The sequence below is a fragment of the Cupressus sempervirens genome, chromosome 1, assembly GCF_028749045.1.
Source record: "Cupressus sempervirens isolate cs-2001-9-10 chromosome 1, ASM2874904v1, whole genome shotgun sequence".
In the NCBI taxonomy this organism is placed as follows: Eukaryota; Viridiplantae; Streptophyta; class Pinopsida; order Cupressales; family Cupressaceae; genus Cupressus; species Cupressus sempervirens.
The window spans coordinates 463,717,146-463,789,234 of NC_143118.1; the positions used below are offsets into that span (position 1 = coordinate 463,717,146).

General features: G+C 34.6%; 1 protein-coding gene and 1 long non-coding RNA gene across 5 annotated transcripts; one reads left to right on the forward strand and one right to left on the reverse strand.

The window, feature by feature from the left end:
- Positions 1 to 10,822: 10,822 nt before the first annotated feature.
- LOC149578304 (uncharacterized) lies at positions 10,823 to 18,222 on the reverse strand. Its single transcript, XR_016364276.1, has 2 exons — positions 18,102 to 18,222; positions 10,823 to 11,280 (listed from the first exon to the last, which is right to left on the reverse strand). It is a non-coding gene; the product is annotated as an uncharacterized LOC149578304 (long non-coding RNA).
- Positions 17,343 to 44,919, forward strand: LOC149578305 (uncharacterized). 4 transcript variants are annotated; one of them, XM_089828176.1, is made up of 4 exons: positions 17,343 to 17,451; positions 17,601 to 17,733; positions 43,611 to 44,151; positions 44,310 to 44,919. In XM_089828176.1, the coding sequence occupies exons 3-4, from the start codon at positions 43,696 to 43,698 to the stop codon at positions 44,343 to 44,345; spliced, it is 492 nt and encodes a 163-aa protein (XP_089684302.1). In that variant the 5' UTR covers positions 17,343 to 17,451; positions 17,601 to 17,733; positions 43,611 to 43,695; the 3' UTR covers positions 44,346 to 44,919. The 4 variants fall into 4 exon arrangements, with proteins under 4 accessions (XP_089684302.1, XP_089684311.1, XP_089684299.1 ...); XM_089828185.1 differs by having other exon boundaries at positions 17,364 to 17,506; positions 43,548 to 44,151; XM_089828173.1 differs by having other exon boundaries at positions 17,364 to 17,506.
- Positions 44,920 to 72,089: the final 27,170 nt, after the last annotated feature.

The following is a 72,089-nucleotide window of genomic DNA, read 5'->3' on the forward strand; positions in this document are numbered from 1 at the left end:
TAAAAATGGTCATCTAGACTATTAGCCCCCTTCTCAGCATTTTGGCTAAATTAATTTAATCATTTATCTAGACCAAATTGGTAATAATCAATTTATTTGATTATAACCTATAGTTTGACTATGCTATCCTAAGTTCATTATTTGATTAAAAGAACATGTTCCATTTTAATTAAATAAAACACCCCATTCTTCTAACCCACTTAAAGTGCACACATAAAGTCCTTTTTCTATTTTGCAATTAAAAGAAAAGGCTTTGTGACTTTTGTCTTATGTGACAATATTCTATTGGTTGACTTGTGTGTGCACATGGATCACTCCTCTTTTTGAATTCCACCGTTGATCATCCACCATCTTCATCTTGATCTCTACCATCCATACATCTTTAAAAGGGAGAGAGCTTTCCCCCTCAATCCATCCTCATTTGAATATTGTTATGTTGCAGGTTTTCTAACAGGTTTCTTTGGAGCTTTGTGGAGAACTTCTCATTTCTTGTCTCATTCTCTCATTCCATCACATTAGCATAAGATCATATGGCATTCTTAGCATAGTTGCACTTTAGTTTAACTTTGATTTCTTGCAATAATCTCACATAGTTTAAATATTTGGTTTTGCAACAATCTCATACATGCTTAGTATAGCTGCATTTTTCATTATCATCTTAGCTTAGTTTCCATACTTGCATTGCATTCTTGAGGGATTCCTTGAAGATATTTGCACTCTTGCTCTTGTCTCAAAGAACCTCTCGTTGCATGGTTTACTAGCAAGAAGTACATTTCTAAGGCTTGGCTGAGAGCCTTCATGTTGAAATACTAACTCCTTGCACTCCGTGGATAGGGAGCTCTAAAACGACATCCAAGCATTCCAACTCATGGAATTGTTTGGATAGAATAGTTTAGAGTGTGACACATTTCTAGTGTACAACTAGCATTGACCAGAATAATGTATGGTATATTGTTAATATGTATGCTCCAAATATAAAGAATTCTAGGAAAAAGGTATGGGATCCTCTTTCTCATATAAATAGTAAAGATTACTTTGGTAGATGGATCTTCATGGGGGATTTCAATGTTCCTCTTTATGACCATGAAAAAAAGGGAGGTAATGTGAGCCAACTGGATGGGAGACTAGATCTTATGGACTTCATTAATAAGGAGGGTTTAATGGACCTAGATCTTCATGGAATTGAGTTTACCTAGAGTAATAAGAGGCTAGGTAATGATTGTATTCAGGCTTGATTGGATGGAGCTCTTATTTCTCCTGATTGGAGTTAAAGAATTTGTATGTAAACTGGAGGCATTACAAAAAATTGGGTCGGATCATTTCCCTTTGATTTTTTTTGCTGAAAAGATTACTATAAAAAAAAAAATTCCTTTTAGGTTTGGAAAATGTGGATGCAACACCCATAGTTTGAGAGTAAATTGGTTGAATGGTGGAACATAGATGTTGAAGGAACTGCTCTTTTTAGAGTGGCTTCAAAATTAAGAAATGTTAAAAAGGAGGTTAAAATATGGAATAAAAGAAGTTTTGGTAATCTTTTTGAGAGTAAAGTGAGTAATAAGGAAGAACTCCAAAGTATTTAGGGTAAGATACAGAAGGAAGATTATACTCTTGACCTTGTTAGAGAAGAGAATAAAAAATTGGTAGAGTATCATGACATTGTCACTAAAGAGGAAATTTATTAGAGGCAAAGATCCATATTGATTTGGTTGAATGAAGGAGATAAGAATACAAGTTTTTTCATCTCTCCACTTTGAAGCATAGAGCTAAAACTCATATCTCATATCTTGAGAAGGGTAATTTGAAGATTACTGAGGAAATGGATATTTCGAAAGAGATGGTCTCCTTTTTTTCTTCTTTAATGACATCTGACTCTAACATTAATTCTACTCATCAAGCTAAACTTTTAAAGGTGATTCCTTCTCTTATTACTGAGGAACAAAATAAATTGTTAGGTGCCATTCCTAAGGAAGAAGAGATTTTAAAAGTTGTCTTCTCTCTAAGAGGGGATAAGTCTCTAGGACCAAATGGTTTTCCCATGTTCTCTTTCCAGAAGGCATGGAAAATTATTGGTAGAGATGTATGTGATGTTGTTAAAGAATTTTTTGGGGCTAAAAGAATGCTTAAGGAGATCAATTCTACCTTCCTATTCCTTATTCCTAAAAATATTGGAGCTGATTCTCCAAACCAGTCCAAGCCTATAAGTCTTTGTAATTCTTTTTATAAGATTATCTCAAAATTCCTCACTTCCGGGCTGCTTTTGGTGCTTCTGCCTCTTATTGCTATTCAACAAAATGGTTTTATCCCGGGTAGGCAAATTATTAACTCTGTTATTGTAGCTCATGAGAATATTCATTCTTTAGCTTGCTCTAACAATCAAGGTTTTATCATGAAATTTGATATTGCAAAAGCCTATGATAGAGTTGAATGGACTTTTCTTGTTAAAATTTTACAGGCCTTTGGGTTTAATCATAAGATTGTAAGAGCTATCTCTCAGTTGATCTTGACAAATTCTATTGTTGTTTTGGTGAATAGGTGCTCTACTGAATTCTTTAGTCCCTCTAGAGGTTTGAGACAAGGAGATCCTTTATCCCCTATCCTTCTTTATTTTTACGGCTAATTGTTTGGGGAGATATATAGGGAAACTAGTTTTGCAAAGGGATATTAAAGGTTTACAACCTTCTTCTCAACCTCTTGTTCTCATGGTCAATTTGTTAATGACACTATTTTCATTGGCAAAGCTAAAGTCAATGAAGCCAAAAATCTCAAGAAAGCTCTTAGTTTATACTCTTCTGCTTTAGGTCAGTTGGTAAACTAGAATAAGAGCTCTTTGTTTTTTATTAATACCCTTGTTCTAAGATTGAACAAATTTGCTAAAATTCTAGGGTGTTCAATAGTATCTTTTCCTTGTATTTATTTGGGTCTCCCTTTGGGATCTAAAGCTGTAGATTCTTTTTGGGACGATCTCATAAAGAAGTTCAATGAGAAATTGGTGGGTTGGAAGGGCAACCTTTTGAGTCAAGCTGGTAAGATTACCCTACTTAAAGCTTGTCTCCAAAGCATCCCCACTTATGCTTTGAGTCTTTTTAGAATACTAACAAATTTTGTAGATACTATTGATAAAATCAAAAGAAAATTTCTCTGGTTTGGAACAAAGGTAAGGAAGAGAATGGCTCTGATAGCTTGGGATCAAATTTGTAAGCCTATCAGGGAAGGTGGATTGGGAATCATGTCAATGCAAAGTATGAATAGAGCTCTTTTAGCCAAACAAGGATGAAGAGCTTATCATGATGATAATGAATGGAGTACTTTATGGAAACATAAGTATCTTTTTAATGCTCCTTCATTATCTAATTTTCTGTCATCTCTTGATATTCTTTCCCCTTTTGCTATTTGGAGGGTTGTGCAGGGAACTAAGAATACTCTAAGAAAAGGATGTTCATGGAAAGTTGGTAATGGGTAGAAGGTTAGATTCTGGGAAGATATCTGGATAATGGATCATCCCTTGATTGAGGATTTTGAGGATAGGACCCGAATTGACAAATTCAAAAAATTGTATGAGACTTTCGTGGGACATTATTGGCATAATAACAATTGGGTTAACCTTGTTAATGTTAACCAGGCTTTTCATAACATCTAGATTATGTTGAATCCCTTTTCTTTGTATCTGCTTGAGGAGGATAAGATGTTATGGAGTGTTGATCCTAGTGGCTAGTTCAAAGTTTCCTCTGTTTTAAAATCTAAGGAGAAAGGTAACCGACCTTTATGGACAAAAGCTTGGATAAAGGGTCTTATACCAAAAATAAATATCTTTTATTGAATCTTGCTTCAAAATAAAATTCTTACTTAGGACAATTTGCAAAAGAGAGGCATTAATGTGGTTAATAGGTGCAATCTATGCAAAGAAGGTTTTGAAGACAAAGATCATTTGTTTTTAAACTGTACTTACAGTCAACAAGTATGGAGCTCTATTCTCAACTATTGGAATATTACTTAGGTTCATCAAAATAATATAGAACTTTTTTTTAAAAGTTGGATTTGCCCATCTAAGGATATTGATGTTGATTTCCTATGGAAAATTACTCTTCCCCATCTCTAGTGGGGTATCTAGAAAGAAAGATATACTAGAATCTTTAGAAATAAGAAGTGCTAGAGTGGGTGTTGAGACAAAACATTGTCAAGGCAATAAAGGAAAATTTTAAGTCTTAGAGAAAATGTAATAAAGATTTTCAAATTGACAATCCAATGTTTTCCATAGGTTCTAATATGAAGAAAGAAGACCCAAGATTGAAGACTAGATGGAAGGCTCCTCCTATGGGATGGCTTAAAGGGAATTTTGATGGTGCAGCTAAGAGAAACTTGAGCAAAGCGGGTTGTAGAGGAGTTCTAAGAGATCACACAGGTAACATAATAGATGTTATTGCTATACCTATTGGTATTTCTACTAGCCATAAATATGAGGCTATTGTAGCTCTATATACAATGAGGTTAGCAGTGGAAGCTGGTTTTTGGTACCTTTGGATGGAAGGAGATTCCTTGAACATTGTGAATATGCTTAATGGTAAAAGTTCGATTAGTTGGTCAATTGAAGCTAGTGTAATGGAAATTAAAGCTTTAATGGAAAAATTTGAGAGAGTTTTATATCTCATTCTTTCTGTGAAGGTAATGTTGTGGCTGACTAGATCGCTAACCAGGCTGTCCAATTGGAGTGTAAGATGACATGGCATGATGACTTAAGCAGGAGTGTGGAATTTGAAAGCTCTTATTAATTATGATAGAACTCACGTGTTAGAGGGAAAGATTTTCTAAGATTAGCAATTTAATGATATATGGAAGTGGGGTTATGGAAGTCAATGTTATTTTCTCGAGAAAGTACATTAATGTGATTTTTATCCTAGCTTAGCACGTATGTGTCTTTATGAGCGCCTTAGTTGTTGTTTTAATGAATACCTCAGCTTTGATTAATACTTTATTTCTACCTGTCCACTCGACTTTGGCATTTTGCAGTGGAACAAAGTCTTTGGAAATGGGTGGGGAACCAAGAAAACAAGAACCTAAAAATTGTAAAGCATGGAAGGCCAAAGCCTCTATTTGGCATATTCTACAGAAAGGTAATGTCACCACTTATTTGGAGTGCTTTCATGGCTATAAACCACATGTCACAGAGGCATTCTTCAGAAATTGGATTGAGGATAGGGTTTCTATGCATGGGGTGATGGTGCATTTGTTTGAAGATTTCATTGCCAAGGTGACGGGTTTGCCTAAGGAAGGCATAAAATTCAGTAAGGAAACAAGTATTTCAAATGTCATGTTTAAGAAATTTCTAAAAATGAATGATGAGGAGAAGAACTTGGAGAAGAATGGTGACTTTTATGAGCTAGGTCAAATTAAGGTTATCTGGTAGGATGTGCTCTCTTGCATTCGTGAGCATTTTATTTTAGATGGTAGAGCTAAGCATGTTCATAAATTTCATTTTGTGTTCATAACTTTAGGTACAATGATAGGATTTCGTTTCCTTTTATCTGAGATTTTCTTTACTCCAAAGTCTTCAAGCCCATAGGAAAAAAGAGTCCCGTCCGATTTTATATGAAGGGTTAATTTTACTTATTGAGAATCACTGTAAGAATAAGGCTATTATGTCTTCCCCTCCCTATGAGAAAAAGAAGGGCTTTGCTAGTGAAACCTACTCTAGAAAGAGTAAGGGTGAGGAAGGGGTTAGTGGGAGAAGGAGGAGTTTGAAGTAAGAAACCCCTTAGAAAAATGTGGAGGAGATTACTGAGTCTGAGAACTCAGGTAATAATGATGAAAAAAATATGGAGGAGGAGGAGAATATAGATGTGAGAGATTTTAGTTCTAACTTGGAAGGTTACCTTGGCAGTAAGGGTGAGACTGGTAAGGTCGAGGTAGATGAAAACAATGATAAAAACACAGGGTCGAATAATGTTGGAGAAGAGGAAATTAATCAGAGTGAGCACACCAAGGGAGTGAGGGATGAAAAAGAAGTAATGGTGAAGGAACAAGAGGACCTCACTAGCAAGGATGCTGTGAATGTAGAGGAAGATAAAAGGAAAGAGAAGGATGAGTCTATTGGTAAGGAATAAATGGAGAAGGAGAAGAATGAATCTACTGGTAAGGACACTATGCTTTCTTTCTTGCATACGACAAAGCTTAAAGTTGATTCCTCTCTTCAAGTAGACTCTTGGATGTATAATGAATTAATGAATTTGAAAAGAAAAGTGGGTAAGATACAATAGGACCAAGAAGTTGATCATGCAAAGATCATTCAGATGGAAGTTTAGGTTGGTAATACATTGGATAAATTAAAGGAATATGAACACAAACTTTGTCTATTGATCAAAGAGAATGGCAATAAGATGGAATAGATTACCTCCAGCATTTGTGCAACTGCTGCAAGCTTAGGGAAGAGAACTAATGAAGAAATTATGTCTCCAGGTGGTCCAAGTAAAAGAACTAAGCAGAGCTCAAGAAAAAAGGTAGCCAAGGTAATTGGGGGATCTACTTCTAATACCATCCAAAGCACTGCGGAGGCAAGCAAAGAAGTGGTGAAAACGATCAAAGAGTTGTAGTAGTAGCTAGTAATGTCCTTGGTATCTAGTCTCTGTTTTGGTAGTGGTCTTGGTTTCTAGTCGCTAGTCGAGGTTTTTAATCTAGTTTTTGTTTTTTGGTTTTAAAAACTAGGTTCTAGGTCCTTATAAAACCTAGTTTCATTTTATGGTCTTATTTTGTGGTTTCAGGTTCCTGTAAAACCTAATTTCTTATCTTTTAAACTGTAGGTTTCAGGTCCTTGTAAAACTTGGTTGTGCTTTTGGTTTATCTTTTGCTTTTCTGTTAAGGGTTTCAGGTACCCTTCAAAACCTTTTTTTACCTTAACCTAAAACTCTCATTAACTTTGTTGTGAAATTGAGCATTGGAAAATATCAAAAGACACATTAGAAGAAAGAGTGTGTATTTTTTGCACTTTTGAAAAAAAAGAAACAAGAAAACATCTCAATTTGGAATGTGATGCCTTCAAGGACATCATGAATGGTTTTCTAAGTATCTTAACTAACTCTTGAGTTGATTTATTTAATGAGAGAACAATTGAACAATTGGAAGCATTCTTTGCCAAATTACATAAGAAAAAGATTGAAATACAAAAATCAAATCATAAGATAGTTTGTCCCATAAACTATCTTTAGCGTTATAGATATTAAAATAATATCTTTCTTTCTTCCTTAAATTAAATAATATAAAATTTAAAACTATCTTGATATCATAATCTAATGATAAGTAGGAGATAATTTCCACAGCAAGCCAAATTGTGATATTGCTATCAGGATTTAATGGTGTGATTTTGAGTCAAACTCATTGACCCATGTTACATGAGTAGTGATTCAACATGAATCCATCTCATGAGAATAAATGGAACACTTAGCACTCATTGGATCATTCTCATGAGAGATGGATTCATGTTGAATCACTACTCATGTAACATGGGTCAACGAGTTTGACTCAAAATCACATTCCATTTATTCTCATGAGAGATGGATTCATGTTGAATCACTACTCATGTAACATGAGTCAATGAATTCGACTCAAAATCACACTGTTAAATCTTGATAGCAATATCACAATCATAATCTAAGTGAACCTCAATTGCTAACTATGAATGATCCCATGACAATTGCCCATCCCCTACTAGGTGGTACATTTTAGCACACTGGGCCAATTTCAAAAAATGAGCAATAGTCAAAGGGCAATGGCTAAAGGGTAAACTATTTTGTTTACCCTGCCTATGCCTTAGACACCGCGTACGAGGCTAGACTGTCATGCCTGACATTCCATTCTGACATTGTCAGTTGTGTCACAGTTCTTACCGCCCCCAAAACTTAGGATAGTTATAATTTTATTTAGATTATTATGTTTATAATATATTGTGTGTTTTTTAATTTTTGTACAATATTAAAATAAATTTTATTCTTTTGAATTAAGTAAAAGAATTATAGGTAAATTTTAATATTTACATATTTATTTATATTGTTGTAAAATAATTTGTATTTATATTCTTTTGAATTAAGTAAAAAAATTATATGTAATTATAAATATAATTACATATTTATTTATATTGTTGTAAAATAAGATATAGTGTTTGTATTGTTTTTTTAATAGTTTCTAATTTTTTTTATTGTTTTTAGGAATTGTATAATATTAATTCTTTTAAATTTTTTTACATAAGTAGAAAAGCTATAAGTGAATTTTAATAATTATAAAATAATTTGAATTATTGTAAATTTTAAATTTTATAAATAAAATGTTTTAAGAATTTTTTTAATATATTAGTTAAAATAGAAGATGAAATTAAATCTCATATAGCAAATTTACACTATTATCAAAAAAATAATTTGACATGTTATTAAAATAAACTAATACTATAACTTATTATATTTTAAGATTTTAAAAAATCTTTAATGTATAATAATAATACAAATTTATTTAATTTAAGAAGCCTTTAAAACTTATTTGTATTATTTTATCGTCTCAGTTTTATTTCTTACATTTGATTTCGTTTCATAGTAGTGATACCATTGTACTAATGTAAAAAATTTCACATCAAATTAAAAAATTTCTTCAAGGACTAAATCTATTTCTTTTTTTAACAATAGTGTTTTATTATCTAAATTTTACTTTTTGCTTTGTTCTATTAGAATAAGATTAGACTTTGTTTCATAGTAGTAACATTATGATGCGTTAATTAATATAACATTTTATAGATTTCTTTTATAATTATTAAAATTTAAATTATTTGATTTTGATTTTTTAAATTATTATTTTGTTAGATCTTTTGACATAATAATTGAAATTATTTTGTTTGATATAATTATATTATTTTAAATAATTATAAAAGAAATCTATAATAATGTTATATTAATTAAACAAAGTCAAATCTTATTCTAATATAACAAAACAAAAAGTAAAATTTAGATGATAAAACACTACATAAAGTTGTTAAAAAAAGAAACAAATTTAACCCTTAGATGAAGATATTTTTAATTTTAAATATATAATTCAAATAAATAATTAGAAAATATATTTAGAAAATATTATGTGAATTGTTTTACATTAGTACAATGCTATCACTACTATGAAACAAAATCAAATATAAGAAATAAAACATAGAGCATAAAATAATGCAAAATGCTTCTTAAATTAAATTAAACAAATAAGTTTTGAAAAGCTTCTTAAATAAATTAAATTTTTTATTATTATATTTTATAAAATACATTAAATATTTTTTTAAATGTTAAAATTTAATAAGTTATAATATTAATTTATTTTAATAACGTGCCAAATTATTTCTTCTCCCATCAACTACTATAACTAACTTATTAAAAATTTCTTTAAAACATTTTACTTATAAAATTTAAAATTTACAATAATAAAATTGAGATGATAAAATAATACAAATAAGTTTTAAAAGCTTCTTAAATTAAATATTTTATTATTATTATTATTATACATTAAAGATTTTTTTAAATCTTAAAATATAATAAGTTATAGTATTTGTTTATTTTAATAATGTGTCAAACTATTTTTTGATAATAGTATAAATTTGCTTTGTGAGATTTAATTTCATCCTCTATTATAACTAATATATTACAAATTTTCTTAAAACATTTTATTTATAAAATTTAAAATTTACAATAATACAAATTATTTTATAATTATAAAAATTCACCTATAACTTTTCTACTTATCTGAAAAAAAATTTAAAAGAATGAATATTATACAATTCCTAAAAACAATAAAACTAGCAGTTGAACGTCTATGTACATGCAACGATTAGCCGATAGGAAAGATTTTTCTAACTGAATGCAAGGAAAAGATGTTTTATGTTGCTATGGAGAAGATATATCAATTTAATATTAGATTATGAGTATAGTAATTCAAATCTAATATATTGTGTTGAGTTGACATATTTAGAAAGATTAAAAGTAAGAAAACATAAGAAATATTACAAGTAAACAAAGATACTCATTCATTAAGAGTGAACATAAACCATTGTGTGCAATGTGACAATTTAGTATAATGTTTAACAAAGAACATACATAACTTGCTAACTAAATAAGTTAAAAAGGAATAGTAAAGAAATATAATATTTTTTAATCAATATTTGTTTCAATAATTTTCATTTGTTGTGCTTCAAATTTATGGTGTTTGAGCTTATATTAGACATATATTTGAATAAAAAAACATATTATTCAAATTGCAAATATCTTATTTGAGAAGTACAATTAGAAATCATATTGTTAACATATGACCTAAAACATAATAGTAAATAGTGTAAATTTGCATAAATGTTGTAGTTAGTAGTGTTGAAAATTGTATGTTGAAAGTGGTATAATGTAATCTACAAAAGAAAATTAGAATAATTTTAAGTTAGGTTTGTTTAAATTCAATAAAAAATAACATATACACATGAAGAAAAAAGTTATGATTCACATGCTTTTAACTTTTAAAAATTAATTAAAAAATATATAAACCATACATTGAATTTTATAGAAGATAAATCATATTAAAATTATATAATCATATTTTCACTACAAATCAACATGTACACATAAGAAAGAAAGAAATATGATTAAAATGTATTTAACTTCTAAATAAAAAATCTAACCAAAATTATGATATAACGTAAATTGAATTCACAAAAGATAAATCATACTAAAATTATATATACACATTTTATTTAAATTTGATAAAATGGAAAATAAAAGTCAAATTTATAAACTTATAATAACTTTACAAAGAAAAATCAAACCAAAACTAAATAAACATACTTTTTATTTTTTTGTATTGAGTATAGAAGGATCAAAAAAGTACAAAAACAAATGGAATCAGTTCAGAGGAGGCCAAGCCTCACCAAAAGATGAAAAGAATCACATTTCAACCAAGCAAAAGAGAGAAGAGAAAGAGGGGCAACTAATGGAGAACATCAACATAAGTATCCATCCATGTTGTCCAACCTAGATTTCCTTCCATCCAAACTAGGTTTTTTTGATCTTGAATTTGTTTCAGCATATAAATCATGTCACTAGTGAAGCTTTGAGGTGTTCTCTTGATCTCCTTTCTAATGGCTTGAATGGTCTGATTAAAGAGCTTGACATTATCCAAATGCTGTCTCCAAATGTGTCCATCCTTAAGCTCGTTTGCAAAGAAGGTAGCATATCCATCCTTAAGAAGCCTTTTGAACTTGGACTTATTAGTTCTCATCGTGATTTGGACCTGTAAATTTTTTTAAAAATAAGTGAGACTTTGAAAAGACTCAGTAAGTAGCCTAGGTTTATTTTGGAACCTTTCTTCATTTTTGCATTTCCAAATTTGCCATAAAATGTTAGTTGAGAGAATATTCCAAAATATGTTAACATCCTTTTTAGCATTGCAGATAAAACCAGTAATAATCTCAAAAATAGAAAAGGAAGTAGGAATAGAGATACCAAACATAAGCCAAATTTCTTTAGCAAAAGTGCATTCAAATAAAATATGCCTACCTATTTTAGGGACCCTGCAAATGTTGCAGTAATCAACAGTAGAGAAAGAGTTCCTAATAGGAAGCTTGTTAAGAATAAGCAACTATTTAAAACATTTGATTTTTGGATCAATAGAGCTTTTCCACAGATAATCAAACTTTTTCATCCAAGCATGTTTGTCTAAATCAGTATACCAAATCTTATTAATATGACTTAAGATGTCTTCATTATGATTAATAACTTTGTATATATCTTTAGCTTTGATATTAAGAAGAGCAATACCACTAGGCCATTTAATTTTCTGATAATTGTCGAAATGAACATAACATATAGTAGGGATGTTTTTACTAGCTTTAGCAATCATATTGTAAGTCCTCTTATGAACATCTGGAAGGTTAAATTTGGCTTTTAACTCCTCCCACTTAATAAGAGAATCTTTCTCAAATATATCAACAAACTGTTTGATACCATTATTAGCCCAAATTTTGGCAGAACAACATTGAGTAAGAGCAAGGGGTTTATTTCCTAGCTTAAGGTTCCACCAAATGGACCTTTCACCATGACGGGTATTTTTACCAAAAAAATCCTTATTGGTGATAAGCTGCCTAACATAGTCCCAGGCTTTCCAAATAGACTTAAAAATAGTAGAGCCTTGAACTATGGTAGGGAACTCACCACAAATAAGGTCAGCAAGGGGGAGGTTCTTCCAAAACTTAGCCTTTTTAGGATAACCTCTTCCAATATTATTACGGATTAGAACCTTCCAAGGTTCCTCACCCTCCAAAGCATGAAAGATCCATTTGGAGGCCAAAGCTATGCCACTTAACTTAAGGTCCTTAAGACCTAGACCTCCAAGCAGCTTGTCAGTGTGGCACCAAGTCCAGTTTACGGAGTGAGTTTTTTTATTACCTTTTCCATCAGACCACAAATAATTTCTAATGGCTTTCTGAATTTCAAGAACTTGATAATCATTAAACATCCAGGCAAAGGCATAGTAAATATTATAGGAAGAAAGGATTTTTTGACACACTTGAATTCTGCCTGCAAGCGAAAGGGATCTATTGTGCCATTTGTTAAGCTTGTTGCGGATTTTATCCTTGACCCATCTCCACATTTCTTTTAATGAAGGGTCAATTGAAAAGGGAATACCAAGGTACTTAACGATCTTCGAGGGGCCACCCCATTGAAAACCAAATTTCTCAAACCAAATTGGGGGGTGGGTATTCCACCCAAGACAAATAGATTTAGACTGGGATAATCGAGCTCTAGATATTTTGCAAAAGAAGTTGAGTTTGCTAATCATAGCATCAAAGTTTGACTCAGAGGCTTCAAAGAAGATGGCAGTATCATCAGCAAACTGACAATTAATAAGGTCATTATTATCTAGGAGAGTGATACCTTTAACAGTAGGGGAGAGGGTATTGTCTCTAAGAATATAATAAAGAGCCTCAGAGGAGATAACAAATAGGACCGGAGCTAGGGGACATCCTTGTCTAATCGATCTACCTAGGGGGAAGGGAGCTGATAGGGATCCATTGACATCAACCTGGGCATAAGCATCTTTGAGGAGCATTTTAACAACATTACAGAAAAAGGGGGGAAATCCGAAAGCATCCAACATCATGATAATGAAGTTCCACTCAATTCTGTCATAGGCCTTTTCAAAATCTAAAAGGAACATAGCAACATCTTGATTAGTATGATTAGCCCAGTTAAGAGCTTCCCAGCTATTAATCAAAATTTCTAGAATAAACCTTCCTTTAACAAAGCTAGTTTGAGAGTGGCAAATGAACTTAGGAAGAATCTTCTCTAGCCTATGAGCCATAACCTTGGCAAGAATTTTATAGGAAAGATTTAGTAGGGTTATGGGACGCCAATTTTTAATGAGGGATTTATCCCCTTCTTTGGGGATAAGTTTAAGAATGCCAGAATTAATGTTCCTACCCAATGTGCCAATATCAATAGCTTCATTGTACAAATCAACAAGAGCATTGCATATCCATTTGCTATTAGCCTTATAGAATTCAGCAGGGAGCCCATATGGACCAGGGGCCTTATCATTCTTAAAAGAATTAATGGAAAGCTCAATTTCTTCAATAGTTAAGGGTTGCTCAAGGAGAGAGGCATCATTATTCGAGATTCTATTGGGGATAAGGCCTCTACACTAGTCACAAAGAATATTAGCTTCCTGGGAATCCTCAGAAGTGAAAAGATTAGCATAAAAGTGGGAAAATTCATTTTTAATGGAGTCCACATCAGTGTTCATCTCATTATTAATTAATAATTGATCAATATTTTCCTTAGCATGCTTTTGTTTAATCAGATTAAAGAAAAACTTACTACCTCTATACCCAAACCGGAGCCAGTGGGCTCTGGATCTAATCTTCGCCCCCATGGTCTTAAGTTGCTGATGCTTTCATAGAGCATGTTTAGCATTAGCCAACTGAAGATAGAGATGGGGATCATCAACTTTATTTTGAATATCCATCTCAGCAGAATAGAGATTGCTATTTAATTGAGACTCGGTAGATCTAAAATCTTTGGCTTTCTTTTGATCCACAGTCATGAGTAATTTTTGCCAGGCAGCCACATTCATCTTCCATCTATCGATGTGAGAGAGGGAGGGGTATTGTGAATTATTAATAAGCCTTATTATGGAAATAGCAGCAAGGATATCTTCATCTTTCAAAAGATTGGTGTTAAGCAAAGATTTATGGTAATCTTGTTTATTGCGGGCCTGGAAGGAGCCAAGGCTAACAGAGATAGAGATAGGATGATGGTCTGAAAGGGTAGAAGGGAAGATATTTACAGTTCTATTATGCTCATTAGGAAGAACAGAGAAGACGTTACTACTGAGATAAAAATGATCAAGCCTGGAATAGATCCTGGCTTGACCTTTTTGAAAGTTACACCACGTGAACCAGAGGCCTGAGTTAGAGTTTCTGTTTCCACTTAAAGGATCAAACAAGGATTTAGAGATCTTGAAGTTATACCAAGCCTTTCTTTCTTGTTCTTTCCAGGAGAAAGGAAGACCTCCCATTTTGTCCTCTTGGTTTTCAATCATATTAAAATCACCTCCAAAGACCCATGGTACATCAGGCAAAAAACTAAGCCAAGACCAAAAAGAAGCTCTTTCAGAACAATCATTAGAAGCATAAATAACACATATACCAAATTGCCTATTATTGATTTCCAAAATTAACCAAAGAGTTCTATTACAGGGAGAGATGCCATGGCATTTAATCTGAGGACCCCATTTTGGGCTAAGTAATATAACCACACCTCCTCTCCATGAGGGTGGTTAGTGTGAAATTTCACTGCATCCTTCCAAATAAAATTAAGGTTGGATTCCAAACAGAATCCAATGGCTTTAACCTCCTGTAACATAATTAAATCTAAATTCTTCATACCACTAATAAAGTTTCTAACAACATATTTCCTGTCGGGACATTCAAGTCCTCTGATATTCCATGTGATGCAATTCATTGAGAAAGATTTTTGGTAATGGGCGCTTCCAACTCCATGTTATCTTCCAAAGATGGAGTGTTAAAGGAATCAACATTATTATAAACTTTATTACTTATACCTTTGTTTTTGGAGCCAGGTGGTCTCCCTTTCTTCTTTGAAAAGGGGATATCCTCACTTTCCGACAAGAGAGGGGAGATATTTTCCAGCATTGAAAGCTTTTTTTTAGCCCTAGTGCAAGTAGCTGGTATAACTTCCACATAATAATCATCAGAAATTTCTTGGAATCTTTTGACAGGGGGTTTCATCATAGAGAGGGAATTTAAAGCTAGAGATTCAGAGGTAGGAGACTTGATAGACTCCTGCACATGAACAACTCTATTGTCTGTAGAAGGAGGGCAACCTGGCTCCTTAGGAGGAGCATTATTTTTACTCGACCGGTTCTTCCTTTTCTTAGTAACAGTTTGAAACCCATCTGTATCCACAATGCAAGTAACAGAAGAAACTTGCAAAGATGGGGATGGCTTAGTGATAGAGGGGGAAGAATGTGAATTAACAACTGGAGGAGGTGATGAGGTGGGATTCACGGTAGTGGAGTCAATGATAATGGGGGCGGAAGGGGTATTCGAGGGAGCATCTGAAGTTTTAGGGTTTTGGGGAGGTTTATTCTTAATAATTGGGCACTCTCTTCTAAGATAACCCTCTTTCTTGCAGAGGAAACATGCATTTAGTCCTCCCAAAGTTTCAACGGGGCAAGAAATAACTTCATCCATAATGCAAATGGTGACCTCTTTAGGAATATCATTGCCAGGTTTTAGAGCTAGAAGAATTCTAGCGTCTAGGTGAGGAACCAGTCTTGATGAATTATCCATGCGCAAGAATCTGCCTAGGGGTTCAACACTTATGGGAGAATTATATACATTTTAACTTTACAAAGGAAAAATCAAAATAAACTTAAATATAACATGTATTTAACACATTTAATATATAAAAAATCCAAAATTATATGTAACATGCATTTAACTTCAAAACTGAATTATCAATCTTTTAGCCCATACTATATTGCATGCAATTAATACATGTTCATTCTAGTTTTAATCTAGTAAGAAAGTAATGCATTTAACTTCTAAATTAAAAAATCAAATAAAAATTGTTAATTACATAAATTGAATTTCACAAAATGCATTTAACATACTTTTAATATATAAAAAATTCAAATGACATGTAGTATTTATTTAACTTCAAAACAAAATTATCAAATCATTACCCACTATTTTGCATGCAATTACTACATGTTCCTTAAATTTTCATCTAATAAAAAAAATTAATAACATGAATTTCACAAATGATGAATCACATTACAATTATAAATATATATAAATTTGACAAAATTTGAACAAAAAATATTATGATTAACATATATTTTACTTTGAAATAAAAATCAAATAAAAATTATATAAAATATGCATTGAATTTTTAAAATGAAAAATCAAACTACAATTATATAGACTTACCGATATCTTTACAAAGATAAACAAACATGCCTTTAATCTTCACAATGAAACTCACACTAAAATTATATAATCTTATGTAACAATCATTTAAATTCAAAACATAATTATCAAACATTTGGCCCACGGTATTTTGCATGCAATTAATACACATCCCTTCAAATCTTCAACCTCCATCCTCTATGCTCTCATTGTAAAGAAAACTCATTCATGCTCAAAATTAAACCTATATTATTGAAATTAATAAAGAAAATTTAATTACAACATTCTTGGATTCTAATAATTTGAATAAGAGAATATCATTATGCAAATTAAGAGGTCTTTTAGTGATCCTGCAAACAAAAAGATGTATAGACAATTCTTGTTGTTCTGAAAGCTACAAGGTTTTCAGATTTGATATGATTTCAACATAAATTATTTTAAACATTTTATAGAAATGGTGAAATTTTTTGAAACTTATCCAATAGAAAGGAAAATGGGAAACTTTCCAGTAAGCTTAAGTAATAGTAAAAGGAAAGTTAAATCTATAATATTATACAATTCCTAAAAACAATAAAAAAATTAGAAACTATTAAAAAAACAATACAAACACAATATCTTATTTTACAACAATATAAATAAATATGTAATTATATTTATAATTACATATAATTTTTTTACTTAATTCAAAAGAATATAAATACAAATTATTTTACAACAATATAAATAAATATGTAAATATTAAAATTTACCTATAATTCTTTTACTTAATTCATAAGAATAAAATTTATTTTAATATTGTACAAAAATTAAAAAACATACAATATATTATAAACATAATAATCTAAATAAAATTATAACTATCCTAAGTTTTGGGGGGCGGTAAGAACTGTGACACAACTGACGATGTCAGAATGGAATGGCAGGCATGACAGTCTAGCCTCGTACGCAGTGTCTAAGGCATAGGCAGGGTAAACAAAATAGTTTACCCTCTAGCCATTGCCATAGTCAAAGAACTTTCAAAATGTAGTTCCATTATTACACCTTTATTGACAAAAATGTACCTCCTCTTAAATCTCAAATTTGTATTGTTAACATGATTATAGCTGTCTTAATTTAGGTACAATTTCGAGTGAGAAGATGCAAACTACGGACCATATTGAGGACGCCTATTCTTTATTTCCGATTTCAATATCGGGCTCCTCAAGCCCGAATTGAAGATCTCTTCTATAATTACTGCATAAAATTGCCAGGTATGGTTTTCTTTTGATCCTTGGGGTATTTGACATCTACCAAGTTCTCCTAAATTTTCATTTTCAGCGAAAAGTTGATCTTGGTTTCGAAGCATTTGGACTTCAGAAAAGAAATTAATTGAATTCAGCTGAAGTAAGCCAAGCGACGGGTTCGAGGGGTGTCTTTCATTGCACATTTTTTTATTACAATGTCAGTAATGCTTTATGCTTACAGTATATGTAATATAGCCTTGAAATATATCGAGATCTGCCAAATAAAGGGTTTGAATAAAGCTATTCTGTTAGTTAACTAAGGCTTAGTTAATGGATTTCCTTTAACACCACAGAATGATTGACATGCACTCATAATCTTTCTTAACATAGGCTACCTTCAATGTGTCGCGTTACTCGTTCCCAGCAATCCGACCAGATGTCTGCCGCCGTGTTGTCTTCCTGTAATAAAGGGGATTCGAACTTTGCTCCCGCATTAATATTACACTCGAAACCCTTGTACCTTTTGGGTTGCATTTTGAGTTTGTGCCTTTATGGGTTTTGACTTTTGAGTGATACAGTTGTCTTTGGCAAATTGATTTTTGAACGACCATTTTACTAAAGGATGGTGCTTTTGTGTGATCACCACAAATACTTAATTGAAGGTTTATTTATAATATTTGTCCTGCGGTCACTCACAGGAATCCGTTAAGTCACTTCTATATCTTGTATTTCATTTTTATTGGATTTGTGGTGATGGAATTGAGATTATACTTATTCTTAGCTTCAGATGTCTTGCATTGAGATTCCGGCATGTAATTGACTTTAAGAAGTAGGAATTATACAGACAATTCAACAGTCAATCTTACAGTTTTCATAGGCATTATATGTATGTTTTGTTTTCCTACATGATCAATGGGATTGTTGTTTTAATTTTAAAGATCTCAACACCTTTAATGTTCATTGTGGCTTGATCTGTGGACTTTTTCTGTTATCTTATTCAATTTCACAGTACTTGGGTTGACACTGGTGTTCAGATTGTTAAAGCAAATAATTTGTTTTATAAAATTTAATTTTCATTTTATAATAAACTGAAAAATCCTCATCGAACAAAAAATAACAAAAACTGAAAAATCCTTTTCTGCTAAAAATGTGGATGCAACCGCTTATCACTGGAAGAAATTCTCATAATTGATGGCAATGGTCATAATCCAAATGCAGAAACATATGTCTGACAGTGCAGAGAGCGAAGCTTCATTACAAAACTGGACATCATATCATCATCTAAAAAGTCTAAAATGTTTATTAAACAAAGTTTCAATAGCATGGGTTTTTAATATGCTGAATCAAACCAGCCTAACTAATATCTCCATCCTTCTGTCCTTGGGTATTCCACTATTGCTGGGCTAGATCACATGCAAGTTTATTGTTACCTTATTCAAAGAATAGTGTAGAGTTAAGTGAAACATGGATTGTGGCTTCACACTGATGCAGTCAAGGCAGATAGCTAAGTGAATGGTGACCACTTCCTTACATAAAGACTCCAGAACACAGTTTACAAGGTCAAGACAGGTTTTTAGCTTCCAAAACTTAGGGCAACTGAGTTAGGAGACCTTTCCATAAGTTTTAAAACCTAGAATGCAATTTCCTAGGATCTCAATAGACAGGGATTTTTGTAAGATAATTCCATAACCACGTTAAGGTTTTCACATTTGTTATGCCCCCATTTTTATACTATCTTGTTGCAGGAGGATTGGCCAATTGTGAGGGTTTCCTGTAGGTTTCGAATGCATTGGGAGAGTTCCAATTGGTGTTACCCTGAGTTTCGGGATGGGGATGACATGGGACAGAGTGATGAGCTTTTGGGGCGGCAAATTCTTTTTTGCCAAGTTTGGGGAAGACAAAGGGGATGGCTATATAAATATAGGGATAATTCAAAATATATAGGGAAATTTGAATATATGCCATTAAAAAATCATAGAACCTTAACATACAACAATGGAATAGTTAAACTCAATACTCAAAATGCATTCATAATTCGGAATTCATTGTTAATATGCATGTAATATGGAAATAGTAACATACCAAATTGAATTACACCCAATAACATAATTTGGAATTCATTGTTAATAGAAACAAGAACAATAACCCAGCTTCCAAATTGAAGCACACTACTATCATTTAATTCTGAAACTACACCTCAAGCTCATTGTAAGTAGATTGCTATTAATACAAACAGTTCTACTGTACAGTTTCTATCATGATATAGGTCTATTTAATATTACAACATTCACTGAGTCTTCCACAAAGGACCTATTGGCTCTTGAATTAACAGCTTTTGAATAACCCAATGATAGGAACAAATACATCTAAGGGCAGCTAATTCCCATGTTCAACATACCTATTCAGACATCGGGGCCAACTATAAGGCTATACTCCTTCAGACTCTGCAAAACCTAGACGAGTAGACCTCAGATTCATTCATATGGTACTAGTTGCCAAAACATATATCCGAATCTGGATAAATCAGATTGAAACCCCAATTCTTCTGTTGCTTATGTAAACAACATAGACATGAAATAACTAATAACATAACCTATGAACTTGACAAGCTAAGTGAGAGCAAATCCTTTCAGCTCTTCAACATAAAAGGGAAAAAGACCTTGATTAATATGTTGATTTCAGCATAACCAATACATGAACAACAAAACATATAGATCCTGTAGCTGATCAATGCCTTATCTATTGGGCAAGTCCACAAGCCACAAATATACATCCTTGGAAATCATTTATACATCTCATATATCAAGATTCTAGATCTATCCATTCACCTTGTGAATTAGACATCTGCATCAAGGTTGAATCTCATACTCAACCTATCCCTTCATGAAATCTGCAACCCTGTGATGATAAACCGAGCATTAACATGACTTCTTGAATCACAAGCAAAATATATCAACACATACAACTGGTTTTGTGCTCTTTGTTCACAAACCACAAAGAGTTACAAATAACACAAATAGGAGACAACATTCAGATTGAAGATAAACTCATTGCTCATTTTATTTATTCCTTTGAAACAAATATATAAAGGATTTATGAAATAACTTGAGAAAAAACAACTCAATAGACCAAAATTGTCTATATTAACTCCATTAATGCTGTTCATACAAGAGAGAAAATGCTGGGCATGAATGGTGGGATCACAGCTAGAGCTCTACTCAATAGTCTGGAAAATAACCAATCATCAACAACCCTAGAGAAAGAGAAAAGAAGAGACTAAATAGAATGGAAGAAATCCTGGATTTGCTATGATGCCGCCATTTGTCCACTTGAAGAACTTCCACTTGCTGATGTAAAACTTCTCTCTACTCTCTTTCTTCAGCTGAAAATCAAATCCCATCATTCTGTTTGAAAAATGCTTGAAACTGCCAAAATGATGGAAACATAACCAATTGCAAAAGATGCTAAATCTGATGCTAAAAACAAGAGCCAAAACATCGGCCAAATGTTTGTAAAGGCAAAATAACACCTCTAGGAGTATTTTCCCCCAAATCTGGAGCTAACAAACTTCTCTATTTGCTTCTTATTTTGAAACTCCATCATGAAAAACACGTATTCTGCTAAGAATGCCCCAATTTTCACAAATCTGCTTATATCTTTTACATTGAAGACCTGCACATATTCTGATGCCCTTTCCAACGGTATATTACACTTCACATTTTGACAAAAAATAAGGCCCTTGGTGTGCGTTTGAAGTTTTAGGCCCTTGGCCATGAAAAGAGCTTTTTAATGTTGAAAAATTTAAAATCTCATATAGTCTAAACTATTCAAATAATCAATTTTATTTCAAATTTTCAACTTCTCAAGAATGAGCACTTTGGAGATATTTCATTTCATTAGCTCACCTTATGTCTCCAATCCCTGGGCGCCACATGTCAATTCCTCATTGGTCGAATCTACCACCTTAGCACTTAGTGGGACCCGCATTTCCTCGAGTGTAAATTTGAAACACTAAAACCTTGGCCTCTCGATCATACGACACTTGTAACTTCTTAAGTCCATACTTTTGCATTTCCGATCTCATGATTAGCCTCCAGATTGCGCCACGTCATCACTTCTCAGCAAGTCCTCGCCACGTGTCACATTTTCGTGCCTTCGGGGCCTTAGCCTTCACCTTAGGATTAACCGCTGCGATCATGCGATAACTGTGATCACACCCTCGCAACTGCTTCTCCTAACCATGCTTTGACCTCTGCGATGTTGCTAGTGCCCATTTTCACGCCATTGCCGTGGTTAGCCTTAATTGCTTGCTAATCGCTGTGAAGTTGCGCTGGTGGCTAACTCTGATTGTTTTGCACCTTCGTTGCAGTTAGACTTAACCGTGCTCTGACTACCGCAACACTGCGAAATTCGGGCCAACCTCGAATTGCGTGCCTCGTGGCACTTGTCGATTAATCCTCCTATCTTCCTTGTCAATGCTGATGTCACCATCTTTCACCTGCACTTTGGTTCAAAATTTCTTGCATTGCCGCCACCTATCGATCCGAGTGAGTGTGGGCCGCATGTGTGAGCCTTATGTCTCAAAAGGCTCATGCCTTTGAGAGAACTATGGCTTGTGTCTTTGGGCATATAAACACTAAACCTACAACTCACCTGTTGAATGTGGGATAAAAATTTATACTGATATCTTTCTACCTTTGCAAATAACCCAGACCTTTGATTTGAAATATTTTCTTCATGACGTGTACAACATGAGGCACTCGTTTTGTTCGTTCCCTTTGAGCCAGACTCTCCTACTATCTTCCATAATCAAACCAGATATTGATTGTAAACATGGCATTGCTCCTTTCTTTCTCATCGGCAAACTTCATGGAAACAATGACGACACAGACTCTTCTCCTATCTTTTGTAATCAAACTAGATATCGATTGTAAACATGGCATTGCCTCTTTCTTTCTCACCGGAAAACTTCATGGAAACAACGATGACACTATTGCTCATCGCTATACAACAAGTCTCCTTCCACGATCTCCGATAGGCACCATCGCTTTAGGGTATAGCGATCATAGGATCTTGCCTCCTCTGTAAATTTTGCTTTATCGCAATAACAAAATACTGCTTCCTTCGATCATTGAACTCCTTATCGCTATTGCAATAGCGATCTAGCATCTCCAAGACCCTTCGTTGCCAAATCCTAGAGCAATGTAAGATTTCTCATCACTATTCATTGTAATAGAATGTCATTTTCCCTGATCTCCGATGATTTATTTTGCCATAACATACAGTGGAAACTTCATATCTAGCTTCCTTTACCCATCGACATAACTATTATCGACAACCTCATCAGTCATTTCCATAGCCAAATCCATGACATCCAAGTTGCCAATGTTCTCTATAAGTTACAGCAATATACCTTTATCGCTCATTGCCATATCGATAATGAGCCTCTTCTGCACAGCGATTAACCCCATCGCTATATGCTATAGCGATATCATATCCGACTTCAAGCTGACCTTACTGCATTCACTGTAGGATACCCCAATATTTGATGCCTTATCACTATAGCTATAGTGATATGTGAAAAAATCATATACAATCTCCCGCTTGAACATAAAACCTAGGGTAAAGGTCAAAACTGATCGTGGATTAAGGAAATTTCTTAATGGTAGGGTAAAAGTCACAATCCTTAGGACATTGCAAGATCATATGTTAAGGCAAAATTTTCGAATATGGCTAGGGCAAAACCTATCAGATTAGGGTTTCTATTGGAAATTTACAACAAATGCATAACAAATCCCATCTGCACAACATTTTCAAGATATTTTCACATTAAATCTTCAAAATTTTTGCACAGTGAAAATAAGGGCTATCAAGACCCAAATCAATCCAAAACCAACCCAACACCGATCTATTGCCACAAAATGTCATAAAGATGCATGCTTTAGTTTTGTAATGCACTTTTCAGACTTTCCCAACCAAACAATCTGGTATATGATTCTGAGCATGTACCATGGCTGTAACAACATTCTTAAATATTATGATTCTTAATGCAATATTGCCAAATACTAATAAGAGGATCCCAATAGCAAGAATTAACTACCAAACAGTAATAGGCATGTTATGACAAACTTGAAATGACGGCCAACTTTAAAATTAAAAAAGAAAGAGTTTTATAAAAGAAAAATGTCATTTTTAAGTGCTGATGTTGCCTATTTCATTGGGACCCCCATCCATCCCAGGGACTTTCAAGGCATCCCCAGCTGTCCCCAGGACATAGAACTGTCTCCAAATTTTTTCTTGACCTCCCCTAGTTTCTGAGATGTCATGTGCAGGGTTTTGAAATAAAGGGACAGGGCAGGGATGTCCTAGTTGTCCCACTGATGTCATGTGCAGGGTTTTGAAATAAAGGGACGGGGCAGGGATGTCCTCTAGTTGTCCCACTATCTCGAAAACATCCCCAATAGAAGGACGAGGGTTTTTTTGTTGGAGACATGTCCCCAATAACACTAGTTCCAATGTCCTTTGTGAGCTTACTTCTTAGATTCAATTCATTTAAAAAATGGTTGCTATTTATAGTAAGTGCTCGTCTGACACAAATCTTTCTAGGTTTTTCTATGATTTTTCTCCTCAAGCTTTAGAGAACATTGCAATTCATAGTAAGAGTTTGCATGACCTTGATCTTTTTGGGTTTGTTTGGGTTTTTTCTCTCGGGTCATGGTAGAGCACTACTATTTATAGTAAGTGCTTGTAGGGCACAAATCTTTATCAGTTTTCTTGGGTTTGTTTTATTGGGCTCTCACACTACTATTTGTAGTATATGCTTGTGTTGGCATTAAATATCATCTCAACTTTAGTTATGTTTCATCATGATTAGGTTTCTATTTTGGTCTGTTGGCAATTTTCATAAGGTGATGGATATTATATCATATTTACACTAAATTTATTAAGGGACTATAAATTATTCACTTTAATTTGAATAATAACGTGCTAAGTATTGACCCTAAAGTTGTATGCCTATTTTGTGGGGGAAATAAAACTTAAGCTATTTTTAAAAGCTTATAAAGAGCTTTTTTGAGGGAAATGAAATATTTCAATTTTTAAAGTGAGTTGATTCCCTCCAAACTCTATAAATTGGAGTCTGGGCTCTGATTTCCTTATTTAGATGATGCAAAATAACATGTTGCTGGTTGAATGAACAGAGAAGTTCTTCCAAGACTGATTGAGAATGAAAACTCTTGTCAAATACACTAATTTTGGTGGTGAAAGATCTTCCTTAGTTGGTTTGTGGCTTTCGCATAGGACACCCATTGGTTTACGCAGATATTCTGGGATTGGGATTTGAAAAAAATGATAATATGCAAGGTATTTTGATGTAGATTTGTGTGTCTTCTTTTTGGTGATTAGCTAAGATTTTTGGATGTATATTTTGTTAATTTTTTCAGGTGCTCGTAGTACTGGATGTACAGCTAATGATTTAGTGGGATCCTAGTCGCAAAACCTTCTCAGACACTGAAAAAAGGAGCTAGAAAGGGTTTAAATTTATGGGTGATTAATTATACAGTTTACTGAGGTAAGGCCACCAGGATATGATAGTTGTTTAAGGGTTTTTGCTGTTGGGTGTACCTTGTGGAATGACCACGATAAGGTTGTGAAGTTGGTTCCTGCTTTTCTTGGCTCTAGTAACCTGTCTTTTTGCCGTCCTTTGTTTCGAGACCTTTGGGTGAAAATTTTGGCATCTTGATTGAGTGATTTGAACTGTTTGCAAGCTAGTTTGGTTGGAATCAACGATTTATTTTTGCCTAATTTTACTTTTGAAGACTTTCTGATTATGAATCCAGTTTGGTAGATATGAGGTTTTCGGGTGTTGGTAAGGCCGAAGATTCATTCTTAGAAAACAGTTGTGTTGGGTGTTGATGTGGAGAGTTTGTTTGATCTGTTTGATGCCTTTGGAGCCTTACTTAATGGCTATGAAATGCTGAATTTCAAACCTGCTACTGATTGTTCACTTGGAGTGCAGCAATATACCCGAGGAATGTGAATCAGTTGATTGTTCATCATGTTTTCATTTCCTAAATTTCATTGTAGAGGCAATAAACTCATGAGCCATGTAAGCATTTCAAAGAAGATTGCTAAATATCAAACAAGAAAATTGCATCAGCAGGGAACCCTTGCTTATATTATTGAAAAATATACCTAATTCTACAGAAGTGACCTTTCATATCTTATGATTATTGTTGTTTAGTATTTTGGCAAAACAAACAATATATAAAAATAAAAATTTGGGGTGCATGTTACAATATTCATATTTACTTTTTAAATGGTAGACTTAGAACACTCTGACAGCCCATCATTGTATTGACTTGCAAAAAAACAATGGGCTATTTGCCATTCACTCTAAAGACTTGTTGATTTTGGACAATTTGTAGGCAAAATCTGTAGGAAAACACTGATTTTATTACTGTAGGTAAACAAGACTATTCTTCACAAAGAAACTTGTAAAGCACTTCTTCTTGTGAAACTGATACTTAACAAATTACAACACTGATTTCTTCATGATAGATCATAAAGTCTTCATAAAGAAATATGGATAGCATTTCTTCCTGTGAAACTGATACTCGACAAATTACAACTTCTTATAACAAGAAAAACTGAAAACTGACAAAAGGATCGTTACTCAACAAGAAGACAACATAGGAACTAGTTCATGCATGGGCTTCTATCCAAGAGGTTTGCAAACTTGCATATGGAACCTCCAAGTCTTTTAGTTGCCTTAAACCTGCATGAACCAATGAAGGTGATAACTTTACTCCTAAACCAAACTCCTTTTATCCATTTTTTCAATATGGTGCTGAAATGAGACGAAGTCCAAGTTGAAGCTTCCAAGAAAGATCGACAAAGGAAGAAGTACAAGAAAAAATCTTAATTAATATGGCACCTGACTCGAATATTAGGGGCTTTATGTCCCCTTTTCCCATTAGACTGTAGTTTGCTCCTTAAGTATATTATATATTTCCCTTTGGTTTAGGAAAATAAATTAGGAAAATTAATGACTGTAAAATTTAAGTGTGTTAGAGTAACCATTTAAGTGTTTTAAAGTGGACATTTGATTATGGAACCTTTCTATGTTATGCGATCAAACTTTATTTCTTTTAGTGAAATCAACCAAAGGACTGTGGCTGATGTCCTTTTGCAGGGAAAATGAAAGAATCGAAGTTGTCTTTTGGAATGAAAGTGGTGCTCAAATGATTGTTTAATATAAGCCAACAATTAGAGAGTGCATGTTGTTTTTATCAACTTATTCTCTCAACTATATTGGACAACATATTCATCTATCATTGGAAATCAGAGGATGAAAACCATTATATTTCCATAGCTGGTAGCGGATGTAAACCCGTAGTCTAGTATTGAGCAATTCCACATGGCAATTGTGTTTGAGCTTCAATGGTATGTTAGTTGAGCAGCTTACTTAGCACTTAAGGTTTGTAACTATGTTAGTGGTTTGGCTCCTTAGACTTGCAAGTATGAGTTTGATACAAATTTGGGTTTGGTTTGGCAGGGGATTCTATTACAATAATAGATAGTAGTCTATTATTAGTTAATGGTTATCTATTGTAAATATCTAGTTAGCTTTAGTTAGCTTTTTCTTTTTTAGCTTTCTTCATTAGAATAGAATGTTTCTATTCTTTACGATTGTTTCCTAAGGAAACATTGTTTTATTCTTTTGTATATATTGACCTTTCGGTCTCTGTTAATAACAAGCAAGTATTTTACCAATTACTTCCGTAATATGGTATTAGAGCAAGGTTTTTAATTTTTTTCGAAAATAATAATTTATTTTCGGAAATTATCAGTAGCTATTTTTCGAAATTATTTATTTGAGATATTTTGCTTCAAATAGGGTGTTTTTATTCGGAGAGATCTAACCGTAAATCACGAGTTGGGTTTAGGGCTATTTGTTTTCTGTACATTCGTGTTTCTCCAGGCACGATCTTTTGCCCTTTTTCCACATTTTTGTTGAAATCGATTTCCAGTCATTTCGTGTGTGATTTTTCAGTACCTCTTAGTGCGATTTACAGGGATTCCAGCATGAGTCATTGTCTGATCATTAGGCGTTTGGAAGAGCTCGTTTTTCAAAACCCTAATTTTTGACCTTGAAATTTTTTTTGATTTCACATTGTTGGTGGGTTTTTGGGAGCTCAACTGGGTTGTTGTCAGATTTTTCTGGGTGCCTCGATTTTCTTGCCTCAATTTTTGAGCTAGTGGATCTAGAAAACGACACCATATTTCTTCTGGGGCTTTTTGAGCTCTCTTTTGGGCCACTCTCTAATTTTTCTAGGTCTTTCATTTTTTACCTTGAAGAACATGCCTGCACAGATTTTCACATTTTTTAATTGAAAAATGTGCCATGGCATCTTTGACTAACATTCTACTTGAGCACAACTCCAAATTCAATGGTCGAAATTATGGCACTTGGAAGCAGTGCATCATCACAATTTTTGAATATCGGAACACCGATCAACTTGTTCTGGGTGTTATAAAGCGTCTGACTTCTCTTGGTCCTGATCAAAATACATAAGATCTGAATAATCAAGAGGCGGTGATGCTTTTCAAATTATTTGTGGTTGATGATTAGCTTTCTCAGATTCCATCCAGCAAGATAGTTGCCGAGATGTGGACACATCTCAAAGGTCTTCATGAGACTTCTAACAAAAGCAGAGCGTTCTTTCTGAAGAACACTTTGTTTTCTATTGTCATGAATGAGCGCACCTCACTCCAGGCACACTTGAATTGGATTCAGGAAATCTGTGATCAGTTACTTGCCATCTGTTGCAAGATGTAGGAAGAGGATATTGTGGTAATCACTTTTTGGAGTTTACCAAAGTCCTTTGAGCATTTTATCAAGACTCTCAACATCACGTCTTCTGGTGTTGATTTCAAGTTCATTGATCTCTGCACAATGCTGCTTTAGCAAGATCGGTGGAAACAATAGTTCGGTAGCAGCTCCAGTTCCACCTCTACAGAGAAAGCCTTTGCTGTGAAATCCTTTCAGAAGGATAAAGGCAAGTTTCAACAACCATCTCAGTAGAAGTCTTCTACTCTAGCCTCAAATGGTTCCCGAAAGAAGAACATTCAATGCAACTACTGCCACAAGTTTGGACAAACAAAGGTTGAATGTCGGAAACACTTAGCTGCACAATCTAAGCAATCAGGTTCGCAACCTAAAGCGAACAGTGCAGAGCACACTGAGTAGATAGAATCTGCCTTTTACACCTTCATGGCTAAAAGACCTACAGATCATGTGAAGTTGTCTGCTTGGTACATTGATTTAGGTGCCTCTCGTGATTTCAATCATTTTAGAGACTGGTTTACTGACTACCAGCCTTATTCAGAATCTGTTATTTTTGGTGGCGGAGAAGAGTACATGGTTGTCAGCAAAGGCAACATTTAGATTCAGCCTGCTGGGAGGAATCTCATATTCCTTGATGTGTACTACATTCTAGGGATGGAACTAAATCTACTCTCAGTCAGTGAGTTGTTGCGACATTCTCCATACTTGGATGTCACCTTCAGCTCACATCAGTACACCATCATTGATCGGGCGGCTCAGTTTACTGTTCCAGTGGGTCTTGAGGATCATGGTCTTTTCAGACTTGCTGATTCTGGTGATTCTTGGGACTTAGTTATGGTTGGTCGGCGGTCTTCTGTCAACACACTTTGACATCAGCGATATGGGCACTTAAATGTGCATTATCTCTCATTGCTTGCTCGAGATGAGCTTGTTCTTGGATTGCCAGAGATTCAGTCTCAATAGCTTGGAGTTTGTGATGCATGCCAGGCTGGGAAGCAACATTTCACACCTTTCACCAGTGGCGATTCATGGCAAGCTTCTCAGGTACTTCAGCTTGTTCATGCTGATATTTGTAGCCCTATGGCCACTCTTGTTCTTGGGTCCAGGTATTTTCTGTTGTTTGTTGATGATTTCAGTGGAAAAATGTGGGTGTATTTTCTTAAAAAGAAATCAAATGCATTTCTTGTATTTCAGAAGTTCAAACCTTTAGTTGAAAAAGAGTTTGGGAAATCTATTATTACTCTTAGATCAGACAATGGGGGGAATTCTGTTCTAATGTTTTCTCCAGTTTCTTGGATACACATGACATCAAACACCAATTAACCACACCCCACATGCCACAACAGGATAGTGTAGTTGAATGTCGGAACAAGACAATCACCAAGATGGCTTGATCCATGCTCGAACATAGACATGTTTTGAAGAAGTTTTGGCCAGAAGCAGTTAACACTGCAGTTTATTTGTTGAACTGGTCAACCACAATGGCGGTCAAAGGTAAAACTTCGGAAGACGCTTGGTCAGGTTGCAAGCCCAGAATCAGTCACTTGAAGGTTTTTGGCTCTCTTGTTTTTGTTTGGATCCTTAATGCCTCATGCACCAAGTTGGATGCCAAGAGTCAGAAACTAATGCCTATTGGATACAATAGTCTTCACAAACCCCACCGCCTGATCGATGTTGAGACATCTCATCTCATCTACAGTCCTGATGTAGTCTTTATTGAACAACGAGGACCTTTCATGCCTATTTCTCCTGTTCCTGAGCCAATAGACTCATGATTTAGGAGTTCGGCTTTCGTTAGGTCCAATTGATGGGAGGGCTCCAATAGCGCCTGTAGCTCCAGTTATTCCAGTGATCCCTGTACAGACACCTTTGACTTCTCCTGCAGGATCACCTCGATTTGTAGATGCTTCACTTGAGTTTGATCCCGATTCTTCTGATGAGGAACCTGATCACCAAGCATCTCCTGATACTCATGTTGGTTGTTCTCCCCTTCGGCCTAAGCGGCGGGCTAAGACACTTGCTGATCTTCATGATGATGAGCTCATTGATGGGAGAACTGCTCGAAAAAAGAGCAAAACTACAGATTTCGTTAATTTTTCTCTCATGGCCAACATTCACAATGTGTTTGAACCTTAAACATATTCCGAGGCTAAAGGAAATCCCGAGTGGGAATAGGCCATGCAATCTGAACACCATAGCTTGTTGGAAAACAACACCTGGGTCCTTTCTGATCTTCCACCAGGGAAGAAACCCATTGGCTGCAAATGGGTTTACAAAACCAAATACAAATCGGATGATACTTTGGACAAGTACAAAGCTTTTTTAGTGGCAAAGGTTTTTTCTTAGCGTCAGGGCATTGATTATGAGGAGATTCGGCTAGGGTCTATAAATTTGGCAGCGGATTTGGCTAGGGTCTATAAATGCCCTCAGATAAACCCATCCTGAATTTTGCCTACTTCCAGTCCTGCTGTGATAAATGTCATTTTTATTTTTATTTTTTACGTAATTCTAATTTGACATTTAATTCATCATTCATCCTTGCCGTTTTAGGCTTATTTTCAGCTAACAACAAATAGGTATCCTCCTTAAGATTGACATTGTTTCATTAAATCAAAATGCAATGAACAAGTGTCTAAATTAGTTAACTTCTGCTTAGTATGTTTCAATTGTGTGCCAGCATAAGGGCTTTGGATGATGGGATGGTCATTTGTCAAACCTTAATGGATAGGGTTTTTAAAATTAGATTTTATAGCTGGAAATGCATTGATATGAATGCAAAATGTGAAACCATACACAAAGCATGTGTACTGTTTGATGAAATACCTCAAAATTGTGTGCTATCATGGAATACAATGAATGTAGGGATATACATGTAAGTATGTATTTGATGAAACTTAAGATTTTTTAAGAATTGTAGCAGATGCAATCCCACTCGAAAAAGATAATTTTTTATCTTAATCATAAATTATGAAAATGACATGGCACTATATAGCCCCCAAACTTTTAGGAGGGATGTCCTCCCTCAACCCCATTATGGGCACTGCTGTTGAACCCCCAATGTGCTTGTATTTTACATAATTTTTTTTAATAAAGAAATTTAAGTAATTTTTAATTTCTTGAGTTTGAAAAAAGCTTGAAAGAAAAGAAAACTTGATAGTGGTTTTTTGTCAAATATTAGAACTTGCCAATGCTATGATATATATCTATGATTAGTGTGGAAGGCTGCAAATATTTATATATTTATGATTTTTATATATAGCAGTAGCAATTCGTTATCTTCTCAAATTTAACATAAACAAAATGAGAGCCAAAACCCTTTTTGTAGAGTTTCAATGAAAATTAGGGCAATTCAGATAAAAAATAATAGTAAATATGATCCCATTTAATATTTTATTATTTTCTCCCACAACTGATGCCCCCTTTTGGTGGCAACGTAAACAATCTTTTCTTTTTTCTTTCATGTTGGTGTTCACTTTTGGGCCATATAATATGCTTTTAAGGTAACTTAAGTCCGGCCCCCTTTCCTTGGTGGAGCCTTTGGGGCCACAACATGAGTACTTTATCTCACTCAAGTTAAAACTTCTCTTTATTAAATAGTTTAGTAAAATAATAAAATATTATTTCTTCTAACCTTCAAAAATTTGCTAGGGCTTGAAATTTTGAAAACACTTCACTCTGGAGTTGAGAGAGAGCTAAAGATAAGAATAGGTGCCAAAAAGAGCACTTACTATAAATAGCATATGCTAAAACGATTAATATTGCCAAAACTATCTACAACTGCAAACTTGATCTCACCACTAAATAGAGTCCCTTAACCAACCCTGGTTAGCTAGTGGGAACTTGGGGAACAAGCTATCAATTAGTCAAATTGACATGTGCCAGAAGGGGATATTACATTGAAGTAGTTGATGTGGGTTGAGCAATTGATAGACTAGAAGGAATAGATGAACGAACAAGTGTAAAATTTAACTCTTATTTTTTTGATAAAGTTTACAAAGAAATGCAAGATCAAAGGGGGCTAAATGGGGTAGGTTAGAAATAATCCTACAAGAAGCTGTATCAAATGGCAAGTTGCTGAAATTCAATATGACAAATGGTGTGTGCAACATCATTGAAGGAAAACTTGAGACACTTGTGGGCAATAGAGGCAATGAGTTGCATTGTGGTGATCCATGGATAGCCCAATAGAGTGCAAAAGCTTTAAAGTAGGAATCTTATTGAAAGGGACATCTAGGCCTTTTAGTTCCACTAGGGCATAAAGGGGTAATGGACTCCATAGTTGGAATGGAAAGGCTGTTGCGCATGTGGATAGATATGTTAGAGGGATCATATACATCTTGTGTAGCTGCTAAACATATAGAAATTTTTCTTTGACTATGTTCACCATGTTGAATGGGTCAACTAAAGCATCTTGAATGGCTATTTGGTTTACTTTGAGTATGGATGTATAGAGGACCACCTTATACACCTACAAGCACATTAGTAGTAAAGAACAAGACATATGATAGATCTGATCCAAGGTGGTAGAGATAAAAGATCCATGACTTATTTGGGCTCAAATAATAAGTATTTAGACTTATTTGGGCAATAGACTTATTACCTTTGTCATTCACACCTGCCACGTGGATAATGTTATAGTTGATTAGATCTTGGATTAAATGCTTTAGATGCATGCATTTTGTGAGTTGTGTCCATGTACATGGTGGAATAGGGAGAAGGCTTTTGGTCATAGTTCTTATGAAGGGGTTTGTTAGTGTCTAAGGGGTGAGTAGCCAGCTGTTGCACAAAAATGTTATAAGGGATAGTGTAATGGATTGGAAAGTTGTGTAAGCAGTGGTTATGTTGCAATTATATAGGTAAAGCTCTGTCGATAAAGAGAGTGAAGTTGTACTGATAGTGCTTATGATATGTAATATCCCCAATGGATGTTTGTCTGATTTTATCTCAAAATAATTTATAGAACATAAACATATGAAGATGCAATATAGACCAACAATATAAACGAGTAGATTCTCATAAAATACCTTAGAATATGTTATTGCATTATACATTAGAAATACAATAACTAAGCATTCAAAAATCCAATCTTAAACATAGTTTTGCAGTCAATTGGAATACTAAGAAAAGAACCTGTAAGCACATGTGAGACACCCGGTGTGACGTCTCCACTTACAATGGGTTTGCATCTGCTGTCTACTGTCATGAGGGTTTTACGTCCTCAAGATGGATCAAAGCTGAAGCTTTCCAAATAAGTCTCTCAAGAGAGAAACTGAAATCTGAATCATAAACCAAGCATATCCCCCAAAAATGAGTCACCCTTCCTTCTTTTAAGTATTGAGTTGTGACTCTTCAGTTTCCACTTCCTTGTCTTTTTGTCATTTTCTTCTTTTGTCACCTTATAAGCCCCCCTTTTATAATATTAAATTAACCCATTTTATAAATTTGCTTTAAACTCTCATAAGCCAAATTTAATATTATATGAATAACTTCAGAATTTCTAATGTCCCAAAAAGGAGACATTACATGATAGTAGTAGATATTGTAGTTAGGAGATTTCCACGATCCATGAATTATGCAACTGTTTTTTTGGGCCAAGATTGTGTAAAATGTTTTTTATCATCAACATTTCGGATCATACTCCATGATCCATCATCAGGATGAGAGAGTGTAAGAATGTCAAAGAGAGTAAGATTGCAGACCAAAGGGTATAAGCTGGGGGAAAGTGGGATAATAAGGGGGCACGCGGATTGAGGGAGGAGTGAGAAGCAAAGAAAAGGAAGAAGAAAAAGAGAAGTCAAGAGAAAAAGTACAATTACCCAAACGAAATACTAAAAACCAAGCATTTAGACACTCAAAATGGAAAAATATAGAAATAAATAAAAATAGAAATGAAAAAGTAAATTAATAATAAAATTGAAAAATACTATATATAAAAATATATATACGTAGATATATATAAGTATAAATATATGGACGAGTATATATGTATATGTTTAACAAAAAATTAAAGTGATTATTGTTCTTTTTATCTGCACTACATTTCATCTTGAACACTTGTAGTTAGTGGTTTTCCCTCAAGAATTTTTTTTAGTCCCAAGTCTTGCACTACTGCAATACTGACATCTCTTCCATGTAGTGCTTCCCAAGACTTATTTCTTTGGAAGTGAGTTTCTTCCACATAACTTGGTTAACGATCATTTTAATTTAGAGCAAGAACACGATGAAAATCTATTGGATTATATGTCTGGTGATTTTATCATTTTAGTTTTGTTGCGACCCTTTTCACAGTTACCAGTGAAGATTTTTCTATTGTATGTGCAGTCTGTTCTTCTTCAGAGTTTGCATCAAATGTGCTTGCCTGGTGGTCATCCAAACTATCATGTCTACTTAGTTGTTTATCTTCAAATGCATTCCATTGTTCTAACTTTGATTCAAGATGCATTTTCTCCCTACTCCTTTTATTGCTCTTCACTGGACAAGAGACAAGATTATAAGTGTTTATTAATGTGACACCATGGAATGAAGAACTTTAAGTTTTTTAGGATTCCAACATGTGCAGCCTTTAACATTCTCACTAAATCAAATGAAAATATGCCTCCTGTGTTGAAATTCAATTCAGATTGCCTTACTCTTGGCACTTCGGCAAATGTCCTATAACCAAAAACTTTTAAATGCATTATAATTAGATTTCTGCTGGTTCTCATTTCATAGGGTGTCTTGTTCTCTAGTGCAAAAATAAGAGACGTATTTTTCAAGTAGCATGTGCTACATACTGCACCGTCTCAATTTTTTGTCCTAGACCAACACTGCTTAATATACTTGTAGCTTGATCTAATAATGTGCTATTCTAAGTTTTAACCTCTGTTTTTGTTGTCATGGATAAGGTCTTTTGTTTCACAATTCTAATGTTTTTATAGAATGTCTCAAATTCCTTTGGGCAAACCTTCACCATTATGTATCCTAATTCTAAGCATTTTGATTTTCTCATTAATTTGATTCTCAACCAGAGCCTTAAACTCAGAACTTGAGAAATACCTCAGACTTTCCCTAAGATTATAAACTCAAAAATACCTAAAAGAATGATTAGTGAAAAATATATAGATTTTCTTTTTAATGAAATTAACCATCCACAGGACTAAAAAACATCATTGTGTATCATCCTCACAATCTCTTTTGCTCTTATACTTCTAGACACAATGTTTACGAAAGTCAAATCCAACAATACAATCAAGAATTCCATCCATGATATGTTTACTCATCAATGTTCTTAGAACTTTTTCACTTCAATGACTCATGCTAATATGTCACAACCACCCTGACATTGACGCAGTTACATGGAAACACCCAAAAAATGTTGATGCATTCCCCTTTTATAGAATACCATGACACGCTCCCATAGCATCAAGTTACCTCTTGCCAACTTGCAACTTTTATTTTCAAAACTAAAACTAGTATTTCTAAGCAAGTCCTTTTGCACATTGAAATAAGATTTTGAGTCAATCTCAGAACATATAAAACATCTGAGAGTGTTTTCTTTTCCACTCTTTCATCCATGAAGGTTGCCTTTACCTTTACATGACGATCTTCAAAAAGCTGTTATCATTGAGCAAAACTTGGTCTTCAATATGTGTTGTGTGTTCTCAGTACCACTTTGTATGTAATCATTTTTTAATTTTGATCGGTGACATTTTGCTTTTGATTGGAGCTACGAACCAGTGAGGCCACAAATTTGGGGGACCTCATCCCCTAATACAACCACCAAGACCTACAAGCACAAAAGCCCAGCAGGGACCCCAAGCTCGAGGGGCACAACCAGCACACCAAATGTGGGTCTGACATAGGGTCTGCGAGCACTCCTACCCTAGTGACGATCTTGAGATTTGACTATTATTCTCTCCATCTCCATTGGTGAGCGACCTCAACACTGTGATCTCCATCATGAGTATGCCATATATGTGCACCTATCCACCACCATGCACGACAACCAAAGTGGGCCCAACTAGCATTAACACTGTTTTGGGTCAAGCGGGGATTTGAACCTTGGTTGCATCAGTAATAGTGCAACCAAGTCACCCCTATGCCACAAGGTGATCCCCCCTATATGTGGAATCATATTATAGAAGTGCATTTGAGTCAATCAGCCAAGAGTTATCAACAATTACATTAATAGAAATAAAAGCATCACTACTATAGTTATCATTATCTGAGGATCTACCTGATGAATCATCCTTTTTCTTGGATCCACAATTCTTCTAAATGTGTTCTTGTGACAATACGAGCATTTCACTTTTGACTTACCTAGAAACTTTGAATTGCCCTTCTATGGTTCGTTATATCCATTTTTTTTTCCTTACCTCCTTTCTCCTTAGACTTGTCTCTAATAACTAGGACATTAGGATAAGTTTCATCCCGGACTTCCTTCTAATTTCATCATTAAGAAAATGCTTTTGACATGCTCCAACTTTAGTAATACAACTTTACTGTTGATTAACATTATCGAGTTTTCCCATGAATTAGGAAAGGAACGAAGTACTGCAATACATTTAGCCTCTTGTTCCATTTTGAGTCTTATTGACACAAGTTGATGAAGTATCATATTCAAGTGATTAGTTATCAGGTCTCTTCCCATATTCAAAGGACACCTCATTTTTAAGACAGGTTTTTATACTATGCTATATTTTTGAAGAATGCTTAGTCGCGTGGTTGTGCGGTTAAGAGGAAAAGGTGAAGTAAAGCCTGCGACCTTTGGAATCTTTTGATCGCACAGTCGCAAAATCAAAAGAGGTAGTCAAAGTATAAGCATAAGACATGTTTAAATCACTCAATCGCATAATTAAATTTCAAAGGTGAAAGTAAGGTTGCAACTAGGCGAAGTAGTTAAGAGCTTGTTAAAAAATCAATGATTGCATGGTCACGCTTATAAAGAAATAGAAAAATCAGAAGGTAGGGACCAAGTGATCAATCAAATATAAACGGTTTCGCATGGTCGCAAGCAGGAAATGCTAAGGTTGATGTTAAAGTGCGACCATGCAACTCAGTTACGTAGATGCTAAGATCTATGAAGGCCCTCAGTCGCATGGTTAAATGCATAGAGCATAAAAAGGGCTACGAAGCAGAGATGAGGCTTAGAAGTAGTAATTGTTGGGTCGTAGGCTGAGGTTAAGCTCAAAAATAGATCGTGAAGCAACGACAAGGGCATTCACACAGTCGCAAGCAAGGTTTTCAAATGATAAAAGAGCCTTATGAAGCTGAGAATAGCTAAACAATTTATGGCATTCACATGGTCATAACATAGGTTAATATAAAAATGACTGTTGAGCGCTCATGATGATTAAAAAGGTAAGTACTGTCTGAAAAAGTGCAAGAAAGATTTTGAAAGGCTGGCAGTACAAGCAAATTTTGACGCTTTTGGGGATTTTGAGTTTTCTCATGCATGCTGACTTAAAGACACCATAAATGCTGTTCTATTGCTCAAAGTGCTATTAAAGAGTTGATGTAACAGATTTCTAATTACAACATTCATAGAATTCAAAGCTAAAAAGATTGAGCGTGAAGAGTTTTTAGATTTTCAGAGTTTGCAGTTGCAGAGAGATTGTTTGAAGAGTTGAATTTAGAACAATGGTGCAAGAAGAAGGATATATAATCGCTCAAGTAAATGTAGAAGAAGCTTCACATGGTGTTGAGCAATCTAAACCTAAATTGACCAGCTTGTATGATGAGGAATGGGTTTATTTCCTCCCAAGGTCATCCCGTGCACAGACGATGAACTCTCACATTTTCAAGGACACATACAACTTCTGTAGGGATGCCACTATGCCAGAAACCAATGGGAATGAACTTTTCTAGTATTTCTGCAATAACAGATTTGAGAAGCCACCTCTCTGTAACCCTTGGATCAGGAACCTAGCGAAACTAATTATGCCAAAGGTCATAGTGGATGTAGATCTAGTAAAAGCTTTAATAAAATCTCATAATCCAACCACTTATGGTTTTCATAGGAAATGCATGCATATCCTATGTAAATTAGACAGAGAAACTTTCATTGAAGTCTTTGACTTGGGAGAATCAATGACAAGGCCTATTGAATAGGAGAAAATGAATGAAACTTTCAAAAATAAAAAAAGTTTCTTCAGCGGGAAGGTTATGCGAAGACATAGTCCCAAGGCCAAGAAGGATAAAGACCAGCTACCAAAGAAGGTAGGCAACTTCATGCCTTTGGAGTTTTTCAATAGGTACTTCTAGTATACTGTATTCAGAATTGATAAAGTGATTGAATTGGATGACACGATGAACACCCTAGGCTATATCTACATCATGGCCCTAGACATTCAGGATTCACACCACAATTCAAGGTATGACTTTGTGACACATAATTAATGTGATGCACAATGAAATTGTTGCTGCCTAAAAGTGAGAGATGGGGAACTTCAAGTTCCATCACTATTCACTGTTGATGCACATTATTCTCTACAAGAACATAGGGCACATCCATCTAGATTTCATTGAAGGGATTGAGGAAAATGGAGAGAATTTGCTTGTGTAGCTGTGGACTCGGTTATGGCAAAGGTTCTATCCTTACTCTAGTGCCATTGCCTTTGACAATGATTTTGTATTCCCTATTTCTAATATACTAGCTGACATAACAGAGAGGGTTCCTAGGGGGGTAAAGATGCTAATAAAACCATTTGCATGCCCAAATGGGGATAGAAGACTAAGCCATGATTGGGCTCGTTTGTTTCTATTTGACAATTTTTCGTTAATAAGGGTATTTGGATGCCCTCAAGTCCCTCATGTATTACCTAGATATATCCCAAAAAGGTTGGGGCAATTAGAATTCTTTTGGCAATTGATCATGATGAATAGGGAATACTTAGGTCCCACTGTTAAGAAGGGTTCCTTTGTTGCTAGGAATACAAAGATAGGGGATTTTGTTATAGGGAAGGATGCAACAAAGGAGTTAGATGCATGTATATGTGAATTCATGCTACCCTCAGCCCCTGTAGGAACCTATGATCCAAATGATTTGGTTAGGCATGCCCTCAAACAAATGAGGAAGTACACTCTCCTAGATAGCAAGCCTTTCTGGGATGAGGATGTAATAATTAACTATCTAGAGATAGAGGATTGCAGGAGCAGAACCATAAGGTGGAGAGAAATCATGAGGATAGAGGAGGCCATGAAGATAGCAGCTCCCTCATTCAAGGGTTTCTACCATGAGGCGAGATACCTAGACAGGTACAACAGATGCTCGGAAAATTTTGATGCAATAATATCCTAGGTGCTTGCAGAAATAAGGGATAGATTAGAGCCCCAATCTCCTCAGCAAGAGGATGTGATTGAGATAGAGGTTGAGGATGATCAACTTGAAAGTTCATCATGGGCCCAGGTAGGTAGAAAGAACAAAAACTTATAGAGATCCCAGACAAGGCCAGGGAGAAGGCATTGCAAATATTGCCAAGAGGCTCAACATATTTGGATAGTATCAGGCACAACTTTTTGATAAGATAGGTCAGACAACATGAACGAGTCCCGAATAAGACTGAGCTTCAAAGTAAAATGCTGGATGAAAGAATAGTCCAAGCTCAGGAATTTATGAAGGACGATGACTTTATAAATTCAGAGGAATTCAAGTCACTCCTGTTCGTCAAACAGAATGAACTTACATTGTAGCTGCAACCAGGAGATTCACCTGAGAAGACTGCCAAACTGGTGGAAAAACTGCAGGAATATAACCCAAGCAGTGAGACTCTCACTGTGGATGAGGCTAGGGATCTGGTTCAAAGAAGCGGAATACTACTTTTCCTAGGATGGGAGTTTTGCTTGTCATTCATGCTTGATTAGATCAAGAGGCAAGACAAATTAGTCTCATTTGAGGAGACAAACATTGCTCGGGAGCTACAAGGGTCAGGGTTTAATGTAGACAATAAGACAATGGCTGTGTGGAGCATGTCTCCTAAATCAAATAAACCAACTCTTATGGAGGTAAGAGATTCACCCCAAGGTAATGTAATCTTCTGGAATGTCACCATTGTCTCAAGTGACCAAATCCATAATCTGATGAATACAACGTCATTAATGGGGAAAAACAAAATGGATATGCTAGAAGAGCAGCTGTATTAGACATATAGCATATCCATTGATGCTAGGAGAAAATATGAAGAAGAGATCAAAAAGACATGTGCTGGAGCAAAGAATGACAAGCCTCGAGGATGAGGTAAGAAATTTGAGAAATGTGAGAAGACCTGTTATAGAGGTCAAGGACCAAGAAGCCCAAACAGAAGCAGATTCAGCAGATGTGGGTGTGAGTCAACAAATGGAGATTGATGAGTTGGATAATGCAAAGGAGGTAGAAATCAGGACAATACAAAACTTGTTGATTCACAAAATAGGTGCTCCGAAATACTCCTCACAGAATGTGCATAGCAGTTATATTGCTTTGCAAGGAGTTGAGTTTCAATGCTCAGAGGCATTATCATTATTATCCCTTTTATTTACAACATGGGGCCCTTATACACAAATTTTTGATAGTCTTGTGCCAATGTTGCCACAAAAAAAGGAGTTACCTAAGGGAGTAATAATCCCTGCTAGAAAATTAATTAATAGAGTTAAAGAGGTAAATGGCTTTTTCTCAGGGAAGTTACAATTGGTTCAAAATAAAATGAAGAAAATTGCTACAGGGACTCCAAATTTTGTGCCAAGAATAGTTGATGAAAATGGGAATATAAGGGAAAGGCAAGTATGGTCTTCCTCCTTTGATGACATTCTGAAACATGCAAGGTTTGTTGCATTTTGCAATAATGAAACAGATGTCACCGCAGTATACGACATGATTGATCTGTTGTATAAATTAGAATCAGAGATGGGAAAGGTGACTGCAGAGTTGAAGGCCATAACAGATGCAAAGTGAACAAGTGCCTTGACGAACTGAATACAATCAGAGATGCCACTTGGCCGGACATTGATACTGACATTGCCATCTGGGACGTCATAGCTGGTATAAAAGCCTTACCATCCGGAGATAGTGATTGAGCAGTTAGGGAAGAAACTGAAGTTATTCTTGGGGAGTAGTTAGAAATCATAGCTAAAGGGCAGAAAAGACAAAATAGAGAAAAGACAGTGATTATTACAGGTTGTTAAACACCTGCAGAAATAAAGCCAGACTGTATCTGAAGATCACTTGCCACCTGTCAATTTTGGAATTGCTTCCCATCTTCCATCCAAGTACAAAGAATGTTTTGCAAAAGAAAATATCCGATGTCTTTGTATTTATTCTTGAATCAAATTTTGACATGTGTTCTCCCATCTGAAGCTTGTTGCAATCCTTGTTTCTATAAAAGGATTTCTAAGATGTGGAGTGAAGGATCCGAATTTTGTTTCATTTTAGTGGTAATGCTATTTTACAGTCGGTCCAATTTTTTGTGTTGATTTTGGTGTTGTTTCAATTTTGTATCTCAAGAACATATTGAATGAATGAAATACTTGTCATACCCTGAGTTTTAGCTTGAGTCTTGTATCAGCTACATGTATCATTCTCAAGAAGATTAATACAAAAGGAAGTTACTGAATATCTGTGTCCAAAATGTTTGTCTCCGTTTTCAAATATTTGTCATTCTGATTAAATGAACAAAGTTCATTTCATTTAAGCAATTAAGTAAATGCTTCTGTGAATTGATAGGGTTTCTAAGTGTATGAAAGGGATATCATAAGAATGTGATTTAGGGCTACAGCTGATATATTTAGCTGCAAGTCAATTAAATAGATCAAAAAATTACTGATATGACTCTGTGTAACAATGGATAAGGCACTGATCATTAGTTAAAGTGCAAATTGAAGCAGTTGTATAGCAACACAAATCACATTTTCAAATTCAAATTAATATCTGAAGTTTGTAACAGAGAATTATATGTCACTCATTCACTTATTGTAATAGCTTTTGAATCTGTAGTTAGCTGCTATAATTCAACAGTTGTTTTCAATTCCAAGAAGATTAAGAGACCATATCTGCTCTAAAGGGATGTGTAGTGCAAAAATATGCAGAAATGTTGAAATCCCTGGGTAAACCCGCCTTGGTTAGCAGAGCCTAAAGTGTAGGAAGTACTTTTGCTTCGTTAGTTGGTCCAGATCTAAATAGGTTTTGCTGAAAATGGGAAGTGGCTAATCCGGATAAACATCTTCTTCAGGGACTCTTTGCAGGTGCGTACCATGTCTAAGTTCCAACAGTTGTGGCAAAAATTCAAGACAAACAATGAAATTAGTTGGAATCCCAATGAGATGAGATGCTGCATAAATGTTACAGGTTGAAATAGATCATGTTAGGTGGGACTAAAACTTTCCTACAGTGAGAGAAACACAATCATTGTTCATTTATTGTTTATTAAACTCACAAAATTTCAGAGGTCTCTTTTTTGAGTCCTCAGCACATCCAGTTCAGAATGAAGAGAAAATGGGTACTTATTTGTATTTTCTTAGGTTTTACAACCTTTGGCAATCCATTGTTTCACAATGATTATTGCGACAATATTTAAAATCTGTGTGCGCACAGTGTAATTTCCCTTATATCTTGCAATATTACAGCCGATTTTGAATGAGCTTCAAATGTTAAAGCAATTTGCATGATGAGATCGTGCCAGATTGTTTACATTGGCAAGCGTTAACAGGTTTGGCAAGAAGATTGCAGCATTATTACCTCTAATGCAGGACACTGGTCTTCTCATATATTAGATTTACCATTTGTTTGCATGTTAAGGTAGTTTCTGTTGTTCTAGTATGGGAATGAAATGCTAAATTGGATTATTCATATTAAATATAAGTTGTCTCTGTTTTAAACATTGCTCTTATTTCCTGTGCTTGTAAGTGTCTTTTGCTTTAATGCTATAAGATACTTTGATGAGGATTCATGTTTGGCTAGTTTATTCCTTCATGTTGGGGCTGGCCTCAGGAATTATGCTCATCTTTATAATGAGTTATTCACAAATATATTACTATTATTCAGATTTGTCTGTCTCAAATGCTGAAATGAAAGCTGACAATGACTTCAAATCTGGTGCAAAAGCAGACAGGATGTTGTATATTCCCATCAGATTTTTCGTTTGAGCAACAAGAAGACCTGAATCTATCAGGGAGGTGAAGTGATTGACTCCATGAAGGAATGTGGATCAACATTGGCTGGTTCCAGAGGATCAGAAGCTTGCATAGAAAACAGAAGCTTTGCTTTTGATGAGAACAGCCAGAATTTATTGCTTGTAAGTGGGACTCGTGATGGATCAACTTCACCAATGCAAAAGAAAGAAAGTGAATTGAATGGGAGTAGTTATTCAGAGGATAAACCTGTAACTGGTGTAAAAGGAAATGATTTCACCGATGGTGGTCTTCATAACAATAAGACAAATATAATGACAAAGGGTACTGTTCCTGAAAAAAGCGAGCCTTCTGTAAAGAATATGGATGCTCGAATTTATCCAGAGCGAGTGAATTGTGTCTCTTACATGATTTGTGATGAAGAGAAGGAACTTGCCTTTCTGCGCTCTCTTGGGTGGGATGAACATGCTGAAGAGGAACCTCTGACTGAGGAGGAAATCAGTACTTTCTATCAGCAGGTAAAAATCTTTAAAGATATTGACTAATCTGTTGTTCTTTTTGAATGTATATGTCAGCATTGGTATTTTGTGTGTCAAAACATTTTAATGTGTTTCTTAGGATTACATTTTGAATAATCATATTGATAGATAGCTTTTGTCTGTTATTTCGTTTGCAGTATAATGGTTGTAGCCATGGTAAACGTAGGCTATAGCTTTCTGAAGCAAGAACATCACCTGCTACCAGCTATCTCACTCTGAGGAGCATTTTCGGCTATGATATTAACATAATTTCATTCTTTTGTAATTACCACTTAAATTTCCTCTTGAAAATGGAAAGCGCTCGATTGTTGTTGTAAAGGAGATCTTTAGAAACTGGGGGATTGATGAGGGGCTTGAAAGCAAGTTCCTCAGACTTGGAGACTTCCTGAGAATGTAGATAATATCTTCTTTGACAATAAAGATGTCCCCATAGTAGTCCAATGTCCATATCCTGAGAAGAGAAGGATTGCAGAGAAGCATATTTTTGACATTGATGTCTACAGATCTAACAGAAATTCTTTGTTCTAGACATCTTAAGCAGATCCATAAATACAGTGGGCTGTTGTGAATATCCATTCTTTTGTAAAATAACTTTCTTGAGGGAATAGCATATAGATAACATATCTATTGCTTATGTTGCACAGTGGATTTGAACTGTTCATTGTTAAAGCAATAGAAAATTAGAAGTTTTGAGCTCTTAGAACAGTTAATGAGTGAGTAATAAATCAAGAATATTTACACTACCAATTATTCTCAGATATCAATTGATCTAGTCCTTATGTGCTTTGTTATCTTATTTCCAATTTTCTACCTGCTATTCTTGTTCCCATTTTTTGATGAATGACATTTATTATATCTAGATTTGATGCTATTTTCTTTTAGCTTTAATTACATGTAACTGAATATTCCATGATATCCACTCATTCTTTTTGTAATAACCTAACTCTTTAGTTCTTTGTTGGTTTGATAGATAAAAATGCTTGGCTGCATAGGCAAAATTGGATGTTTTAAATATTTTGAAACAATTCTTGCTAAAAAAAATCTTGGTTCTAGTCCCCATAATAGTCCAATGTCTGTATCCTGAGAAGGATTGCAGAAAGTGTATTTTTGACATTAATGTATACTGCACTAACAGAAATTCTATGCGATGTGTCCCCTATTTTTGGCCCCCTAGAGAATGTCCTGGAAATGCATCCCTGCCATCCCCTGTCCCCGTCCCTGAAACTCCATGGAACATTTTAGAAACCAACTGTTAATATTTTTTCTTTAGAGAGCAATATTATGAATCCAAGTGGCCTTTGACATTAATCAATGGATCTAAACTGACACTAAGCTGAATTTATGTTTCATGCATGCTTCAAAATGTTGGAGTTGCAAGTTATTTTGTGTCTGAGAGTCTCAGGCAAGACATTTTCTGTTTTCACCATATATGTTATATAAAACATTAAGAAATACACACACACATGCACACTGCCATCCCTGATTATTGGCTTTGCAACATCCTGAAAATCCATTCCTGTCATTGGCACACTGAACATAGAAGATTCCGGTTACTGGCACATTGAGCATAGGAGATTCTTTGTTTTAGACATCTTTAGCAGATCCATAAATACAGGGGCTGTTGCGAATATCCATTCATTTATAAAATAATTTCTTGAGGGAATAACATATAGATAACACTTCTGTTGCTAATGTTGAGCAGTGGATTTGAACAGTTCATTGTTAAAACAATAGAAAATCCAGAAGTGTTGAGCTCTTCGAAAAAGCTTATGAGCGATATTTACAGTTTCAATTATTATTTGATATGATATCTGAAAATTTCAATTGATTTACTCCTATGTGCTTGAATGAATGAATGACAGATTTTAATAACATCCACGAGGCCAAAGCAGCCTAAGGGACCACCTAGAAAAGCACACCATCCAAGAGGGCAAAGGACCCTAAGTTTTTTGAAACTGCTTCTTTAGGTCCATTCATCTACAATGAATGTTGATCATTAAATTTGCTGTCCTGTCCAGCTCTGCTTCCTCAAAAATAGAATCCAAATTGTCGGTTGCTAGGATATTGTAGTAATTGGAGCAGATGTCAATGTACGCCGGACATTCCATGATAAAATGTCTTTTCATCTCCACCACTCCCATGTTGCAAAATAAACATATTATTTCCTCCCATTCTTCTTTTGGTAGTGTCCACCTACCCGTTTTACACCTCAAGTGATGGGAACCTGTTTTAAGTTGAGCTATGAGCATTTTTGCTTTCCAATTGATATTTGCTCCTATGTATGCTTTCTCTATGTGCTTCCTCTTTAAATTAAATTATTTGATATAATAATATTCTGTCCTTTTTAGATTAAATTATTTGATATAATAATATTTTCTGTCCTTATTGTTTTGAGCATGTTAGACTGCTGAACTTTTCATTCACATACTTTTTTATTTCCTCATTGTTATCTGGAGATTCTTGCCTACTAATATTCCACTTTTCCATCCATTTACCATTTTGTTTCATCCACGTTTTTTTTCTTCTGTCAAGTCTTTCTTCTATGATCAATTTAGGCCATCGCTGATTTTCCATTCTTTAAATAACATAATAATCGAACCATGGTAGCAGCCTCCAACGAAAAAGTGCCCGTTTCCAACAATAAGATCTCATAAAGAACGGTGGTTTTAATTTGAGATTATAGATGATTAAATGTTTATGGATTCTTTCTATTTGTTTCCATTTTTAATCTGAAAAACTGCTGTCTCAAATCTCACATACATAAAGGATCACCGGAGTAACCAACAAACTGAAGAATATCTTTTTGATTTTCCAGGCCCATAATTCTGCATTCCTACATCTGTTTTGTAAAGAATATAACGCTTTCCATCCTCCTTGAATTCTTTTTGCTCTATAAAATATTGTCTTATTTTCAGTTTTCTACCTGCTATTCTTGTTCCCATTTTCATATGAATGACATGTTTTATATTTATGCTTGCTGCTATTTTCTTGTAGCTTTTATTACATATAACCTAATAGCTAATGATATCCACTCACTTTTTTGGTAATACCCCAACTCGTTAGTTCTTCGGTTTGCGTATATAAAAATGGTGTGTTCATGTCAGATATGATCGTGATTTGAAATCAGATAGTTTGGACTCTGGAGTAAATGAGGTTTGCAAATGCATTATAGTAAGGGTTGAAATCGGTCCTTGGAGAATGTGTGGTGGGATAGTCGTGCTAGTTCTAGTGCGAAATATGCCAGCACAACAACTTTAATGGTAGTTTACTTAAACTATAATCCAGTCAAAGTTAGTTTGCTTAGAGGACCAGTCCAAGTTAGTTTGCTTAGAGGATAATCCAATCGAAGTGTATGCGAAACTAATGGGAGTGGGGTATGCATTTTTGACCATTACATTTGGCTACGATCAAGATACAAGTTAAAACGAAGCAAGTAGTGACATAAAAGTTGGATATAATTCATAATTTATTTGACATTTGGAAATAGAGAAGAACAACAAAAAAATGAAGAACAATGATAAAAATAAAAAGATTGGAAAGTTATGGTATAAAATAGTCACTTACTTCTCCTTATGGAACAATCTATGTCTTGTGCCTTGACAATGATAAGTCATTTTAAAATATTGTTGATTACAAATATTCATTAATTAAAATAAATAATAATAATTATTTATATTTAAAACTAAGTTAAGAGCATTAAGAGCACAAGACATTCTTGTCTACTAATATTCTATTATATTATAAAATAACTATCACATCCATATATTTAAAAACTCACAAGGTAGTTAAAAACTCTTGAACCCCTTAGATAAAATGATTCCACGCGCTCTTAAATGTATTCCCAATGTCATCTTATGTTTAAAAATAGATAAAATAATTTTTCTTCCTTGCTATTTCCCTAGAAACATAATCATAGAGTTGAGTGATACTGATTGGGTGCACAAATTTCATTGAAGGATTGCGAGAGACCTTTTATTTTTGAAGTACCTAAATAAAACTATTTACTACAAATGAAAATTCTTGTATCTTCCTCAATATGAGTGGTTGAACCTCCCATCTTTCCTCTAGCAACATCCCCACATTGCTAGTCTAATTTTTATTCTCAGACGGATGTATTAGAGGTGGGTGCGAGGGATTACTAATTTGTTATACTAAGATCACCTTCATTGAGCCTTGCCATTAAGTAGCCAACCTCTAATTGGTTGCATTTAAAGGATGCAAGGAATTGGAAGAAAGTAGAGAAGTAAAGATATCATGATGTAAAGTGTAATGGTAATATGCATAATTTCATAGATAATGTTGTGTCAAACACAATAAAATAGCAAGGTGAATGTGAAAACACACTCACGATGATAAAGCATGACGGTCCCAATGAGGGACAGAAGCAAGTATTGTATACTTGACTAGCACTTACACCTGAAGGAGCAAGAGGTACCCCGATAGTGACAAAAGGTGCAAGTCTATATAATATCATTGTTTGCATATACATATTTTTGACATTTAATATGATATGAAAATGATATGAAAGGAAGCTTAATATCTCAAAACATAAATTAAACATTACTTATTTTTTCATTCTTGAATATCGATCAAAGGACACTGGTGGCTATGTATGAAAATTCTCTAGTGATTTAACTCTTGATATAGTTGTAAAAGTCAAACATTGCCATTTTATTTTATCAATATCAATTATTGTTTTCTAAAGCATTAATCCTTGGAATTTATGTATGACGAGTGCCCATGACACAGAGAGTGTTTTTTTTGTATAATTACCCAGGGACATAGGTGTTATAAGTAAACTTTGTGGGTCGTCTTGGTTCCAAGGTGGGCCATTGTCATTATCAAATTGAACAACCACATATAGACATAGCTCTAGGAGTTTACAACCAAGTGTGTACAAAATATCTACCACCTCCCGAAGTGATCCATTTACAAGGCCTATTCGAATCCAGAGGTTTGTTGAACTTACATTTTTTCGTTGGCCTCTACATAGAAATATTTATTTTAGAAGTTGGCCAACATCACTATCAATGCTTGGTTTAGGTTTTTTTTACTGCAACACTAAATGAAACAAGAAGATTGAGTAATTTAAGCATTTTTTTGTTGTGTAGCCCACTAGATTGTCTATAGAGTAAAGGTACATTGACTCGTCAAATGTGTTTGTTAAAAAATACATAGTTTTTTTTGTCTATATGTTGCATTAATAATTCCCAATGTTTAGTTAATTCTCCATTGTGCATATTTTGCAACATGCAACGAAAGTCAAATTGAGTTTAAGTGTCACCTTGTTGGCGAAATATGATTGTCAATGCGATAACTGTTGTCAATTGTTCCCAAAGGTATTTGACATTTTAGTGTGATGCATATATTGGCTTATCCAAAAAAAGAAGTAGTTCTACTAAGTCACCAACAATAATTATAGATGTACCTTCAAAGTACGTTTGTTGTTGATGATGGAGAGCTTCATGCATTCCATTACCTATTTTCAAAAGTAGTTTTGGTCCTATGAAGCTAAAGTCATCAATAAGGAGATATTTCACATGTCTCATCTCTTCGTGAAAGACTACTAGAGATTGTCCATGTAGTGGGTACATCTCTCTTATTGGTATTCTAAGGGTAGTATGTATGGTTGAGGCATGCATGTTGACTGTTACAATCCTCTTAGGAGCTACTATAAGGAGTGGATTATTATTTTTTATGCTAGAACCTCAAGCCCATGTATGACACAATGTATCCTGTATGATTTCCTTGTGCCTATTATTCCTTCTACGATCATGTACAAAGGTTGTTTGGAGCAAATATCATTATAATTCTCTTTAATAGTGGCAAGTCTTATTCTTGATTGGGGGATAATGGATACAATAGAGCATGCTCTTGTAATATGGAGTGGTCATTTATTTGGGATATTTTTCTTGTACTTATGAAATGCTCTATATTGTTGTGCAAATATAAAGGGTTAAAAAATTCATCATCAATTATAGCTTGTCCATCAAATTAATGATGTCATCATTGATACCAGGCCAAAGATATAATCAGATAATTATAAATTTAAATTAAGATATTTTTCTAACAAGAATGGATTTGTAAAAAAAAATTCATAATCCTTGCAAATAATTTGGCACTTAGCTAATTAAATCATTAATTACTTCTAGTGGTTAAGACAAGTGTTATGGCATTACTGTTAAACATTAAAATATGTGGAGCTAACTATTTGAACAACTGTACACGTTCAATTTTGGATGGCTCAAAATGGGCATTGACAATGGAGAAACCTATTTTTGCTGTCAAAACATAAACAGGGCCCTCCAATCATGTTTCTAGCAACTAAGCTCCATACAAGATGCCTTTCATTATAATGTAGATTTCCCAAGTTTTATATTAGTTACAAAACACTAATGAATTCACAAGAAGCTAAAACTTCATATTTGCCAATATTTCTTTCCATTATACTCCTGTTATGGTGGCCTTGATAGAATGAATATCTTTAGAAAATACAATTTTATATCCTATTAATAGAGCAATAAATATGTCCTAAAGTCTTAACAGTGTTGGAGCATATTAAATAAAACAATTTCCAATGCCTGAGGCTAGGAATGATCGTATGTATAGAAGAAAATATAAAAGAACAAACATAGGAGAAGGTTAAACTTAGGGTCAAAATACAAATGACCATAAAAAGGATAGGATGGACATATGATAAAGAATACAATAACCACTATATTAAATATGATCAAACGAATACCTGACACCCAACAAAGCGATAGAGTAGTTGTTGCAAGACAAACAAATATTCTAAATGGATCTCAATATCCAAGCCTTGTGTCTTATTATGAATCTTAAAATAATGCAAAACAAAAAACAACTAAAAAGGGTATTACAAAGAATAGATTAAATGTTTTGTACATCTATCACCATAAATTTTGATGCAATTCCCGCCTGCTTTGGCACGATTCATCGACCATCCGAAGCTATACATATCAAGTAGGTCAATGTCAGTTAAAAGACTTAAATTGATATAATCTACAATGTCAATCCACACAAAAAAGATTGAAATGTATTGAAAATCCTCTCTGTATCTTCCATACCTATTGATCCATCTATACTTCTAGAAATTTATTTGGAGCCCTAAAATTTGAAAAGGATAATGATAGTTCATGTTCAATGGTTTGCAACAATAGTTGCAAGTGATAGAGCTTACAAGTTTATTGGAACATCCTATAACATAATCAAGTGGCCAAATTTGAAATGGGACTCGTGACAAAAATGTTCCCACCCACCATGCATGATATTGATTCCCTCATCATCTCTATGAAGAAGCTTGTAAGGCTTTGTTGTCTTTAACTCTTCTTTAAAGTGATGGTCAACATGAAACTTTGCACCAAATTTCAAGACACACATTAACAAGTGGAGATAAAAATGACAACAATAATAAATAAAATTACAAAATATTAGTGCAATCCAAAACGTGACATGTATGCCATGTAATTATAGAAGAAAAATGTAGTGTTTAAGAAAGAATTTGAAAATGCAAATTGAATAACAAAAAATTGCCTTAGATATCTTTTCCCATGTGTTGGAAATAAAAGAATAATGATAGTTTCTAACATTATTTTTTTAAACATTTTTTTTGAAAGAGGCATGTATGTGTGTGTTATGTTTTTAAAACTAAAAAGAAATTACTAGTATTAGTGTTAGATAGAGAAAAAATTCCTTCTACCTATAGGTCATTATAATTAGTTTTCTATGTGCATGCAAAATCGATAATTGACATGTTAAAATTATTGTTAAGAAGAACCATTGTTGTTACTTTCTCTCACAAAAAAGTTTTATATAGTGAAAATTAGCTATGTTTGAAATGTTTGATCATAAGAAATGAGTAGACATAAGTTGAAATAATAAAAAAAGACATTTTTTTGTCTCTAAGAAAATGTTAGTGTTCATCCACCAATCTAATTTAAATTCATTATAATACTTGCATAGTAGCAAGGCATACATGTACATTTAAAGTTTGTTTAGAATGAAATGCTACTACATTTTAAAATTGACATGCATGAAAACATTTTTAGTTCTATCTATTTTAAAACAAAAAGAAGTAGGTAGAAATATATTTTCTACTAGATTTCTACTTGGTTAACTTACTATTAAAAAAAATCAACTCCAACAACAAAAAAATGGTCAGAAACTAAGATTTCTAAATGTAAATTAATGCATCAATAAAATATTAATTTATTATTTAAGAAAATGTCCTCACCATAATGTAATCTAAATTAGAACATATTAAAAAAATTGTGGTGGTAAGAAAAAGCATGGAAAAAGACGCATCTTATTTGAGACTTGAAATTATGAATGAAAATATTTTTAAAATGTTATACATTTTAACTATAATGTCATAAATGGATGCCTAAAAAAGGGTAATTGCGTTGCATCTTAATTTTTATACGCATTCCTCCTCAATGGTTTTTTTATTACTATCTTTAAAACTTTCAATTACAATTCATACTAGATACCCGTCCTTAATAATTTTAAAATTTTACATTTCAATTCAAGTACTCATAGTTTTTTGTTGTGAAAAAATATAAGATCAACTATTTTATATAGAGATATATAAAAGTGGAGAAATTTGAAAGATAATTAGTATTCATTTAAAAAAAAAAACTAATATTAATATTAATATATGAATGAAAAATCAATTTGTACAATTATTTTAATTTATTATTATTGGGAGAAATTTAAATTTAAGAGATACATTATTTCTTCAAAAAATTCGATAATTAATATGAAGATTTTTTTCGTTAAATGTTTATAACTACAATTTAAATTATTTTCAATAAGATTATACATTGCAACATTTAACTAGATATTTTGATTGATTTTGTTTTGTGAAATGTAAAATAAATAGAATCTAATTGAACATTGGGAAAATGAATTAGAAAAGATAATACCACTGATAAAAAGAACTTCAATGTAAATGATTGAAATGATTTGTTCCTTTTATATTGAATATTGAAGAATACTTTGAAGTTTTATTTGATTTAGAGAAATCTAAAGATGATTTGCGTGAAATGAAAGTTTATTAGGTAGTCAATAGAACTCAAAGAGAACTGCATTGATTGTGACATAAACTATTTAAAAAAAAGATATATTAAGTATCATTCAACAGTGCTTAACCAATCTTTGGCAGGGAGAAGAAGAGTGTTGGGGCAGTTGTGCTAATGATGAGCCTGTGAACATAGAAAACATTGATATGTATAAATTTGATTCTCCTAGTAAACATGCAAACAATCATAAAAGAAAACCAGAGCATGGTATGAGGGTCAAAAATTATGGATAATTGTCTTGTTGAGATTGGGAGTTAACCTTGTTTAATCAAGGTAAATGGGCATTATTTAACAATTCTTGGATGTTGGCTGTTTAGGATAAGTTGTTGTATCAATTATACAACAAGAACAACCACTTCTCTTGCTTTCTATTTGGTCCCTTCCCTTGGCCACACTCTTGTTCAAAGCCCCAAAAGATTTGTCGTATGAGTTGTCAAACTTTTGATTTTCCAATTCTTCTAAATGTTTTAACCTTTTCCTTAATCTTTTTACCCGATCCACTGATATTTCCACAACAAACCCATTGACGATATAATAATAGTTGCAGATTTTATTATTAGTCTAGATTAAAGAGTTCATCTAGACACTTCTTACAATGCTTCTTCCTTAGAAATTGATGGGACTTGCCCCCAAAATAATGCTTTGGCAAAAAGGTAAACTAGGATGAGGCTTTCCCTCTCCATCATCAGGAGCTTACTCTGCTCTAGCATCTTAGTGTTAAGAGAAATCACATCATTGATAAAGGCCCTATTGATCTCATATTGGTTTTGACTAGTGAGTGTCAACACACTTAAGTTATTTACTTACTTCATGCCAAACTAGTAGTTCATGTTGAGCACAATATGTAAATATTAGACCATGCCGAGTCATAGTGAGTGCCGAGCAGACAAACTATATTGAGTGACACAGGAGCCGAGTAAATAGTGGATGCCAAGCAACACAGGTGCTGAGTCATAGTATAAAGATTAGTGTATGCCAAGCATCAGAGACTTTAGATGTCGAGTGAGACAATTTTGACATTTATTTGTAATGGCACAAACAACTATGTAAACCATTTTTGAGCCAACTTAAGATTAGATTTCAATATTTTGGATATAAGGACGAATCTCTAGTTGGATTCCCTATGCATTACATGCAACCAATCAGAAAATGGTAAGGTTTAAGTGGCAAAATGAATGAATCTCAGTCGTAGATTCATATCTAACCCTAATTCACCTAAGTCTTCTTAAGGAGGATGAAACCCTAAACTCTCAATGAATGTGTAAGGAATTGAAGGAACAAAGAGAGAAGTTTGCATGCGCAAACAGAGCATTCATGGTGGCTTAGAAGTTATGAAGTGAAATTGCATTACAAAATTAGTTAGAGCAGAACATAGAATAGAGAAGAATATACAACATAGAGACATTTGATCGAGAAGGATCAAGAAGATAAGTGCTTAGAGGTGATTTGTTATCAAGCGAACAAGTGCTAACCATAAGATCAATGTTGAGACATTTTAACATGTGATTTCAGTCAAAATCTCTTAACAGAGTAGTCTTAACAAGTTGTATGAAATCCTTTAATAGGGTGCTTACTTAGTTGTGAGTTAAAGTCCTTTAGCAAGACACACTTCTAACAGGGTGTTGAAATCCTCTAATAAGGTGAGACCTAATAGTCTTTGTAAGCCTTTAATAGGGCAGACCTTTCATAAGGCAGATCATGACACATGATCAAAACATTGTAACCTTCATTGGATACACTTTATTACTGCAGTAGTGAAGATTTGTGGGTGTCATCCCCGCCCCAGTTTTACCTTCTCACTTGGAGGGTTTTTGGGTAATCATATCTAGTGTTATGTGTGTGAATGCTTACATGTTTACATGATTTAGATATATATGCTTTACATGTTATTTCAGTTTATCTATTGAATGCATGAGAGGAATGTATGGTGAAAATTTTATGGGTCCAAGTTTAAACCACTGATTCACCCCCCCAAGAAGTTCACCTTTCCTATTGTAATTCCAACAATTGGTATCAAAGCCTTGTTCTCTAAAAGAGAAGCTTTGCAACTTTGAGGAAAGATCTTGAAATGAAAATCTACAAATTGGGAAAGACTATTGAGAATCAATAGATTGAAATACATCTCATGCTACATCAACTGAATGAAGCAAGAGAAGCTTTATGTAGTGCCTACCCCTAGTTTACATTTTGCTATCATTGTCGAACTCTTTTAGGCCAGTTTTATGTTTGATGATTAGTAGTACTATTTTGAGATTAGCAGATATTGTTTCACATTCAGTTTTTAAATGATGAGATTACTTGGTACTTTATATTTCATGGTTGCATGATGATTATTATAGTACTTTTCAGTTATTGATGATGTTTAGTTAGATGGATTATCATATGTATTTTCTTATGGATACTTACCCCATACTGCATGTGTATGGTGTGCATGTTTGTTTTCATTATGTATGACGTTTCTAATGTGGTTAAGGGAGGGAGTTGTAGTCACCTGCTAGTCAAGATCTACACGATGCACCACTTCTTGCCATTGCTGGTTTAGCTTAGAATATTGTGGTTGTACATGCATGGATTTTATGTAGGTTGCAAGTACCGGGTATCGACTTCCCTAAATTGCCAGGATGAGCGTACCTTATCGCATTATCTCAATGGTAAGAGATGGGAGATAAATTCTTAAGTCCAAATCCTAAACCTTTAAGCCATTTGTCCTAGATAATTAGGACAAGTATCCGAGTTGAGTACCCTCTGAATGCGTCGAATGATGTTAATTCGTGATTATAACCCTTTAGTTTGATTTTGTATGTGTTTTTCTTTGATGAGTTTTTGTATGTTGTTTTATGAGTCTTTGGTAAATTTTCTATTAATTAAGTCTAATTAAAAGATTAAATTAATGATATAATTTAATGGAAAATTATTATGATATTTTAATATTTAATTATATTTAATTAATTTAAAAAATTAATTAAATAAAAAGAATTAAATTTGAAGATAAAAGTTATAAGGATAATTTTAGAACATGATAATATTTATTTAATTTAATAATAATATTTTAGAGTTCATTTTTAAACAAATGCTAAATACTATTATTATTTAAGTCAATAAATATTTTATCAATTAACGTTTGAAAATAAATTAAGAAGTGGAAAAAGAAATTAATTTATTAGAAGTTTTAAGTTCGCATGATGCATGCATGAGATTAAAATATAAGAATTAATTAAAAGATAAAACAAGTGAATTTAATAAAGATATTTTAATTGCATAAAGTGCACATGAGATTGAAAATAAATAAATCAATTAAAAGCGAAGTCAAGTGAAAATTAAATAAAGTAATTTAATTATTCAATAATCATGCATGGAAAAGATAAAGAAAAGTTAATAATGAGTTAAGTCTAGTGAGTGAAGAGTTCTCCCAGGTGAACGCATAATTAGTGCTCCGATCTTAGGAGAGAACTCCTTATCACCAATTGATGGGTTCATTTTCAAGGGATGAAAGTTTTTGGGAAAGGAACTACGAATTTTGGAGAAGGAAGAAATTTTCAGAAAGGAGAAGGTTCTGAGAGGAGGAATTTTCTCTACAGTTTTTTGGGATGTAGCGATTATAATATGCTCTTTCTCTTTCCTATCTTCATCGTGCCTGTTAATGGTTGTTTGAATAATTCTTGTGACGAATGTACCATATTATGAGTTTTTTGGTACGTTTGTCAATTCTTCTGTACATGGATTTTTTAATTGATCAATATAATCTTTCCTTCAATAGATTTAAAAAGTGAAAATTAAACAAGGAAAGGTGTTCTATTGGAATCGAAAATTTAAATTAGAAAATTTGACTGGTTGGCCGTATTTTCCCTATTAGAGTATTTTTGGTATTTTAAAAAAATAAATTTTTTTTTTTGGGGGGGGGGGGGGGTTCGTTATTTTAATTTATAACAAAATAATTTAAAAATAATAATAATACAAAATTAAATTAGGGAGGGGTGGGTTTTACCCACCCCCTTCCCCCTTACCTTATGCTGGTAGCAGTCATCCTACTGCCATAGGGCTTGCGACAACCTTGTAGCCCCATCCACAACCTTATTATAAGGTTTGCATTTTGTTTTAAAACAAAATCATTTTTTATTATATATTATAAAATTTTAATAAATTTAAATGCTTTTCAAATTATATTAAATTTACATTATTATTTATTAATAATTATAATATAAAATTTATATTATTATTTATTAAAATTTTTATTATTAAATTACATTAATAGTTAATAATTAAAAAATTATTAATTAATGTAATATAGTTTTATTAATTATTAATTAATTTAATTAAATATAATTTAATTAAGATTTATTAATAATGAAAGTTAATTAATGAAGTTGTAAATTTATTTATTGTTGTTAATAATTATTAATATTGATTTTAATAAAATTATAATTATTTTATTTAAAATCAATAAATTATTATTTTTATAACTTAAAAAAATAAATGATTATCCTTAGATTATTCTTTTAGGAAATTGACTTTTATAATGAGGGCAACTTTATATAATTGAGTCGAATAAATGAATGGGTTATTAGGTGGAATAAACCGAGAATCTTATACACTTGAAATGTACATTGGAACACACACTGAAACTTTACTTTTAACTCTATTGTGTATTTTCAAAATCAAATTCAAATGTGAAACTTACACTTTGTATCTGTATGTTGTTTGTATTTGGGGTTTGGGGTTGACTAGAGCGTTGGCCAGTTTAGGACATTTACTAGAGGCTTGGGAGCTATGTGTTTGTGATGCCATGCTGATGTTCTGATCTCGATCTTTTTAACCCAACCATGGTAATGTGTTTAGTATGCTCTATGATATATTTGTATAAACTGTTCATTATTGCTTTCTAGTGTTTTTGTGTGACACTGAGGTGGATGTATGACCTACTCGACTTAACCATTTTTGAGTCTTTGATCAGTTATATTTGAGTTGCTTTCCAGTCACTTTTATAGGGCTGAGGTGTTTGTTGCTTGATCTTGATGATGTCATGTTATGACATAATTGACTTGACCATTTTGGAGTCTTTGATCAGTATTTTTGGGATGCTTTCCAGTTGCTTGTAGAGAACTGATTTGATTATTGTGGATTATCTTTTGATGCTTTCCGGTCACTTGTGTATGACTGAGATGATTTTTATATGATTATTGATTTGTACTTTTATGAGCCTAGGGTAGGTTATCTATATGCAGTGTCGGGAAGTGGCTTGCAATGGGGGCCAGGGCCCTAAGTGGTTCCCATGGTAACCCATTGTAAGTTGTTTAATAAGTGAAAACATTACACTAAATGGGAATAAAATGAACCTAATAAGAGTCTTTGTATGTTCTCACCCATGCCTTGAGTGCTAGTACAAACTAGGATGGGAGTAGAGAGAATGCTTGGTTGCGACCTTGCATTCCGCAGTATGCCTTGTCAGTGCGAGAGGATACTAGTGGCTGCATATGAATTACTAGGGCCCCGGGGTCTTGAGTGACTGCAGGGTAACTCTAGCGTGATTCATGCGATGACACTTGCCTGCTTACATAGTAGGTTTCCTATGTGTCTTGTGTGCCTTTGGGTCTAGATGTCGATCTATTTTGGAACCTTTGAGTTAGTATACTTTTAGAATTTCTCGGACTTAGAAAGTATTTGTGTTATGTGGTTTGATATCTTGTTTGGGACTTGAGATTATCTTCTCAGCGCGGTGGGAGTGGGCCATTTAGGTTCCACACAGTCAAGTGGTATTTCTTTTTACTCTTACCATTGAGATCTATCCGTAGTCGCCATGGCTAGAGCATTCTTTGCCTGCATTTCCTTTCATTCTATCGATGTATCATGTATGGTGGATGGTTTCATTTATTTTATTGTAGTTTGTATCATGGATCTGAAGAGGATGATGTATTTCTATTTTTGCATATGTATATTCTTTTAAGCCTTTCATACCTTGTGACATGTACATTGGATGATTGAGCATTCCGAATTTCATTTGCCAAGAGGCATTCAGAAAAAATGTATATTATAGACTTTGGAATTTTCAATTATTCTTTCATGTGGATGTGGTAGTTGTTGGACTTAGCATTAATTAAATTTAAATGTGACTCAATGTCTTGGGATCCTTAAGGAATGTAACGTGTGATGTATGCTTATAGTTGATTGTATGTTATTGCTTCCGCTACTATGTGTTTGATGTGAATGATTTATCTTTCTTATTTAAAAAAAAAAATGTTTAGAAAACTTAGTAAAACTTTAGGTTAATTCTTTTTGATCCCTTAGTCGGGTGTTACACATTAAAGAAATCCTTGATGAGAAGGAAGGAAATTGCTATTGAGGAGAATGACACACAATACAAAGAGATAGACACTACTAAGCTATTTGCAGATGAAGACTCCAATGAATTTGATGTAGCAGTTGCAGATCTAATGGAAAGAACATAATCCAAGTTGAGGAAATCATAAATATCAAGTTAGAACAAGAATCACAAGCCATACTAATATGTGAGGTGACTGAAAAAAAGAAGAAAGCCATGCTTGAAGAAGAAAAAAGAGGTTTGGCCAATAGAATGGAAGAGAAATCATCAGAACTAACCAAGATTTTCCACATGCAATTGGACACTCTAAGTCAAATGATTTATTACTGAATGTCAAGGACATTAAGATAACTACATTGAAGTTGTAGAATGAAAAATTGCAGAGTGACCTAAAGAGAGAAAAGAAATTTGCTGAAAGTTTCAATAAACCAAATGAAGCCATCAAATACTTTGAGCAATTATTGAGATCCCCTAGATCCAACAATGATACATCTGGACTGGGATACACAAGCAAAGAAGAAGGAGAGTCATCCAAAAGTGCTGAAGAAAGGAACAACAAAGGTAAGAACTCCAAAACTACTTGTCATAATTGTGGTAAGAAAGGACATACTACTAATGTGTGCATGAGCAAGACTATACATTAGAATGTCAAGCCCAAGAACATGGTTCATTTCCATAAGTGCAACAAGCAAGGTCATCGGGCACATGAATGCAGAACCAAGACCATGTACACACAAAGATTTGAAGGTTATTGTTGCAACTGTCAGAAGTATGGACATAGAGCTTTTGAATGCAGATCCAAATCCATGTGGTCATCAAATAGACAAACAAAGGTAAGGAACAATGACAACCCTTACAATTGGAATTATAATACAAGATATAGCTATCATTATTGTCAAGAATTTGGACATGTTCTTGAAAATTGTATTAGGACACACTTCAGTGGTAAGCATAAAAGGTGGTTAATTCAAATCACATGTTTTAGCTATTTGAAGACTGGTCACATCAGTAGGTTTTGTCCAACTAGGTCAAAGGCACAAAGTTGTGAATTTGATAAAGACAAAGGCCAAGTAGATGTTGAACACATCGAAGATGAGATGAATAAGACATGAAAAAAGAAAGATGATTGTAGCACATCAAATGGAGAAGGGATCACTTCACCCAATGGGTAAAGTGATCACATCTCATCAAACTAAGTAATCAAGAGTTATGTGGGACTACTATTCAAATGTTATATCATACATTAGTTCCAAAGGAGACAGTACTAAAAAGATTACATTAGCATGAATAAAGATGCAAGATGTTGTTAGGAATTCAAGTTAAATCTTTGAGTTTTTCATGTTGTTGCCGAGCATGAAATATTTCATATGTATGCTGAGTGGAATGCTAGAAAATGTTGAGCTAGTAGTCTGGTTAGTTGATGCTGAGATCATAGTGACCGCTGAGAAATGGAAATGTCAATGGATGCTGAGTGAGCTTGAAATTGGTTGATGCCAAGCTTACAACTATATAAGCACTCAACATTTATTGCAAGGTTTTCAAAGGGTATTGATCAATTTTAGCTCATTTTTCATCATTTCAAATTCGAGAAAGAGCAAGCAGAGCAAAAGGTGATCTAGAAATCTATCCAAGTAGTTGTAGAAAGATTCTAGCAGTGATCTCACACTAGTTCGTTAGATTTCCTAAGGTATTTATCAAGAGCTAAGCTACGCAGTTTAAAATTTGTAACCTTAGTTTCTTATTATGGTGTCTAGCTTGAAGAATGTGGAAAGGAAGGAAGTTTTGAATGTTCAGTTAGTGAGTAATGAAATTAAGCAACCCATTTTCAAAGCTATTCCTGATATTGCATATAAGCAAGACCCTTCTGGTGCATTGTCAATGATTCTGCCAAATGTAATAATGGTGCAAGATGTAAGAAAATGTTACAACTATAAGATAGGAAGCATTGGGGATATAGAAATTAGAGAAGCCTATAATAAAGTTTGTGATAATGGTGTTTTAAAGGAAGAGTTCAAAATCATAGAGAAGAAGGGATTAACATGAGCCCTAGATTTTTCAAATGTGTTTAAGATAGAATGGATAAGAATTGTGCTTAGCTGAATCCATGATGGTTCCTTATGGCTAGAGTATGGACCTATTAAAATAACTAAGAGAATAATCCATAGGGTTATTGGTTACCCAACCCTAGATAAGTCTAAGACACTAAGAAGTGATTCTAAGGAAGTGATTGAGAAGAACACTAGAGCTATCTAGAATAAGAGAGGCATGACAATAGATACAATCACTGATCCATTGTTAGACTTTTCTATAAGAGTAGTATCACAAAAATTCTATCAATCTAGTAGATTGAACAATGTGTCTTGTATAGCTATGGATGTGGGATAAAAAATTGTAAAGAAAGATCATACATATGATCTAACAAAGCTACAATTGCAACAATTTATGGAGAACCTTGGAGCAATTAGGAAAACTAAGAGTGCACAATGAAAATTTGGTTCAATTTTTATTTGTATATTATTTTATGTACAAAACACTTTCCCCTCATTTGGCAATGTGGGATGGAAAACCAACAGATCAGTTGCAGTGCAGATTGGTGAGTATATTGAGTAGCTAGGAGAGAATTTTGAATCTCTAATGACAAGTTATTTTGAAGATTTCCAAAAATTCAATGAAGGAAAGATTGAGAACACTAGTATCCTTAGTTGAGAAACATTATGATGACATCTATTTTCTCGTGGATGCTTATATAGTTGTAAAAGTTGCTACACCAAGGCTGAGATGGTTGAGATCCTTAGGTTATGAAATCAATATGGATGAAGCCTTTGCAGCTATAACAACTTTACTTGTAGAATAGGTAGATAAAACTACAAAGATATTTGGAAATTATGAAGTGGCAAAGTCCAAGATCACTATGGAATTGAAGAATGCTTCACTTATCAAGAAGAAGGACAAGCTGGTGAAGAAACTAAAAGCTAAGTTTGGAGAGGGTGCCAAGGAGGAAGAAGAAGAAGAAGAAGAAGAGGATGAAGAGGAAGAAGAAACTCAAACACAAGCACCTCTTGCATTAACTCAAGGTATGGGAGAAGACCAAGAAGAGGAGGAGAATAAAGGTACTAAGGGAGAAGAAGGTGAGGACGGACCTACTCCTACTGAGCCAAAGAAGAGGAAGGCCAAGGCACAACCTGTGGCAAGGGCTAAGAAAAATGACAAACCAAGTTAGCTAAAGCCCACTGCACCTACAACAAGAGCCAACACATGTGTAACTACACAAAAGGCCAAGGAAAAGAAAAATAAAATAGAACAAAGAGGTCAAGAGAAAAAGGGACCAAGAAGGAAGTATGTGGCACAAGACGAGTTTGATGAAGAGAAAACAGAGTCAGATGAAAATGACCAATTTAAGGTGGTGAGTCATACTCCTCTTTTAGACCTTGATAATTTACGTGAAAATGTTAGAATAGTGTAGACCTATTAGGATTTGGTCATGTTGATTTTGATAGTTTGGGTAAAGTAGAGAAAAACCAAGTGGAGGAGGCCATATATGCCATGATGGAAAAATTTAAGACAACTCCACTGGAACTTTCCAACTCTATGCCAAAGAGTCTATATGACAGAGTTGAGCAGAATTGGCACTATTGTCTAGACTTGGAGAAACAAATTAGAGAAACATCTCTAGCCCAAGTGATGCCATAACTAACAAAGGCACAAATTGCTAATGCTATAAAGAAATATGCAATTAGGTTTGTACCTAAATACAGAGCCTTTAACATTTTACAGAACAATATTGAGGATGTTGTTAAGAAATGCACTTAGATTTGGAAAGTAACTTATGGGTTGGCTACGATTACTCGAAAGCTACAAGTTTAGAGATGGGGAGCGGAGCAACGAGGTGTGGAGATTTGAATAAGGCTTTAGGTAGGAATTTGGAGAAAATGACTATTGAGGAACAATTTGTAGGCACAAAGTAGGAAAAGGAGGGGCAAGATGCTAATGCATCCAAGGATGGGGACCCACGGGCACTGTAGCCTCACCCAGGTGAGAAGATTCTCCCTCCCCCTTGTCCTAGGTCTTTAGGAGGTGGGACTTCTGGGGCTTGGGGACAGTGGTCGAATCCCTTCGAGGTCAAACTGACAGGTAAGTTGACCTTTCCTAAAATCATTGACAAATCTGATAAGGAGAAGGGTATCTTTGCTCTGGAAGTCCCTAGAGAAATTATTGACCATAACATCCTTAGCATGGTGACTACTCTGGTGGGTAAATTTATAGGCCCGAGGCCCAACATTGACCTTGTTAGGGTCTTTACAAGGAACAAATGGGAGCTGAAGGGGCATGTTGAGGTGATTGCCATGGCCAAAGGTTTCATGACTTTTAAGTTCTCTTGTTCTAAGGACTTTGCTAAAATTCTATGTACAAGAAACTGGTCCTTGGGTAGATCTACTCTGATCTTGCAAAAGTGAACCTCCAATCTAGATTTGAACAATGATTTCCTAACCTAGACCCTGGTCTAGATTAGATTGCCTAAACTTCCTCTTGAATATTGGCATGATGATGTTTTTGATGGTATCACAAGATCTTTTAGAAAACTTCTATCTATTGATCCTGTCACAATAGCCAAGAAAACACTTACATATGCTAGAATATGTGTTGGGGTGATTGAGGGACAAGACATGCCTCAAGTAATTGAATTTTAGTCTTGTTTAAGAAGAAGGGTACAATAGATTGACTATGAAAGTGTTCCTTTTGCTTGTTTTCAGTGCAAAAAGGTAGGCCACAAAGCAGGCGCATGTCCATTATTCAAAGGAAAAGGAAAGAATGGAAAAGCCCAAAAAAAAATGGCAAGAACATAGCCAATGCTCCCAAAAAAGAATGGAAGAAGAAAAATACTTTAGATAAGAAATCAGGGGAGGAAGTAGGGATAGACAATAGGGACAAGATTACAGATCCTCATGTTGAGGTCTTAGCCCTTCAAAACTCAGAGGATGCTTTAGATAAAGATAAGAGGGATGTTTCAGCAAGCCCCCCTCACAACAAGGAAATCATAGATATACCAAAATTGGCAGGTAAGGGGGGGACCCCAGCTCCTAAGAAGAAGGATTTGCAAGAGATCTTGATCTTTAATGGGTCATAACTAGATTTATCCTTTGTCCTGGACTCTTTGGAGGGATAGATTGGAGAATAGCCAGATCCTCCTCTCTCTTAGGAGTCCAACACAAGCCTAGTCAATAGGGTCTCCCCTAAGACTATGAATCAAATCCTCAAAATACTTTCAGCCACCACTTTAGGGCGTCTAGCTAGATTGGAACTCTTTTTGATAATTGCAAGGAGGAAAATGAAGCTCCTTGGTCTTTGGTCAAAAACAAAAAAGAAGAAGAACAATTGGGACCCTTCACTAGCTTCTCCAACTACAACAAAGAGTAGGGTGAAAGCAGATATTGGACACATTTCCAACCATTTTGGTAGGAAGAACAAGAACCAACTTGGAAAGGAGGAAACAAGAAAAAATATTATGGATGGGACACAGAGAACCATCCAGGAATCATGTTCATCAATCAAAGCATGAAGATCATATCCTGGAACATTCATAGACTCAATGGAATCCACAAATAGGAGATTGTTAGGAATATGATCAAGGATCAAAGACCATATGTTTTTTTAATTTAGGATACCAAAATGAAGAAGGAAAAAATAGAGATGATTTATTTTGGCAAAAGACTACGTAGTACTGCAATGGATTTGGAGGGAGCTTCAGGAGGACTTCTCACTATTTGGAAGGACTTGCTGGAGGCCACCATCCACTATAATGAATGTAATGTTCTACTTATGAAATTTTTTAATCCCTTGGATCAGAATAGATGGTTTTTGTTGAATTTTTATGCCCCCAACACCTAGAATGTTAGAAGGATTTTTTGGGACAAGATCTGGGACATGGTCTCCAATTTTGGGGTTTCTAAATGCATTGTTATGGGAGATTTCAATACTCCTCTCCTAACCTCTTATAAGTTAGGGGGGCTTTCTCCTACTGGGGAAAGTAGGCAACACTTGGCTGATCTAATTCAAGATTTAGCTCTTCTTGATGTGGACCTTGGGGGGTGCAAGTTCACTTGGTCCAACAGGAGGTTGGGCCTAAACTATATTTAGGTCAGATTGGATAGAGCTCTCATTTCTATCGACTGGGTGGGTAAATTCCACTATAAGCATTCTGATCTTGTGTGGATTGGGTCTAACCACTCCCATATCTCCCTTTCTATGGACACAATTAATAGGAAAAAAGTCTTTCCATTTAGATTTGAGAAAATGTGGATGGACCATCCTAGTCTACGCAACAAGATCAAGGAATGGTGGGACATTGCTGTGGATGGGACTGCTATGTACAAGGTTACTAAGAAACTTAGATATATCAAAATTGAGATCCGTAAGTGGAACAAGTCTAACTTTGGCAACATTTTCTAGGACAAAGAGACGCTTTTGGGAAACTTGGTTGATGTTTAGAATGGTATCCAGATCAGGGGATATGATGATTCTCTCTCAATGCTGAGAAAGACATCCTCACTGAGCTTTATAATGTGGTTGGGAAAGAGGAGATTTATTGGAGATAGAGATCTAGAGCTATTTTTCTTTAGGAAGGAGACAAAAACACCAGATTCTTCCACATGTTTACTTTGAAGCACTAGGCCACTAATATAATTAGTGAAATAAAAAAGGGGAGCGAGACTATTAAAAAAGACAATTTGATTGCAAAAGAGGCAATCATATATTTTTCTAAGATTCTCACTAAGGATCTAAACTTGAATATGGAAGATCAGAATGATGTTATCATGGCAATACCCAAAATCATTGGGCAGGATCAGAATTGGAACTTATTGGCCATTCCCAAGTATCAGGAAATTAAAATGGCTATTTTTGACCTGTCGGCAAAAAAGGCCCCTAGTCCAGATGGCTTCCCCACTTTCTTCTTTTAGTAATTTTGGGACATTATTCATGAGGATATTGTTCAAGCTATCCAAGAATTCTTCAGGGCGAGGGACCTCTTGAAAGAAGTTAATGCTACCTCTTTACTCCCAATTCCTAAGATTGTTGGAGCTGATAATTTTAGTTCTTTCAGACCCATTAGTCTTTGCAATTCCTTTTATAAGATCTTTGCAAAATTTATTGCCAATAGACTTATCTCCATCCTGCTAGGTATTATTTCTCCCCAAAAATCAAGATTTGTCCTTGGTAGGAAAATTCTCGATTCTATAATGGAAGTTCATGAGGTTATCCACTCTTTGGATGCTGGAAGGTAGGAGGGCTTTCTTCTCAAGCTAGATCTTTCTAAGGCATATGACAGAGTTGATTGGGGGTTTTTGGATTGTATTCTTGATGCTTTTGGTTTTAATGCTAAGGTGAGGGAGCTTTTCTCTCAACTAGTTAGCACTCTGTCCTTTTCTATCCTATTGAATGGTGCTCCCTTTGTATTTTTAATCCTTCCAAGGGTCTCTAATAGGGAGACCCCTTATCCCCCATCCTGTTTGTCATTTTGGAAAAAGACTTGGGGAGGCTCATTCATTCCAATAGGAGGAGAGGGGATTTGGTGGGGCTAAAACCTTCCTCTGGCCCTTTAGTTTTCACTCACCAACAATTTGTCGATGACACCATTATGGGGGGTGAATCCTCGGTCAAGGAGGCTAAATCTGTTAAAATGATTTTGAACACTTATTCTAGAGTCTCTAGCTAGCTGATCAATTGGGAGAAAAGTTTAGTTTTCTTCTTTAATACCCCAAAAAAAGGTAGAAGAAGATTGCTAATATTTTAGGATGTAAGGCTGGCTTGCTCTCTTTTACCTACTTAGGGCTCCCCTTGGGAGTTAAGCCTCTAGACTCTTTTTGGGATAATTTGGTGGATCATTTCGATAGGAAAATGGCTAGTTGGAAAGATATCACTTTGATTCAGGCAGGTAAGGTCATTCCGATTAAGTCCACTCTTCAAAACCTCCCCACTTATGCCCTTAGCCCATTCTCCATCCCTTCCAAGGTGGCTATCCACCTTGAAAGCATTCAAAGGAACTCTATGTGGTCTAGGCATAATGAGATCAAGAAGTATCCTTTGGTGGCTTGGGACTCTATCTATAAACCCAAGAAGCATGGAGGGCTGGGCATTAGAAAGCTGAAACAGTTCAACTCTGCCCTCCAAGCCAAACAGATTTGGAGAATTTTCAATAATTTTGGTAAATGGAGAGACATTATGTTATCCAAATATGCTAACAATCTCAATCTCAAATAGTTTATTAGCAAAGAGACTCACCGCAATGGCTCTTTCATCTAGAATGGTCTGTTGCATTCCAAGAACTTAGCTTTTGGCAAAGCCAAATGGTCTTTGGGCAATGGAGAATATATCAATTTTTGGATGGATGATTGGCTTAGCTTGGGCCCTCTCTAGGAGAATGAGGACTTCCAATGTTTGGGCTAATGATTGCATTGAAATATTTGGCAACAGGGTGAGGGACTACAGATTCAACAATAGGTGGATTGACTTTGCTAAGGTTTTCATAGATCCAAAGCCACTCATGGACCTAGTGAGACTCATTCCTTTATCTAATAATTAGGAGCTTATTATTTTGGGGGATACCATGAATGACCTTTATTCGGTGGCTTCTGGTTATGAGTCTCTCCAGCCTTAAGTCTAGGCCCGGGTGTGGGTGAAAGCCTGGTTCCCTAGACTCAACCCAAAGATCAAATTTTTCTTCTAGACCCTTCTATAAAATCACATCCTCACTATAGATAATCTCACCAAAAGTGGTAACATGATACCTAATAGATGTATTTTATGTAAAAGTAATTGTGAGAGTATTGATCATTTGTTCTTACATTGCCCTTTCACTTCGACCATTTGGTCTCCTCTCCTATATTTTCTTAATCTATCTTGGTGTTTTCCTTCTAATGTCCTAGAGCTGTTTGTTCATTAGCAACATGGTTTGGAGTTTTATCTTTCCAAGTATTTATGGCTTTGGACCTTACCCCATGTTTGCTAGGGGGTGTGGAAGGAGAGGAATAATTGCATCTTCAGGGACAAGGAGGCAAATGAGAAGGTGGTTTTCCATAAATTCTTTCATGCTTTGATGGAAAATCATACCATTTATAAGGGCCCTATCCCCACCCTTATGCCTAGGGTCAATAATAAAAGAGAAGTTTGCTGCTAGTCTCTCCCTCCCGAGGGATGGTTCAAAGCCAATTTTGATGGTGCTGCTAAAGGTAACCTAGGAAAAGTTGGGGGTGGGGGGGAATCATAAGAAATGAATATGGTAAAGGTATAGTGGCTTTTTTTGCACCCATTGGGAGTCAAACCAATCACTATGTTGAGACCTTGGTGGCTCACCAGACTATCAAGTTAGCAAAGGAAATGGGAGTTAACTGTCTCTGGCTGGAGGGAGACTCTAAAAATATCATAGACTACCTCAAGGGAAAAAATAAATCAACTTGGACTACGGATAATATAATTGGGAAAAGTATCAAAGACCTCCAGACTTTTGAAAAAATATACATGGCACATGTGTACCACCAGGCCAATATGGTGGCAGATAGGATGGCAAATTGAGGGGTTAAGCATAATGAGGTGTCCAAATAGATGGATGGATTTGACATCCCATCTGAAGTTAGTGAAGTCATTGAAAAGGATCGTATCCTAGGTAGATTGGGAATTATTAATGAACATAATGAAAATTTGTTGTTCACAGGCCGGGTTCAGTACCAACATGTATGATCTTAATAAGGTAATTATTATTTTATTGGGAAGGCGTAGAACTATTGAGTGGAAGTACAATTTCTCTAGTACTTTCCATATCCATAATATCTTTCATCTTATGCCGAGTAATGCTAAAAGAAACCAAATTCAAAAGGAAAATAACATTTCTAGTGACAAGAAAAATAGGGGAGCCGAAGCCTTGTTGGTTTTGAAGAATTTAGGTTTTAGAGGAAAAAGTGAGGAGAACGTCATGGTGGGAGAATGTCACAGACGGGAGCTGGAGGATGATGCATAGAAATGGAAGAGGAGAACCAAAGTCTAGAATATCCTGAAGAAGGGTGAAATTACTAGCCACATTGAACACCTTCATGGATGGAAGCCCTTGATTACCAAAATCATGGTAAAAAAATAGAACAAGGGCATGGTTGAAATTGATGGGGTGGAGTTCTTGGTCACAGAAGAAATTATCTCCCATGTTACCAACATCCCCATTATTGGAAAAAAATTCTATAGAGATCAAAAAATCTTTGGGCAAGTGGTTACAGAGTTCACCAAAAACTAGGAGGAGAAAAAATAACTCGTGAAGTAGGGCACCCACTACCTCCTGAGGTCTATCAAGCCTCTTTGGAGATTTGTACTAAGGGCCATCATCAAATACACCACTCTTGACACTAGGTTCGATCGCATATGCACCTACCATTTCATGCTTCTCAACCATTTTAGGTACAAGGTGAAAATTTCCATCCCCTTTTACCTCTACTCTTCCATGAAAAAGAATATTAACGAGTTCCAAGATAAGAAAACTAGGAACCTTGCTCTCCATGAGGGGTTGCCTCTGTTAATTTATGAATATTTTAAGGCTAGGACAATTAGCAAGCATATCAAAGATAGGAAAGAGGGCAAGAAAATGAAAAGGGACTTTGATGATTCTAAAGAAATTTACTCCCCTTCAGAAATGGAGGAAAGTTTGGATATGTATACGAACTCTTAGGACTCAGAGGTCCTACAACGTAGCTCTAGAAAGAAAACCCATGATAGCAAGGAGATGGCTGCACTCCCTGAGCCCACGAAACTCAATGATACCTCCTTGGATAGGGGTTAAAATGAGGAGGATGAAGGGATGGAAACAGGAGGTGATAGTGCAGAGGATGAGGAAAATATCAGGGCTGAGGAAGGAAAAGAATGAAGGAAGAGTAAAAGAAACATAATAATAAAAGTGCCTTCTAGTAGAGAAAAGGATGTCATGGGGACTGTTAAGTGAGAAGGAAAAATCATGGAAGACAACAAGCAAAAATAGGGATAGGGAAGTGAGAAGATGGAGGAGAACCCTACGAACAAGCTTGACCAGGATCCCAACCAGGGATACGATGAGGTTGACACTTCCACCTACAGATACTCAATAACTAGGAAGGATAGGAAGGTGGTTTTGAGAATCTTTGACCATTCCAAGGCCAATTTGGGGATCAAAAGAGGACTAATTAGAACCTAGCTTAGAGAGAACGATGAAGGTAGGATCCAGCTGAAGGAACTTATTGATCCTGCCTTAGTTATCCTCAGTGACATTGCTAGAGACAATCAAGAGATGATTTTTTTGAATAATGCCAAGAATTACACTGTGGATAGCTACAGGACCACTAAATGGATCTTCTATGAAATCGTTGAGCTCAAACATAGACTAAGCACACTGGAGAGAGATACTTACAACCTCAAAAATAGGGTTAATGAGGATGAGCTTAGTGTGGATAAGAAGATGGATGCTTTCAACACTATATCCCTTGAGATGGAAAAGACCTTGCAAGGTAGTACTGAGAAAAATATCAACATTCTTAAGGAAAATGAGAGTATCAAAAGGTTCATCTACTTTGGGGAAGATCAGAATATCTGCAAGGAACAGGATCAAGACATCATCTCAAAGGATAGGACTTTGGATGAAGGTGCACAAAAACAAACTAGATCTAGCACTAGGGAAAAAGAAACTTTGGCCCTTGAGCTGGAGCCTTTGGAGATGAAGGAGGAGGTAGGCAAGCTATCTGAGCACAAAATCAATGCTACTGGGATGCTTAGAGACATTGTTTGATGTGCCTTGGCCTTTGGCGGCCAATCCTAGTTTTTTGGTGCTTCTCCTTGACCTTTTCTTGTTTGTTGTTTATGGGAGTTGTTGTTTTTCTTTTCAGCTCTTGGTAGCCTTTTTCATTTAAACTATTTAGTAATTTAACTATGTATGGGGTTTTAGGGCCCTTTTAAAGCTTGTTTTCCTTAATCAAAAACTTATGGGTTGGTTATGACAAAGAAAGGTGAAGAAGAACCCATTGAATTCAAAGATGATGAAGAAGATAATGACAAAGATAACACTATTGGAGGAGGAACATAAATGGAAGTTAATGACAAGGCAATAGCTAAGCCTGAGCAACTAGAAGAATAACATGTACAAGACACACAATTGTTGAGTGTCAGTCCTCCATATGACACAACAGAGACTACTAAAATAGTAATTGTAAAGGATGTTTTTGATATGTTAGCTTAGAACATCAATCCTCTTACTGAAGAAGATTTGAAGAAGATATTAGATCAATCTACACTACAGGCCAAACTTTGTGATAACCCAGTTTTGGTAAGTGTAGATGAACTACACAAATCTGTGACTGACATTGCAAGGAAAAAGGTGAATCCACAAGAACCACCTTCCATTTTCCCTTTTAGTCAATAATGTACAACCTTTGGTCCAACTACTAGAAGCTACATCTACCAAGGTTGATACAATTTTCAAGATTGATACTATTGAGAAGGAG

What these genes read in the sequence shown, in the direction of transcription:
- LOC149578305 (XM_089828176.1), top strand. Translation starts at nt 43,696, where the DNA reads ATGAAGGAATGTGGATCAACATTGGCTGGTTCCAGAGGATCAGAAGCT. An exon ending in TCAGTACTTTCTATCAGCAG is followed by an intron (nt 44,152 to 44,309) that starts GTAAAAATCTTT and finishes TTTCGTTTGCAG; the next exon opens with TATAATGGTTGTAGCCATGG.